Raw genomic sequence first — 63126 nt, 5'->3', positions numbered from 1 at the left:
AGTAAAGTAGAAAAAAATGGTAAGAGGGTTGCAAAAACAAAATCAGTGTAAGAAAATCAGTTCGATGTAGTCCAATAATTTTTTTTCGTATTTTAAATAAAAATAAAAAATATATTTTTAAAAAAAGTTATAATGTTTTTTGAAAAATAAAAATTATGAGATAAAAAATAAAAACTCTCTAAAAATAAAAAATGAAAAGTAGAAATGATTTTAAAAAAATAAACAAATTTTCAAAATTCAATCTTATCTAGATTGACCACTCGAATAGGGAACCGATTGGGATATCAGTTTAATGAGAGGTAAAAAACCGATTGATTTATGAACCGGTACAATTTGATTGAACTGAGCTACAAAAATTGATTGAACCAACTACCAAATTCAAACTAATTTGAACAATTGGTTCCTAGAACGATCAACCAAATCAGTTCAAAGGAAAATTATTAAAAATAAAAATAAAAAACAAAGTATATTAAAAAATATAAAAATCAATTCAATTGTTAATTTAACTTATTTTTTAGCACAATTCATCCAGTTTGTACAGATTCTGGATCTACCAGTTTTTAAAATTTTAAACTTTTTTAGTCCTCAAAATTTATGATTTTTTATCAAATTGGTCCATACCTTTCTTTTCTTATTTTAAACAAAAAAATAAAAAAGTTTAAAAATTATAATTTTTTCAAAAAAAATGAAACAACCTTTAAAATTAAAAAAATAGATTTTTAAAAATAAAAAAATTCAAAATTCAATGTTATCTAAACTGGATCAAACTGATTGGACCAATAATTAGCTTGGGTATCGATCCAGTCAGAGGTAAAAAACTAGTTGACTCGCGAATCTGTACGGATTAGTTGAACCAAGCTAAAAATCAATTGAACCGATTTTTATAATTTTTATTTTTGAATTTTAATATTTTGTTTGCTTGAAATCACCAATCATTTTAGGAACTAATTGGTTAGGCCAGTTTGAAATCGGTTCAACTGCTAGTTCAATCAATTTTTAGCTTGATTCAGTCAGTTTGTACCAATTCAGAGGTCAATTGATTTTTTACTTCTTGTCGGATCGATATGTCAATATGTTCCTTATTCGAATGGTTTATTTGGTCTAGTTTAGATAATATTGAATCTTGGATTTTTTTATATTTTAAAATTTATTTTTATTTTTTTATTTTTAAAAATTATAATTTTTTTAATTTGTATATATATTAAATATGAATGAAATTAATTTTTAAAATTTTTAATGTACTTTTAAATGGTAATGACCAAACTGATAAAAAATTATAAATATTAAGGGCTAAAAAATTATTTTATCATTAATACCGTTAATTTTAACAATAAAATTAAGTGAAAAGACTAAAATTTATAAATAAAAAAAATACAGGGACTCAATATTTAAAAGTTACAATTAAATTTAAATTTTCAAAAAAGTACAACAACCTCAAAGTCAAGCTGCCCCAAATTGATTTCTTTACATATTTGACCTTGTGTACAATAGACTAACACTGACTAATACCTGACTCTTTATTAACCATGACCAATACCTGTCATATTTTGTGTCTTTTGTCAAAAAATATCTTACGAGGTCGGTGAATTTGTTAGAAAACGTTAAAAGGTTCAGTCTTCTAAAATTTTTTCTATTTTCGGACATTTTGTTGGAGGTGTTTTATTTTGAAAATTTTCAAATTTTTTAATTTATTTTGATTAAATAAAATTGTATATATTTGTTAAAGTTGTGTAATTCAAATTCTTATTAAATAAAATAAAAGATTGTTTGTAAGTTAAGTTAAACAAAATAAATAAACTCTTTTATAAATTTAGGAAACACACTAATTAAAATATTAAAACTCATAACACTTTTGGAGAATTATGTATTTACATTTTTAAAGTTCTTTATTTACGAGGTTTAGTTTTGATTTTCATCTTTTGTTTTTTTACTATTATAATAAAATTATCATTATCCGTGATTTTTTATTCTCTTTTAAGAGAGTTTTTCACGTTAAATTTGTGTGTTAAATTTCTCAATTTTTTCCATCATTTTTACTTATTCGTGATTTTTTATCCCTAACAATATGCCACATGACAACATATGTTAAAAAAATTAAGTCTGCTCGAAATATTTGAAGGAAATAAAAAAAAGTCTTATAACAAAAATAAAATACACTCGATATCCAAATTCATGATTCTTAAAAATTAAACGATTTCATAAAATAAAATTTATTATTTCTAAATAAAAAAATCCCGAAAATAAATATTTACTAGCAATAATTACATTTTATCTAATTAATTGTGAGCTTAATTAAGAGCTGTAGATTTAGGTTTGGTTTTGACATTGAATTTGTAAACAGTCGACGGTAACATGATGAACTAAAGTCCAATTCCATGGACTTAGCTGTTGATTTCATTTAAAATGAAATTGAAATTTGTTCTGTTTTTTTCTTCCATGCTTTGACAGAAGAAATCCATGTGACTGGCAATGATGGAACAATAACAAAAAAAAAAACCATGAGCTGGACAAGTTTTGAAGAAGCAGTTCATCCATGTGTTGTTCGGTCCTGCACCAGCAAGATCAACATGGCATTTGGGGTAATTAGGACTTGACTTAGCCTAGCCAGCCTTGCCTAAAAGGGCTTGATTACATTAAATGCTGGTATGGTGTTTTAGGTGAGTTTAAAGCTTAAAATATTGACAAAGCCTGTCAAATATGATTCCCCGCCAAATGATAAGGACATTCAAGTGCTGAAACCATACATGTTTGGTCCATCTGGCTTTTATCCCTTTCCATGTCTTTAATGAGTTGCCGTAAATTGCCTTTGAGAAGTTACCTCGTGAAATGGGGATGCATTTCTTCTTTTTGGTCTTAAATTTGATATTTTTGAATATAATATAATTATTGTTTACAACAAAAAATTTGAGTCGTGGAAGTGTGAACTGTGAAGAGTTGTTAGGGTGAGAGCAGTCTCTGTCGTGGTAACTGCGGAGAGCCATTAGAGATAATGGTCGAAGAAAACAAAGTTGTTATACAAACAAAGTTTCTGCCTTGATTGTTTGCTTCACCTTCTTCTTGGAGGAGGGTTTTTAGAGACGGAAAATGCTTAGAGTGGACCTTCTATGATGATTTCAGTTTCGCTAGATAGAGAATATTTGTGAACTTGAGATCTTAAATCGCCCTGTATATATAAAAATTATAAAAATCAAAGTTACAGTTCTAAACATAATATTTTAATAAATAATTTAGGATCCATGTTAGTTCGATAAATAATTATTATTGTTATAATATTTTAATAAGAATGACAGGAGTTAATACTTAATAATCAATAATTAAAATAAAATATGAAAAATTAATGCACAAATAAAAAATATGTAAATTTAGGTTGAATCAATAATGCAATCTTTTCTTTTAAATATAAATTCATTATTTCAAATGTGATCTGAATTTGAATAGTATTAATTGTATTAGTCACGTTGTTATTGGAGATTTACTCTTGTTTTATAATTCACTAAAGAAAAATAATACAACCTCCTCTTAGTTAAAGAAGTTAAAATTGTTGGCTGCATTAGTTAGTAGCAATTGAAGATAAAAATAAATAAATTAAAATTGAACTATAAATTTTTGAAATGATTTAAATGTAGTTTTAGTGTTTGTATAATTTTATTATTTTTAAAAATGTTAAATGTATAATTTTATCATGGGGTGTTATCAAATCCCAAGAAAATGCTATGCTTTATCAAGAGCAATTATGGTTCCATATTGGAGACTTGGAATAAGAAAATAACCTTCTTTGAATGCGGTCAATCAAGGAAGAGACAAATGTAGACGGTAAAAACTTAGGGTGGATAAGGGAAAGGAGATTTAATGTTCATTGAAGGGAGCGGAAGTGACAGTTTTGGTGATGCAACTATGGTGAAGGATAAATAAAACCATTGTTTGTAAATATGGGTGAAGTAAGAAAATATTTTAGGAAGGGTTGAGATGAATTATAAAATGTTTGAGACATCATATATTAATTTATAATTTCATTATTTTAAAAGGACTAAATATAATAATTTTATATTTTAAAAGGTTAAAGTATAATTTTATCATAAATTAGTTTAAATTTTTAATATTCCTAAAAAGATTAAATTGAATTTCTTTTTTTTTTGAAGGCCAAGGACAGTACCAACCTTCCTGACATCACCTCTATTTGTAAAGTATTATTGAAAAAAAAAATTTCGCTCTCTGGAGTAGATATGCTCATGGATTGAGTCAAGCTAAGCCTAAGCATGATATTAATATATTTATTTTTTGTTAAGTCTAATCCAGCCTAAAATGTATACTTAAAATTTTGCCCAAATTCATTCATATTTGTAAAAGACTAACCGAAGCTCGTTTTAGGCTAGCTCATATTATTTTTTTTAAAAATATTTTATTTTATTTTAATAGGTAATAATTTTATATTTTTTTATTTATTGAAAATTTTTATAATCATTTTAATATTATTTTAATATTTACATTAGAGTAATATTATATATTTAGTATATATATTTTTTAATGTGTTCATAAATTACATCATATATACAAAAATAATATAATGTAAAATACTACAAACTAAAACATGGGTCGAGTTAGGCTAGGCCCAGACCTTGTATGTTCAAAGCCTGAGCCTAACCAATATTTTACACGTGCCTAATTTTTTGTCTAAACCCATTTTTTAGATCTATTTTTTTTTAAATTTAAATGAATAACTTGCCCATAAATAAGTATACTCTAAAATTGGTAGAAAGGGTTTAGATTTTAAAAGTTTGGATTTTGGAATAGGACCCATCGATTAAGTACTATATTAAGTAAGAGAGGTAGAGTGAAGGTCTTTGACAAAAGTCGATTAGATGTCACTTAAAGTAGAATCAAGATTTCTTTGTTATGAAAAAAAGACGAAGACAAGTAATTAGTTACATGGATAAAATCAAATATTTTAAACTTATAAGTAAATCCAATGTATACTACCACGTATAAAAGAAAGACCCCTAAGGACTTCTTGTCCCTTTTTCCTTTTACAATAGTTAATTTTCAGTTTTAATCTCTCTTTTTTTTTAAGATTATATAAGTATACTTAAATTTTAATTTTGATTCATAAATTTTCATTCAAACTTAAGATTTAATTTTTATATTTTAATTTTTTTACATAATTTAGACACCTTCATATTCTTTTTTCTTTTTCTTTTATTTTGATACGAGAAAATAATAGCTAAATTTCAATTTTAATCTCTATTTTTTTAAGATTATTCAATAATGATTAAATTTCAATTTTGATCTTTATATATTGCTCAATTTTAAATTTTAATTTTTATATCTTAATTTTTGACATAATTTAGTCCCTCAAATGTTATTAATTAATCTAAATATTTTATTCTAATTAAAATGCTTATGTGAATTTCTAAGAATTGTACTTAACACGGTTAAAAATTTTCTATTAAGTTCAAGTCCATTACAATTTTTTGTTACATGGATATCAATGAAATAATATTTTTTTTTAATTTTAAAATGTCACACCAACAAATTTAACATAAAGATTTTAACGGTATTAACAAATAGCCTAAATTTTAAATTTCAAAAACTAAAAGGATTAAATTCCAAAAAATAAAAGTATGAAGATTTACAATAACTTTGAGCATATTATAACTTTTTACACTATAATTTAATTAAAAAATAAATAATGAACTCAACACAAAGCACAAATGAAACCATACTAATTTTATTAAACTTGAAATGATTTCGTTAAATAATCTTATTTAAAATTAATTAATTACCATTATTTAAAAACTTTCTAATTGAAAAGAATTTGAGTAAGTTATAAAAGCAAAAATTAATAATAATTCATCTCAAATTTAATATATATACACTAACAATTTGAAGTTACAAAAAGGAAACAATTTCTAGGTGGCATGCTTATAATCTGCCATTTGTCAATATATTATTTTACTATGCGTAATTTTTTATTATATTTTTAAAAGAATTAGTTAAAGGTAAATTTTTTATTAATATATACTGTCAAATTTGGAATAAAAAATTTCCTTTAGTAATCGTATTCATAACTAAATAAAAATAAACTATATTTTTGAATAAAAAAATTTTAACTTCGAATTTTCGAGATTCTCTACTTTTTACTTTATTTAAAAAAAAGATTAGAAATTAAAGTATTATCCCGTTTTGTATATATAAAAGAAATATTAGGCTATATATATATATTTATTTATAAAAACTGATTAGAGGATAAAAATTCCAAATTATTAAAAATTTGCAGGTCTCAAATTTAAATATATGAAATATTTATATAGAAAATTTCATTTGAAAAATAAATAATATTTTTAATATACCAACAGCTTCAAACCTTATCTGTTTTTATTTATTTATTATCATAATGGTCTTGTACGGTTTTAATAATGTTGTTTGTAATCCTCCCTAAATTTTTAAAATTTTTTATTTTAATCTTTGTAGGTTATTAAAATTTTATTTTAGTCTTGTCTAAATTAATTTCTGTCCCAAAGTTTTCTTTTAATTTGAACTTTTTTTATAGAAAATACAAATTGTTTGATAAATTTGGTTAAATTTTAATTTAATTTGGTAAAATGAGTAGTATTTATATATTAAATTGGTAAAAGAACTTAAATAATTGCAATATTTAATATATAATTTAATAAATTTTAGTAATTTTTTTAAGTTTAATACACAAATTGCCTCCTAAAGCATCCTGGTTTTCTCCGTTTGCTAACCCAAAGAATTTTGCACAATGGTTCGGGTTCACCCCAAAGCACCAACACTGTTAAAAAAATCGATCGTCTTCTTTAATCAATCAGAATTTGCCACGTGTTGCATCATGGTAAAACACTTAAAAATTATAAAAATCATAAAAAATATAAAATATAACTGCTAGTATAAATCCCCAAGTCATAAATTTGAAATTTAATCTTTTTATTTTTATTTTCAAGAATTTAATATTTCTATTTTCCAAATTTTAAAATTCAAATCCAATTATTAACACCATTAAATTTCTTTTGTTAAATTTGTTGCTGGACTTTTTATAATAAAAAATTCACTTGATAGCCATATAATTAAAAATATGACTTTTTTTAAACTTGAATTAACAAAATAATTTTAAAAGTGTTAAGAATTGAATCTGAATTTTGAAATCTAAAAAGTAAAAGAATTAAATTTTTGAAAAGAAATGTACAAAGAATAAATTTCATATTTGTGAAGAGTATAATAACTTATGGCATATTTTAATCTATATACAAATAGAAGGTATAATGATAAATCTGATCCCTAACATTTACATTTTTTGTCCATTTGACCCTTACTTTTTTAGCTAAATTTAGCCATTAGTATTTTAAAAAAAATCAAATCAATTTTTCTTAATGAAAATGCTAACTAAAATATTAATTTTTAATAATGTTGGTGTGACAACATACGTGGCAATTCACGTGTATTTCATATTGATATATATTGACATGGTACTATTTGTCTTATATGTCACCATATCAACAAAATTATTTAAAATTTATAAAAATAATAAAAAATATAAAAGTTCATTAAGCTTTAAAAAATTAATAAGGGTACATGTGGATTACACGCGGGCTTTCAAGTTTAAAAATTATAGTATTTTATTTAATTTTTCGGTTAAAAACAATAATTAAAATTTTTTTAGAAAATATTAATTTTCAAATTTAATTCTTTTTAAAAGTCGAATTTAACTAAAAAAATAAATTGATAAAATATTTAAACACTAACGTCTAAATTTATCAATTTAATGCTTATATGAAAATAGTATGTATATATCGACATATGTAAGGAGTATGGTTGCTCAACCAATCTTATTGTTCCCGTTTACATTCATTCAATGCTAGCTGCTGCAATGGTTGGAATTTAAGGACAAGCTTCTTCCTGCAAAATTAGGTGACCCCTTTTCTTCTCTGTCTTTCTGAGAGTGGGGCTACGTGGGTATTTAATTTATACTTGCTTCAAGCTCGACTAATCTGGTGGCTTAGGGTTGTGCTTTTTCCAACGACCCCAGTCGGCCATTAAAGGCTATGAGTTTCCATTTACAGTCTGAATTAATCAGGTCCATGCACTAATAAAATACTAAAGAAAAGAAAAAAGTGGAATCAGTCAGTTTGAAAGACCGAAAGGGATAGCGAGAGAGAGATATTCTCAACAAATTTAGCTGCAAATATTAATTGCATGCTTTGGCTTTCTGTGTTATTTCCTCTCTATATAACCCTTTTTGTCTTCTCTTTCACTCACACATTCACAGGCTTCTCGTCTCTTCTCCCTTTTCTGTACATTTAGGGTTTTATTTATTTTTCGCCATTTTCGTTTCAATTTAAGAGCTCTCATGTTCGTGCATTAACAGCTTCAACTCATATATTATATATAGAGTGTTACAAAGCTGATCAAATGGATGCATCAGTGGCTTTGATGATCCTATCAGCCGTGGTGGTTTATTTAGTATGGTTCAAGTTCATCGCACGGTCGCTCAATGGACCACGTGTCTGGCCTTTATTGGGCAGCCTTCCGGGGCTCATTGAGAACTCCAATTGTATGCATGAGTGGATTGCCGACAACCTACGAGCGTGCGGCGGCACGTACCAGACGTGCATCGCTGCTATTCCCTTTTTGGCTCGGAAGCAAGGTCTCGTGACTGTCACGTGCGATCCGAAGAACTTGGAGCATATTTTGAAGGGCCGGTTCGATAATTATCCCAAGGGGCCGTTTTGGCAGGCTGTGTTTCATGATTTGCTTGGTGATGGGATCTTTAATTCTGATGGTGACACGTGGCTATTCCAGCGTAAGACTGCCGCGTTGGAGTTTACCACCAGGACGCTTCGCCAAGCCATGTCGCGGTGGGTTAACCGGGCCATCAAGCAGCGGTTTTGCCCGATTCTTGAGACGGCTCAGCTCCAAGGGAAGCCGGTTGATTTTCAGGACCTGTTGCTTCGGCTCACTTTCGATAACATATGTGGCTTGACATTTGGCAAGGATCCTCAAACGGCATCTCCAGGGCTTCCCGAGAACGGCTTCGCAACGGCTTTTGATCGAGCCACAGAAGCCACGCTCCAGCGATTTATTTTGCCCGAAATCATATGGAAGCTGAAAAAATGGTTGGGGCTTGGAATGGAAGTGAAGCTGACCCGAAGCCTCGACCACATGGATAAATTCTTATCCGAAATCATTAATACACGCAAGCTTGAATTGCTGAGTCAGCATCAAGGTGAGATCCCACACGACGACTTGCTGTCCCGTTTCATGAAAAAAAAGGAATCCTACTCAGATGAATTCCTTAGACACGTGGCTTTAAACTTTATTTTAGCTGGACGTGACACGACTTCGGTCGCACTATGCTGGTTCTTCTGGTTAGTCAGTCAAAATTTAAGGGTGGAAGAAAAGATCATCACAGAAATTACTAACGTTTTGATGGAGACACGTGGCACTGATACTTCTAAATGGGTAAATGAACCCCTTGTATTCGAAGAAGTTGACCGATTAATATACCTTAAAGCAGCACTATCTGAGACATTAAGACTCTACCCATCAGTGCCACAAGACTCAAAGCATGTAATAGCAGATGATGTCTTGCCTAATGGGACATTCGTCCCTGCTGGATCAAACGTGACATACTCTATATATTCAGCTGGTCGTATGAAATTCATTTGGGGTGAAGATTGCCTGGAATTCAAACCAGAAAGGTGGTTATCTGAAGACGGCAAAAAATTCGAGCCAAAGGATTCGTATAGATTTGTTACATTCAATGCGGGACCCCGAATTTGTTTAGGAAAAGATTTAGCTTATCTTCAAATGAAATCAATAGCCGCGGCGGTGTTGCTCCATCATCGACTTACAGTGGCGGCAGGGCACCGGGTAGAGCAAAAGATGTCATTAACGTTGTTCATGAAATATGGGCTTTGCATGGACGTGCACCCAAGAAACCTCAAACCTGTCCCAGAAAAGATGCACAAAGCTGATGAAGAAGTGTATGTTTGAATTATATATTGGCGAAAAATTTTGTGAATAGGATATGGTTGATGCAGGTATGATATAAAGCATATTATTATAAGCCATCTATAGATGTAATTTTGCAAGTGAAATAATAATAAAGAAAAACTGAATGCCAAATTATACGTTAAATAGACTTCCCAAATGATTGAAAATTGTGCAACTGTTACAATGCTAACATGCATAATTGCTTTAGTTTCTACTTTGGTAATTTATGCTATAAAACAAGTTTTGATCTTTTACATTTAATTATTTATTATGGGTTTCGTATTTGTTAGAAGAATTTAGAAATTCACAATTTTTATGAAATAGAAATATATATATTTATATCTTTCATCTTTATTTACGGTTTATATTGGGAATTCTTGATTATCTTTTCTAATAATAATCTTTAAATTTCAAACATGCATTTTTTTTGTATAAATTATATTTCTTTACCACTTAATTTTTAGTTTTTTTCCCTTAGTTAATGGTTTAACTATACAGTTACATCAATTAAACCAACCACCTTATCTAGTCTTTGAACCTTTTCAAGACTTAAATATGTGAATGGTCCACATAAGTAAGCAAAGCCTTCAATTTTGTTGGAGGACTAAGATTGATCATGGTGAATGGTGTTATGAAAGTGAAATTTTGAAAGCTGACGCAGTGAAGTTTTTTGTGCAGCTATACTCCCTCGAGGTTTCGTTCTCAGGAGAGTTCCCTTTGCGCAACAGCTTCCCTATTTTGGGAGATGAAGACTTTGCGGCCTTGGAAAACAGTGTTTCGGAGGAGGTGAGAAAAACCTTGTTTAGCATGGCGCCCTTAAATGCCCCATTTATTAATGGATTTTAAGCTCGTTTCTTTCAATCCCAATGGGTACTTGTGAAGGATCAAATTTGTCAGCTGGTTTGGATGCGCTTTGAGGTGGCCCGAGTCCTCCTGAATTAAATCAAACGCTTATAGTATTGATTCCCAAGGTGGAAGGACCTAAACTTCTATGATAAGTCTATGTACAGTCTTATTTAAAGTGATCACTAAAACAATTGTTAACCGGTTAAGACCACTTATGTCAAATGTTACTGTCATTGTTAAACCAATTTTAATTGTCAATTTTATTGCCTCGAAGTATTTATAATAATATTATAGTGGTGCAAGAAGTTATTCATACTATGCGTTTGTATAAAGAAAGAACATCATGGATGGTCATCAAGGTTGATCTAAAAAAAAGTACGATAGAATCAAGTGAGATTTTTCGAAAAATTTCATGAGAGAGACTGATCTCTCAATGAAAATTATCCGCTTGATCATAACTGTGTCTCTTCTTCAACCATGCAAATTCCATGGAACCGAGCGTGGTGATAGACAAGGGAGATCCACTCTTACCATCCTTATTTGTACTTGATATGGAGAGGCTAACACAATTAATCTCTCAAGCAGTAGAAAGAGAAGAATGGGTTACAATTCAATTTTCTAGATGAGGATCGGCATTCGGCAATCTCTCATCTCCTTTTTACCGACGATCTTATTCATTTTCGTAGAGCGGATATGGAACAAGCATTGACAGTTAAAAAGAATTTTGGATGTTTTTTTTGTCTTTTTTTCATATCATCCTGTTAGTGCTGCAAGAATGCAAGTATATTTCTCTGATAATATGGGATCTAATCTAGCTGCAGAGATATGTGGTATGCCATAATAATTATTTTATTATTGACCCCATGTTTTTTTATTCTTGTATTATGGATCATCTCTTTTTTCTAATTAGTACAATGAAGAAAATTTATATGAAATGGAGATATTATCCTCTTCTAATAATTTAATGTCATGTCAATACTTTCATATTGAATTTTAGGATTTTCATTTGAATTTGATTTTTTTCAAGATGAAAATGTTAAAATTCCGGATGAAAATACTAACATGATATTAAATTATTGGAAAAATGACATAGATGATGTAATGTTACTCTTTCATACAATTTTTTTGTTATAGTATTTATGTCATTTTTCCCACTTTTTAATCATCCATAATGAAATTAATTTTTAACAATTTTACATTAAGGTTATTTATAATTTTTATAATTTATAATAAAACCCTTACTATTTTTTTTATTTTTTCCATTTAAAATTCAATCTCAATGCTTAAGGTTTATTTTTTAAAAAAATATTTTCACATTAAGATTATTAATAAATTTTAAGTTTTATATAATTAAACCCTTTATAATTTTTACAATTAAGATTATTTATATTTTTTAATATTTTCAAATTCTAAATGAACGACACATTATCTTTAATATTCAAATTTAGGTAGGACTCATCATTAATTACTTTACAAAGTCATTTTTAAAAATAGTTTTTCAATAACATTTTTAATTATTTTTCTATAAACATTTTTTATAAAAATAATTTTAAAAAAATAATTTTTATTCTACATAATTACTTTTAAGTTTTAATAAACCTTTTTTTATTTTTTTCAAAATCAGATAAAAAAAGTTTTTTATATATTTTTTTTGAAAAAACATAATTCTAAAACTTTTTTTTAAAATTAGCAATACATTAAATATGCTTTTAATAATTAAAAAAGTTTTTAAAATATTTTAAAAATAACTATACAAATTGTCAATTATTATTTTTAAATTAAAATAATTAATTATAAAAATATTAGATATTAAATACAATATTTAACTTGTAAGTCTGCATGGGAAAGAAACTAGTTTTAACCCAATACATAATAAACTTTAAACTTTTAATTCCACTATTTTAACTAAAACTACACTTGTTTTTGCATCAACTTTTAATAAATATATTTATTTCATAATTTTTTCAATCTAGTATTATTTAAATAGAAAAGTATTTAAATCCATGCTTAAAGTTCATTTATTAAATGAAATTTAAATAAAAGGTAATTTTATCTTGGACTAATATACTATTTACCCCTAAAGTTGCTCCTAATTATCACTTTGGCACTTAATTTTTTAATTTTTTTTTTTGGTATTAGTTTGGTATTTAAAGCTTCCAATTTGTTATCAGTTTGCCCCAGCCATTAACGAGATTAAAAAAGGTTATGTGGCGCACCACATCACCCAAACTTTAATTTTCAGAAATAAATTAAAAACGAAAAAAGGGAAAATAAGAAAATTTCTCAATTTTGTTTAAAATCAGAAAAATATATAAATTATATAAAAATCCCAGTATTAAAAAATATATATTTAAAAGTACATAAAACACAAAGTAGAGAGAAAATAAAAAAAATTCCAAACAAATTAAAGAAAATTAAAAAAAGTTTAACAAAACAGAAAAATATATGGAAAGTTATATAAGATTTCCAGAAATTAAAAAAAAACTGTTTAAAAAATACATTAAGTTAGAAAAAAGAGAGCCAAATTACAAAAATTGTCAAAAAACTTAAAAAAAAAACCCAAAATTTTTAAAAAAATCAGAAAAATATGGGAAGCTTTACAATATGTGAATGAAAATATAAAATTAAAAAAAAAGGTGTGATTTTGGTTTTTTTCTTTATTTTATATCAAAAACTTTAAATTCGATTATTAGATTCAAAATCTTTAAAAAAATATTACAGTATGGAAAAGTGAAAAAAAAAAGTTTTCAATAATTTAAAGCTTTCCATACTTTTTTTCTGATTATATATATATACTGAGTCTTTTCTAAACAAAGTTTACACTTTTTGTATTTTTGAACTTTTTAAACTTTATGTATTTTTTAAATAGAAAATGTTTTTTTAATTTCTAGAAATTTTATATAACTTTCTTTTTTTTTTTCTGATTTGTTAAATTTTTTTAGATTTTTCTGAATTTGTTTGACAATTTTTTTGTATTTTATTTTTAAAAAAAATAAAAATAAAAACTTTTTAAATTCTAGGATTTTGATATAATTCTATATTTTTTATTTTAAAAAATTGGGTTTTTTTATATTTTTGGCTATTTTCTTTTCCTTTTTTTCGATTTTTTAATTTCTTTCTGAAAAATAAAGATCAACATTGTTAACAGGGGGCAAACTAATAACGGATTGAAAACTTCAGAACCAAATTGATACAGAAAAACTTTTAGGTACCAAAGTAATAATGGGGTGTAACTTTGGTGGCAAATATACATTAACCTTTTTATCTTTTATTAATTTATAATTTTATCTATTTTTTATTTTTCATTATACTATTTATTTTATTATTTTTAAATTTTATATTCAATAATTTTTAATTAAAAATAATAAAAACTTATTAATTATAAAAATATTTTAATTATTCTTTTTCCAAGTAGTGGCCTTGCCGTTTAGTATTGCTTGTCAATCAATTTTCGTGTTCTTTGGATAGTTTGCTTCTCTAGACTGGAATCAGATTTTCAAAACTCATCTTTGCCAAAAAAAAAAAAAAGAATTGGTGATCAACGTGGAAGATATACAAGAAGAGTGTCGAAACCATTTTTTAAAAAACGGAAAATCGACTTTTGAAAACGAAGATACGGAGTCGCCACTAATCCTTTTTGTGGTGTGATTGGGCCACCTTATAAAACATTTTGGTCTACGAATTTTGAGAAAATAGGCTCGGGAGTCAGTTACGTACGAGGAAAGATTAGCACCCCCAATATGCCCAAAATCGGTACTTCATTGATTAATTTATGTCTTAATGTCGAAAATTAAAGATTTGAAAATATTTTAAAGTACGATCATCCTTTTTGAAACATTTGAGTAAATTAAATATGAGTTAAAGACCATCTCGCTTCAAGGTAAAACGTCACGTCCAATACAGTAGGACATATCGTTTTTGACCCCCGATTATGAGCTTGTCTTTTATTTAAAACATTCGAGCACTTTATTTTTTTTAAAAAAAAGGTATTCGGATATTTAAATCAAACGTAAAGCCACAGCCCAGTATGGCAGGGCATGATTTTCGAATTTTTTAAATATAGAACACTGCCTGCACTTTTCAAAACTTGGAGAAATTCAATAAGAAGGATATTCGAATGTTTGAATCGAACAAAAACCGAGACCCAATACGGTGGGTACAATTTTCCGAGCTTCCAAATATCGAAAATTGCCATTGTTTAGGAGAAAATTTAAAGAATAAATTGATTAACAAGGATATTCGAATACTTAAATCGAATAAAAAACGAAACCCAGTACGGTAGGGCACGTTTTTTAAAAGATTAAGTATAGAAAATTGCCTTTATTAAAAACTATTTGGGAACAAAATGTTGAATAAAATACTTAAATCGAATAAAAAAAAGACGAACCCAATACGGTAAGGCACGTTTTTTTTTAAAACGATTAAGTATAGAAAATTGTTTTTATATTAAAACAAGTTGAGAATACATTATGGAATAAAAGAACTAAAACGATTAAAATTTGGGGAGGAAAAAACGATAAATAATGATGGATGAAATAGAAATGAAAATATGCGAATCATGCTAACCCTATATTAATATAAAAAAAAGTTTTTAATAAATAATAAAAAATGGAAACAACGATAGTCATAAATATGATAATATAATAAACATGACAATAATAGCAATATATCAATAGTATTACTCAATATAATAATAGTAAAATTAAAATAATATGATGCTAAGCTAATAATAATGATAAATAATAAATAATAAGTATAATAAACTATATTTAAAATAATTAACTTTTAATAAAATAGATAAAAAAATGAATATCATATAAAGATAATTTTAAAAAAAGTAACCCAAAATAATAATAATGTACAATAGTAGTAAAAAAAAGATAAAAATAATATAATAAATTAATGAGTTAACCGCCAACTTGAAAGAGGTTCCAAGCAAAATACCCAAATAAAATATCAAACTTTAAAATAAAATGATATTGGGAATTATCCATATTTATGGAAAATCAAAGATATGGGTATCAAATAATGGAAAGTCAAAGATATGGGTATCAAATAGTGGAAAGTCAAAGATATGGGTATCAAATATTGGCATAATAAAATCTGAGATATTTGCAATATATGGTCCCTAAATTGTAAAGTGACTTTGCAAGTTGATCCCTGAACCTCAACTATAAATAGGCATAACCATCTCTCATTCTGTATCTCAAACTTGCCATTCTCTACTTAAGGCATTGTTTTCTCTCTCTCTCTTTGTAAATTCTCACTTGTATTTTGGAGTGAAATATATTTGGTAGTGCCCGAGGACGTAGGCAAAATTTGCTGAACCTCGTTAAATTATTGTGTTCTTTATTGTATTATTCTGCATGAATTGTGTGTGTGATTGTAGTGATTTATTGTGCTATTAAATTACGATTGAGGGATATTCTGGCTAGGAAAGACCTGGTACTTAAGCGATCCTTGCGATCCACCTCTCTTTCCTGGGAATTGAACTTAGTGTGATTTTTTAGTACAATAATTTTACTCTTTTACACGCTTCCGCACAACAATTGGTATCAGAGCTAGATTCGTACTTGGAGAATACGATCGTTCACGGCACTATTCACGTACTGTAGTTGGGATTGAGGAGAAAAAAAATGAAAAGTCATCGTCAAAGACTACTGTGACCAATGCGAAATTTGAAGTAGAGAAATTTGATAGTACCAATAATTTTGGTATGTGGCAATGTGAGATCCTGGATGTCTTATGTCAGCAAGAGCTGGATATAGCCCTTGAAGAAAAACCTGACAAGATGGATGACAAGGAATGGGCCAAGATCAATAGACAGGCATGTGGAACAATTCGCCTATGTTTGGCCAAAGAGCAGAAGTACTCTGTCATGAGGGAGACATCAGCGAAGAAGTTGTGGGATACACTGGAAGAAAAGTTTCTAACAAAAAGTCTTGAAAATAGGCTTTATATGAAAAAGAAACTTTATCGATTCACGTATGCACCCGGTATGTCGATGAATGACCATGTGAACTCATTCAATAAAATTTTAGCAGACTTGCTAAATTTGGATGAGAAATTTGAAGATGAAGACAATGCATTACTGTTGTTGAATTCTCTTCCTGATGAATATGATCATCTTACCACCACATTGCTTCATGGGAAGGATACAATCACATTTGATGCAGTCTGTAGTGCGTTGTATAGATCTGAGACTCGAAAGAAAGATAAAAGAGATCACAGAGATACAACCGCAGAAGTCTTAACAGTAAGAGGTCGTTCACACAGCAACAAATCTGGTAGAAGGGGAAAGTCCAAAGGGAGACCCGCCAAAGATGAATGTGCCTTTTGCCGTGAAAAAGGGCATTGGAAAAAGAATTGTCCTAAGCTACAAAAGGGCAAGGCTATTTCTAATGCATGTGTAGCAGAGCATGATGAGGAGTCAGACTTTAGCTTGGTTGGCATGGCAATGGCATGCCAAACGGATGAGTGGATTTTGGATTCAGGATGTACTTACCATATGTGTCCTAACAAGGACTGGTTTTCTAGTCTTAAAGAGCTAGAAGGTGGAATTGTTCTTATGGGAAATGATAGTGCTTGTAAGACAATGGGAGTGGGTACAGTCCAATTGAAGAATCACGACGGCTCAATCCAAGTATTGACAGATGTTCGCTACGTACCTAGCCTGAAGAAAAATCTCATCTCATTAGGTGCCCTAGAATCTAAAGGGCTCACAATCACTTTGAGAGATGGATTACTAAAAGTAGTAGCTGGGCAACTGACGGTGATGAAAGGCACAAGAAGAAATAACTTGTATTTTTTAAATGGAAGTACAGTTATTGGATCAACATCAACAGTTTCTACAAAAGATGTAGATTCAGAGGCTACCAGATTATGACATATGCGATTGGGACATGCTGGTGAAAAAGCTTTGCAGACATTGGTGAAGCAAGGCTTATTGAAAGGTGCAAATTCTTGCAAAATGGAATTCTGTGAACATTGTGTTCTGGGCAAGCAGAAGAGGGTAAAATTTGGTCCAGCAATTCACAATACGAAAGGAATTCTGGACTACGTTCACAGTGATGTGTGGGGACCTACCAAAGTAGCTTCTTTGGGAGGTATGCACTATTTTGTTACTTTTGTTGATGATTATTCAAGAAAAGTATGGGTGTATCTAATGAAAAGAAAAAGTGAAGTTTTAGATGCATTTCTGAAATGGAAGAAGATGGTGGAGACTCAGACTGGTCGAAAGGTCAAACGACTTCGATCAGATAATGGTACTGAGTACAAAAACGATCTATTTCTACAAGTATGCCAAGATGAGGGCATTGTGCGACACTTCACTGTTCGGGATACACCACAGCAAAATGGGGTGGCAGAACGAATGAATCGAACTATACTGGAGAAAGTTCGATGTATGTTGTCCAATGCTGGATTGGGCAAAGAATTTTGGGCTGAGGCAGTTACATATGCGTGCCATCTAATTAACCGTTTGCCATCAGCTGCAATAAATGAAAAAACTCCTATGGAGATGTGGGCTGGTAAACCTGCTATTGATTATGATTCTTTACATATTTTTGGTTCCACTGCATATTATCATGTAAAAGAATCTAAGTTAGACCCAAGAGCAAAGAAAGCATTATTCATGGGTATAACTGGTGGAGTAAAAGGATACCGTCTCTGGTGTCCTGATACAAGGAAAATAATTTTCAGTAGAGATGTGACTTTTGATGAATCAACCATGATGAAGAACAATGATTCACAAAAGGATAACACAACCAGTGGCACTTTGCAGCAGGTGGAGCTTGAAAAGGTTAATGATAATCCAGCTAATATTGAAGGAACAAATGATGAAGAAGTTTCGACCCAAGAACTTCTACAACAACATGATTCAATTGCATATAGAAGGCCAAGAAGAGAGATTCGTATGCCTGCTCGCTTTGATGATATGGTGGCCTATGCACTTCCAATTGCAGATGATGATGTTTCTTCTACTTACACAGAAGCAAGAAGTAACTCTGATAGTGTAAAGTGGAAGCAAGCTATGAATGAAGAAATGCAGTCTCTTCATAAAAATAGGACTTGGGAGTTGGTGACACTACCTAAAGGAAAGAAGGCAATTGGATGCAAATGGGTATATGCAAAGAAGGAAGGATTTCCTGATAAAAATGAAGTTCGATACAAGGCTAGATTGGTAGCAAAGGGTTACGCTCAGAAAGAAGGAATAGACTACAATGAAGTATTTTCTCCAGTTGTGAAGCATTCGTCTATTCGGATTTTACTAGCCTTGGTTGCGCAATATGATCTTGAACTAGTTCAGCTCGATGTGAAGACCGCATTTTTACGCGGTCATTTGGAATAGGAAATCTATATGACTCAGCCAGATGGATTCAAGGTTGCTGATAAAGAAAATTGGGTTTGCAAACTGACAAAGTCGCTTTATGGATTGAAACAATCTCCAAGGCAGTGGTACAAGCGATTTGATCAGTTCATGAAAGGGCAAAGGTATACAAGAAGTAAATTTGATCATTGCGTGTATTTTCAGAAGCTACAAGAAGGATTTTTCGTATACTTGCTCTTATATGTTGATGATATGTTGATAGCATCTAAGAGTAAAGTTGGAATTGAGAGATTGAAGACTCAACTCAACATTGAGTTTGAGATGAAAGATCTAGGTGAAGCTAAGAAGATCCTTGGCATGGAAATATGTAGGGATAGAGCTCATGGCAGAGTTAGTTTATCTCAGAAGCAATATTTAAAGAAGATACTACAGAAGTTTGGCATGAACGAGCAGACTAAAGCTGTAAGTACCCCGTTGGCTTCTCATTTCAAGCTTTCTGCACAACTATCTCCTTCGACAAATACGGAACAAGAATACATGTTACAAGTTCCGTATTCTAATGCAGTAGGTAGCTTGATGTATGCAATGGTGTGTACAAGACCCGACATTTCACAGGCAGTTAGTATAGTGAGCAGGTATATGCATAATCCTAGAAAAGGACATTGGCAAGCTGTGAAATGGATTCTACGGTATATTCATAAGACCATGGATATTGGATTACTGTTCAAGCAGGATAGTACACTTGGTAAAGGTGTTGTTGGGTACGTTAATTCTGATTATGCCGGTGATTTGGACAAACGAAGATCAACCACTGGTTATGTGTTTACTCTTGCTGGAGGACCAATAAGTTGGAAGTCTACACTGCAGTCTACAATTGCGTTGTCAACCACAGAAGCTGAATACATGGTTGTAACAGAGGCTGTAAAGGAAGCTATTTGGTTACAAGGTATGGTTAAAACCTTGGGATTGGTCCAGGAGCATATTAATGTGTATTGTGATAGTCAAAGTGCTATTCATTTAGCAAAGAATCAAGTCTATCATGCACGTACAAAGCATATCGATGTACGTTTCCACTTTGTGCGGGAAATTATTGATGAGGGAAAAATTCACCTTCAGAAGATTAAGACTGCAGATAATCCCGCAGATATGATGACCAAGGTGGTAACAACAATCAAGTTCGAACATTGTTTGAACTTGATCAATATTCTGCATGTTTAACAGTTGAAGAAGGCACTATCAAGTGTTGTTGACAAAGGCAGAGAGAATTGTGTGAAGATAAGATTACTCGAATCAAATCTTCAAGGTGGAGATTATTGGGAATTATCCATATTTATGGAAAATCAAAGATATGGGTATCAAATAATGGAAAGTCAAAGATATGGGTATCAAATATTGGAAAGTCAAAGATATGGGTATCAAATATTGGCATAATAAAATCTGAGATATTTGCAATATATGGTCCCTAAATTGTAAAGTGACTTTGCAAGTTGATCCCTGAACCTCAACTATAAATAGGCATAACCATCTCTCATTCTGTATCTCAAACTTGCCATTCTCTACTTAAGGCATTGTTTTCTCTCTCTCTCTTTGTAAATTCTCACTTGTATTTTGGAGTGAAATATATTTGGTAGTGCCCGAGGACGTAGGCAAAATTTGCTGAACCTCGTTAAATTATTGTGTTCTTTATTGTATTATTCTGCATGAATTGTGTGTGTGATTGTAGTGATTTATTGTGCTATTAAATTACGATTGAGGGATATTCTGGCTAGGAAAGACCTGGTACTTAAGCGATCCTTGCGATCCACCTCTCTTTCCTGGGAATTGAACTTAGTGTGATTTTTTAGTACAATAATTTTACTCTTTTACACGCTTCCGCACAACAAATGAACAATAGGGAAGATAGGAAATTTTTTAAAACATTAGACACTACTATAGGGGTAACACCAAAACTTTTTAACAAATAATGGATATAAAACTTAAAAAAACATAAATAAATAATATATTAAAACAGTATCATACGAATGAATTTTAAAATCAATGCCATAAAATAAATAATTTACATGGAATTAGAAATGTACAAAAAAAAAATATTATCTAATAACGCATAAATGAAGTTTCAAAATGAATAATACATAGGAGTAATATACATAGTAAAAATATATACATGTATAATATATGAAATGGAAAAAGCCTAACATAAATAATATATATATTAAAGTACCATAATACATGAAAGTGTTTAAAATAAACAAATACGTACATAAAAAAAAATAAAAAAAGAGCAGTGTGAAATCAACAAAAAAATGTTTATTCTTTAAAAATAACAACTAAGACTTTATTGAAAGAAAAACAAAATCAAAGGGACAGTTTATATACAAAACAAATCATTAAAATAGAATTGAGGACCAAAACGCAATGCGTGTGAATGTATAAGGATTGAAAACGTAAATTATCCCCTGCCCCTGAACGCAGCATTTCAACGTGGACCAAACTGTAATAGCGCATAAATCCCAGGGAAAAAATTTAAAAACAAAAGGCATGCAAAAAGGGCAAAAATCAAATGAGGACACAAAAGCGAGGAACCAGATGTGAAATTTACTCATTTTGGGTAAAAATGCACAAATTCACTAATTTAGAGCGCCGTTTGACTTGTCTCTTTTTTAACCAAAAAAATATATATATTAAAACTCATTTACTGCTTAAAACAAAGGATATTCCATCTTTGAAACCCCCCCTTTCCTGCTCTTCTTCGACAAATCCAAGAGAAGCAGCTCAACCGCCATTTTGAGCCAAGCTTCGATTTCAGAGAGGGTTTCTCCGACGCCGCGACGGTGGGTTCAGGTATGATCTTTCTCCTCTTCCTTTTTTATATTTTTGTATGTATGGAAAGAAAGGAAAAAAAAAGAATGAACTGAAGTAATAGATGATCAAAATTAAAGGATCACCTTTTAAATTTCCTTTGCACTTATTTCTTTGGAATTGATTTTGTGTATATTTTATATTTCGTGTTCTATTTCTCTGAAAAAAAAAAGAAAGAAAAGAAACCCCCCCCACCTTTACAATGAAAAAAATGAAGGCTTTATAGCCAAAATACAAACTGTTTCTTCTTATCTCTTTGCTCAAGTCGCAGGTATAATGGACGTGGGGCGTGGGTCGTGCTTCACGCTCGTTGGCCGGACATGCGAGGTGGAGTGCGTGGTGGTGGAGAACGTGGGTAGTAGAAGCATGGAGGCAGTTGGAGGCTAGGGTCTTGGCTGAAAAATGTTTTTGGGGTTTGTGGGTTAGGGTTAAGTATTTGGGCTTCAAAATTGGGTCTGTTTTTGGTTTAAAATTTTGGGGTTTAATGGTAAATGGGCCCGGGCAAAAATTGGTACCCACAAAGAGGAGATGGACTATGAACTTTGTTTAGTCGGTAAATTTTCGGCTTAAAGAGTAATCAATTTTGCAGCGATGGAATGTGGATTGTTATCCTTATGTAGAGGTATACAAGAAGCTAGTACCAAACCGATTAGGGGTGGTTTATATCTGATTCAATTTTAACCATCTTATTGATCTGAAGAAGGTGATCTCAAATGGGTCTCGGTCATTTAATAATTGTCTACTGCTAATTCACAAATTAGTGAAAGGGCAGAATCCTGAAGGCACGAGTTTTTTTTCGCTGATTTCTGGGTACAAGTCCAGGATTTATCACCGGATTTTACGTCAGAGAACTTGGCTTTCTTCATTTCAATTCCAGAAAATCAAGAACAAATTCACTCTTTAATAAAACGTACTAGAGGTGATAATTGGCATATAATGGAACCCCATTTCAACATTGCAGCAGGTCATCCTTGCCATTAAAGATGTAAATGAAAATTTTAGAAACAACAGTGTGATTTATTCTTCAGATTCTATTCTACGGTTGCAATTCTTTGAAGCTTATCAATGCACGCTTTCTTTTGTCTTTTTTTTTTTTTTTGAATGATACAGACTATTGTTAATTGATAACATGCCTTGTCTTCAAAGGTCATCAAGATTTATGCTAGAGCTAAATTAAGTTTCCAAATGAACAGCCTCAGCCACACAACAATTTCTACAATATAAATTACAGAGAATGGGTCTTATTAATGGTTGTCGTCGTCCAGCTCTTCATGATGTTGGTGTTCAAGTCGAATATGGGGACAGGGTCTTTCTGGTTCTCCTCTTGTCCAGAGAACTCTTAGATCACCTCTCTTTTTTCCTAGGGTTAAAAAGGTTCCTGCAACAAGGTATAATTAAATTTTCGTAAACGAGACTGCAGCTTTCAAGTTAGAAGAAAACTGTCTTTTAGTAACAAATATTACCTAGTGTAAAAGGGACAATGTAAAGGAGTGCTGGTTGACCATGTCCATCCATTAAATTTAGAGCCACATATGTAATGAGAAGACCTGCCATGGGTGAGTAAGGAGTTGAAAACTGTCATTTGTAAAATCCAAGTGAATGATGGGTAATGGCTACATACTGAAGGGAATTTTCACAAGTTGTATTTTAATCACTTGTCTACAAACAATGTTTTAACAGTCACAGTAACAAGAAAATTACTGTTTTTTCGTTTGTTTGTTTATGGGACCAATATGATTGCATTGTCGACTCTCACCTAAGCCGTAAGCAATCATTGCCCACAAGAAGTAGCCAGCTCGAAGAGTCTTGTTAGCCAGCCAATCATACCTGTTACACGAGTGATTCAAGTGAGTTCTAACTTCTGGGTAAATAATAAAAAGGGAAAAAAAAAGGATCGTTCTTTCCGATTAATGAGATGGAGGGATAAATAAAATTTCAGATAATCCTTGACCGGGAAATTGATGCATGAATTTTGTATTTGTAGCCTGAAACATGAAATACTCTATAAAGTATTCCATCAGTGGACATTGCACTTGTTTTCTTGACATGCTATACTATAGAACCAATTAAAAACACATTGTTTGAACGGGTATGGAAGAGCATTTTTCTTGTAGAAGAAAGGTATGAATATTTAAGGGCCAAGTTTGCATATGCAGAACAGCAACATGAATAAAAGATTTAGCAAAAAGAAGAAAACAGTTCAGACCTGAGTGAAAATGTTATCAACAGTCCAGGTAAAAGGATGTCACCGAATCCTATTATGCTATAACCACCCCATGGATCAAACATGCGTGGGATCTTCAGTAGCATTGGGATGCCATCCTCTCCGCTTCTATCCCCACGAGCTACCTATGCAATAGACACGAGTAAATCAGTATTACTTTCTAGCCTTTCATATTTTGAATATCCTTAATAGTATAAAGACTAACCTTCTAATTCTGATATAGCACACGGACTAGAGTTGGATAAGACGGATTACTTACCACAATCATCACGCTTTCATGGAACAACTTTTTCGAAACAAATACCCAAAAGATGTCATATAAGAAGGCACAACTGAGTAGAACTGTTCCCACCTGATTCAGAGATATGTCAGAATAAAAATTTGTTTCCTAGATATAGTAGAATTGATCAAAATCATTGAATATTTGATTATTTGGGGCATCCAAAGAGAAAACTCGAGGAATATAATGGCGATTCATACAAGTCTAAAACATAACGAGATGAAGTAAATAAAGTTGTAATGCTACCTTGAGATTAGGTACATGGACAATTTGCAGAACTGTGATTATAAGAGCAATTCCCTGAGCAAAAAACAAAATTATATATTGAACTCCGCCATGTTAATCTTGCATCAACATCTTCTTAAAAAAAAAAAGGCGAGAGAAGCAAAAGAACTAGGAATAAGCCATTTGTCTCATATCCATCCACCTAAATGATGGTAGAGATCATTACTCGTTAATGTGGTGTTGGAATACAGGATACTTAAGATAGCTCCATATTGACTGGTTAGAGAATTCTAAATTTACTTGGAGTGAATATTCTAGCAAAGCCATAGGTTTAGGGAAAACAAAAGACATTGTCTATTAGTTGAAACATAAACTTGTCTTAAACCTACTCTGCCATTTATGTGAAAGAAAAATGTTACTCCACAAGATAAGGTACAAATGGTGCACTAAGATAGGCACATTCTATTGTTGAAGCACATAGCAACTGAACTCACTCTCATGTATGGTTGCTAAACTAACCCAAATTTTAGTGCATCAAACAATTGAAAGAGTAAAAATCTAGACTGAGAAAAGGATTTTTGATCGTTCACATAACTGAACTTCAACAATCTTGAACTATATTAGGAAAATTAACAAGAAAGTATATCCTTACTAGTATATCTTGACCTATCCAAGCAAAGGAAACATTGCGGTAAACAGCCCAAACAACAGCAAATGCTATGCAGAAAGGGGAAACAGCCAATGTAAGGTATGAGAGAGTTCCAAATAAAGGCACTTTAATGTATGATTTTCCAGCACGCTTGAACCACCTGTGAGATATAAAAATTTATTCACAATGTTGAAAAGGCAAGTCAATTTACTTAACTAATGAAGGTTGTAGAAATAGAGATAGAAACTAATAAATCATAAACATCCATAGCTACAAACTCCAACCATTTTTCTTTATCTATTGATGAGATTGACCCCATTGCGAACAGATAAAGTTTTCAAACTAAATCCTTCCATTCGACTTCCCATAATACTTTGATGTTATCATCATCCTCACCATATCATGCAAAAAATAAAATAATAATACATGCTCAGAAGTAAATATTCAAGAATCAAGCAACAAGAAACCAACAAGTGGATGACTTGGCAGAACTTTTAATGTAAACTTCTCATAAGATACTGAGTTCATACTAAGAAAGAAATATAAAATACCTTGACAGTAAAGCAACCGAGCAAGTTTGAAGACCCTGCAAACATATTAGACTTTAGAGTTAAAAATTTCATTGAAATATATGGCAAAAAGTGAGAATAAAAATGGTAATGTTATAGAAACATGTTGTGCATGTAAAACTATAACATGAATTAAGCGAAGCTTCATATGCATGCATGCGTAGATGAATAATGAAAGGAAGTTGTACCTCCACACCACCTATGCAGAAAAGAACCACCAAGAGCTCAACAAACCAATATGACATAAGTTTGTAAAGCATAACCAAGAAGCAAGAAGCAACAACAACAAATAAGATGGCTGATGTAGTGTTGATGTCCACAATTCCACCAGAACCTACAGGTCTGGTGTCTGGAATTTCATCCAAGGCATCCTGCATTTACAAGATAAGGTCTACAAATTAATAAGCATAATATGGCTGTAAACATGACACAACTCTGGACATGCTGCATGGGAAATACGTGAATTTAACTGATTCCGACCTTTAATAGTTTGTCCTGCTCAATTGCGGCTTCTCTTGCACTCCATGCGGACCAATATGAAGCACACAATATGGTACCAACAGCCATCAACCATAGAAACACTTCAGCAATGTCAACTAGCGGTCGTGTCGGAGAGTAAAGCTGTACAGACACTGCAAAAGCACAAAGCATTTAGAAAGAAACATTTATTGGTCTTAGTAGGGTGATAGTATATGCCGGAGAAAATTTAAAGAAAAACAAATACAGAATGGAAGCTTACCTGATGAATTACTAATCAGCATTTTCTCCAAGCTTGTACCAGCATCTTGTGGGAGCATGACAGCAGGTATATGTATATCTAGATCAGTTTCATCAGGCTCACATACCATCTTGTAGAGTTCTGCATGGAAAGTACGAGTTTGACCTTTAGCAATGTACTTGTCCTCCAACATGTCATCTTTATAGGTCAAACTACTCATCCAACAATTATTTAAAAAGTGAGTTCTGCCAACCACATTTTTCTATGACAATCCAAAAGGGTAAATTTTGGAAAAACGACGAATGTCCATTTTTTTTACAACAATGCACTTACGAACCCCAACTAATTAACACATAAATCAAATAATGACCAAAAGCCTTGATTACCCTTTTGGTTATTTATAATGAGAATAGCTGAAGCATGAGCTGCCTGTGCATGGTTTGCCTTGGTTGTGAATTTGCAGTGACCTCGGTCCACCATAATGACATCATTAGCAAGCTAAGAAAACCATTGATATTAGTAACTGAACTTACTACTATACTTGCTTGTTGTGCATGTCATACAAAGATGTAAGGGTAAATCAGTAATAAAATAAACAAACCTTATTCTTCGGGGCACTACAACAATCGCGAGGGTCAGAAAGAATGAGGCGTCTTTGATTTGCATTTTTCTCCTTCGATACTATAGTAGTACCAAATCTGGCACCTACACCGACAAACTCGGCATCCTCTATGCCATCGACCCAAGTTTGAACTTTGACCTATCAATTTTGAGACAATTGAGAGTTAAAACTCTATTGACAAAAGATAAACAAGGATAATGCTCAACAAGATACAACAGCTGCACAAATCAGTTCTGAAAAAACAACTCCACTCCAATAACATGGAAAGCCCTAAACTTATAAAGGGGAAACAAAATGACAGTTGACAGAGTGCAGGAAATCCCATATGACCCATCTCATTCCAACTTGTAGAATTTTTATAAGATAAACCACTAAGACAAACAGCAAGTAACTATCAATCTCGAAATGTAATATACAATAAGAAAATAAAAATTCCAAGGGGAAATAACTGCATAAAAATCAGCAAATTACAATTGCATCAGAAAAGAAAAAGACACAGGTTCAGCCACCTTGTTAAGACTATAAAAACATGATGTATCTACTAATAATTTACCAAAATGAAGCTAGATTACTTTTTACAGACAAATTTGAGTCATTCAAGAAATCAAAAGCCAAAATTCAAGCAAAACCTAGTTGAGAAAACGAGGAAACAAGAACTGGGTAGTAGCAAAAGAAGCAGCATTCTCGAAAAATTAATACCAGAACGAAATCGTTCTCACAACCCGGCTTCTTTGGAGCTAAATCATCGTCGTGCACTATATCACCGGCTGTAACAGAGCATACTTGACAGACAAGTGAAATCAGGGCTGTAATTAAGAATACCCTGCAAAAAAACTGCAAATCCATTGATGGGGTTTCCGTTCTACTTCTTCTAGTTCAGGGACTGTTTGAAGTTCCCTTGTTTCTACGCATTTCAGAAATCTTTGCTTTATGGTATTGTTGGCTTTTTTGTTTTCTTCTTAGTATTTAATAAAATAATGAACAGGAGTAAGAGCTGTAGTAGTTAATAAATGAGCAATGGATCTGCTAGTTTTGGGAGAGAAAAATGAGCTAATAAGCTAAGCCAAAGCAAAGCAACCGTCAAAAGGCTCGAATACTCAAAACCCAATATGCATTATTTGGCCATTTCTCAAATGGAAAGACGATTGTGATTTGTGAAGGAATCACATGACAGTTTTTCTCCAAAAAAAAGTTTCTTCTTTTCCATTTTTTAATCTGTTATTGTATAGTACTCATTGAATATTTGACTATGTAGTGTAAAGTTAAAATTTATTCACAAATTCCAAACCCATTTTTTTCCAAGTTACAGAGAATCCAATCAAAGTTGAATTCATTCCCCTTTTTAAAATCTTCCATTCAGTGGAAGAAAGAAAGATTCTTGATTGGCTAATCTAACTCGTATTGCGACAATGATTCAGTACAAATGAAATACATAAAAGGGATCACTTTCAATTACGATAAAGCAGAAATCATTGAGATTTTCTCCCAAAAAAAAAAAAAAAAAGAAAACTTATTATTTCTCCATGTGTCGGTTGTCTATCTTTCATGGCTTCAAGTGTTGGAACATCAAAACGTTGGGGACGCGTTTTCTGTTGTTTATTATTGGACCATGCATGTGGGTATGTTTTTCCCTAATTAATAAAACTACCACATCTAACTCATCGACAAAGACCACACTTTCTCATTTATGATCACTAATGGTGTAATATTTTTTCTTTCCCCAACAAAAGTCTCAGCTTGGATGGAATAAGTAAAAGGATTCAAGCTTTAAATTTAGATACTTTATTTTGATTTTAATATTTAATTTGATATCTAAAATAAATATTACATCAATGAATGAATATTTGACGTATATGTTCTAATTAAAAAATATAAGTATTTAATTGAAAGAAAGGCGCTTAAATGGATCAAAAAAATTGTTAATATATCATTTGGTATTTGAGTTTAACATTTTTTTCTAATGTGGTACCTATGTTGTTTTTATCCAATTTGGTGCCTGAGTATCCAAATGTAATGAAATGTTAACCTTTTAGCTAACTCTTTTGTATTTAATTCAAGTTTTAAGGTTGATTTAATGAAAATTAATTGTTAATATTATTGAGTTTGAAATTTTCATAATTTTGTTAATATAATAAATTTATTATTAATTGTGAATTTATTTAATTTTATATTTAATTTATTTAATACAATTTGATAGATGTGATTTAATTTATATTTCAAATTTAATTTGATGAAATTTCATAATTAGCACTAAAATTAATACGAATATGAAAATATATATTAGCCATAAAGTTTATTAATAAAAACCGACGGCATTAACCGAAACAGACAGAATCCGGATTCACAGTTGTAATAGGAAGTGCTTTATAAGATGAACAAGGTTCTAGCTATTAAATTGAAAATGATGGTGGGATGTCATTGTTTAAATTAAAAAAGTACTAATAATTATCCAAAAAGTGTCCAAACTCCAACATGAGGAAGCTAGGAAGATCCTCTGTTTAATTATACAGTCACTTATGGTAGACAGACATGGAACTAATTAGAATCAATATATAGTGATTCCATCCACATTCAATGAACACCCCCAAGTCAAACAAATACTTTCTAGAAGCAATACTCATTTTCAGTTCCTCACTCTATTTGGTTTCTGATACATTCATCAATATCCAACATGTTGGAATGTTTACTGCCATGTTATAAAAAGAACATCAACTCAGGTTTATAAAGATCAACGGATGAGGAAAACAAAGAACATGCTGATGATGAACATCATGGAAATGAAAAGACTTTGTTCCTGGTTTTGAACTAAATTACTGTAGGAAAAGATGACCATCTTTAAGGTTTTGCATCTGATATGATATAAGTCTTCCATGGCTATGGTGATTGTGTGCAGCATTATGTTCTGGTAAATTATAGCTTCCACTAGAGAACTTTGTAGCTCCACCATTCATCTTCAAGCCCAGGGGTTTTGTTAGTTTCTTGTGAAAGATTTTGTGGGTTGACTTGTTTTGGATTTGGAATGCTTAAACCAAAATCTAGACCCTGATGAAATGGGAAAGGAAATCCAGTTCCAATACCAGAAGTTGGGGTGCTGGATCCCATCCATGCGAATCTTTGAATGGTTTCGTCTGGTGGGATAACTGGAAATGATCCTTGATTAGAACCTGGTTCCAGCATTTGGTTCACTCTTGGTACCACATGGTTGTATGATGAAGCATCAAGCCCCTGATTTGCAAATTTTGGGTCATTTAGAAGAGTTGGTAACGTGGGATATATTGCCCAAGGTGCCTGACCAAAGGGACTAGACAGAAAATTTTGAACAACCGATGATCCCGGCTTTTCTATGTTAGTACCGGCGCCTGCGGTTGTAATGCCTTGGCCATGGCTCGCTTGATCTTCAGGTACTTGATGGTGATCGCGGAGATCAACGGTCTCCTTACCTTTCGCACTCCTCTTCATAGATCCACTCTTGGCTTTTTGAGCTTCTATGGCTAAAACAACACCAGTATGACAATGGACTTGAACATTTTGATCAGTATCACTTGTTTGAAGATTAGGATTCGCAGCAGCTATCAACGAGCTATCTCCTTTCCTTTTTGATGAAGTAATAAGTTCAACAACTTTTCCAGGCCCGAGTCGATCTCCTAATGTATTGAAATAATCAGTAGAACCAGTAGCAGTATTACCTGTAGGAAATCTAATTAAAGATCTATCCATGCCATATCCGAAACCATTCTGATGCTGCTTGTTATTGTTCTCCTCATCTCGAATCAGTACCTGCAGCTTGTTTTGCTGTTGGACTCGAGTGCATTTGTCAGTCTTACTCGAGTTTCGAAGTCGCGTGCTTTCCATGTGAACTTTTCCATTTTGATCTTCAACTTTTTTAGATTTTTTCCTTGTCTGCAATTGAACCTTGTCATCTCCAGGTTTTTTTCCCCTTGGATGATCAGTCACCAATTTTTGCATTTCATCCATCAACCATTTCAATAAACTTTCTCTTGTAACTTTAAGATCTTTTAACAATGAATCCATGAAGTTTTTAAGATCATCCAATGGGGCATGGTGATCATAACCACTTGTTTCACCCTTCTGCAAATCAACTTTTTCAACAGAATCCTTCTTCATTTTGTTCCTGCTGCTCATATTCCTAGTTTTCCTTTTCTTAACCTTCCCAACATTAATTTGATCCTCTTTTGCAGGATTCTCATTGTCCTTCTGCTTAAGTCTACTAATTTCACTACTTTCATCATCACCAAGTGAAATCAATCGTGAGACCAGCTTCTGCTTTCTGATAAGTGACCCGTCACTCGATACTGAATCATCGAATGAAGAATCGAGTTCATCATCGTTCCTCCTGAACTCCCAACGCTGCTGAAATTCCATATCTCCCATTTATACTAGGGGCATCACTATAAAACTGAACATTGCAAAAAATTAGGACAATAGTAATGAAATGAACATATCTTTGAAGCTTCAAGTCACCAAATCCATCCCCCTATATAAAATTAGATAGCTATCCCCATTTGTCCCCAGTGTAAGAAAACATTCATACAACTATGACAGCTGTTGTGCTGCTCATATCAAGACCAAATCTGATACTTTTTTTAGTACAAAACACAATAAAAAATCACAATAAATAAATAAATGCCTAGTAAAAGAATTTGAAAACAGTATCAGCAATAGAGAAGAACCATGTAGAATAGAAGATTTGTGTTCTAACCATATATCAGTCGAAAACACAGGGTTGAATCCAGGATGATACGTTGTTAATATGTATTAAACAATGCATATATTTTAGCTTTTAAGCAATCAAAACCAAGGGCAGAAGTTGGCTTTTTTTTTTTTCTTTTTACTTTTCCTGTTTTGGATTTTCACCAAACTTTCTATATAGTTTTTGATCTGTTGTGAAATAAAAGATTTGGCTTACCATGTATAGCCCATGATAGTTCTTTGTCCTTATTTGGTGCTTTTATCCCATACATTGATTTCCTTTTACAGAACTTGGCCGTATGCCAAGTTCCAGCTATTACAGATTGTTCTTTTTCTTACACCAATGTTTCATGTGTGAAATAAATGGATTTTTCCTATTTCATGATGATTTTCTAGCTAGTAATGGTTTTATTTTTCTTCTCAAATATGTAAAAAAGAAAAAATATTTTTGCATTAATAAGAAGAATTTGCTTTGATTATCTTCTAATTATGGCCTCTATTTACATATCCAATTTATAGAAGATGATAAGCTCAAAAATCAATATTATCTAAAGAATTTAGAAAGAGAGTTATTGCAGTAAGCCAAATAAGGGTTAACATAACAAAATATGAGTACGTTTACTTCTAAAGATGATTGACATCTTATATAGTCGACAAATAAGGGAAAGAAGTAGAATTTGGGTGGTAGGTAAAGAGATGTACCAACAAATAAAATTACACTGCAAGATATATTGCAGGTTGTGGATTCATTGGCATTTTTCACAAAACCACTGTAATAATAAAATATTTTCATAACATCATAGTAATAACTAATAAGTGAATTAACCAAGCAAATGTAGAATCATTTAATTTGAACTGGAAACCATTATTATAGTACTAGCATTATACCATGAAGTTTAATTCTCCCTCAATCGAATACTTTTTCTCTTCTTTTTTTTTTAAGAAAATTCCTGTTAAAATGCTTTAAACAAATTATAAACAATGAACATCATCATGCTAATTCCAAGCAATATCATATTAAGATTTTAATATGTAATTAGATAAGTGACATAATAAATAAATAAAAAAACTAATGAGATTTGTTCCTTTTAGTAGTAGCAATAACGGAATATAGCTATTAGAAGCATCTGTCCAAACTCCACCATGACTCATTAAGTTTATTGTCTAAAAAGACAGAAGCATGAGATTCACTTGAAGAACCTATATACACTTCTCTTATCCCTATGTAAAAGAAAACATTTGCCCAACTAACTCTTCATAGATCTTCACTCTCATACTTTACAATTGCTTAAACATCATCATGTTAATTCTAAACAATGGCATAGTAAGATCTCAAAGTGTAATCAGATAAATGACATGTAGACATAAAACTAATGAGATTACGGACTATAACTATTAGAGGCACATGTCGAAACTCCATCATTACTCATTAAGCTTATTGTCTAAAAGGATAGTTCGCAACATGGGATCTACTTGAAGAATCTATATACACCTCTCTTGTCCCATGTAAAAGAAGACATCTGCCCAACTAACTTTTCGTAGATCTTTACTATTATACTTTACAATTGATTAAACATCATCATGTTAATTCCAAGTAATATCATATTGAGATCTCAATATGTAATCAGATAAGTGACATAACAGATATAAAACTAATGAGATTTACTCCCATTAATAGTAACAATGACGGATTATAGCTATTACAGGCACTTGCTCCACCATTACTCATTAAAGCTTATTGTTTAAAAGGATACTTGGTAACATAAGATCCACTTAAAGAACCTATATACACCTCTCTTGTAACACCCCTTACCCAATACCGTTGCCGGAGTCGAGCATGAGGCGTTACTTGACTTAACTTAAAAGTTCGGGGCATAAAAATTTACTTTCAAATTTAATTTCATCATTCATAATAAAGCTGTCCACCTGTACAGCAGTCACTAAAATAATTATAATTAAAGCTACAAAACTCGAAATTTATATCCGTAAATTTTCCCTGAAACTAGACTCATATATCTATTCACCATAAATTTTTCAGAATTTTTTCTTTAGCCAATTAGTACAGTTTATTAGTTGAAGTCTCCCCTGTTTCACTAATTGACTATCCTGACCACTCATCATTAAAATTTAATTATATCTTATTAAAGGCTTCATATGGTGATTAAACTTATTTCTACTGAAAATAGACTCATTAAGGAATCTATACATATAAATTATAACTCATAATTCCTTCTGTACAATTTTTAATGAATTTCTAAAGTCAGAACAGGGGACTTCAAAAACATTCTTGCCCTGTTTCACTAAAATTCAAATATCTAAAAGTATATAATTCTTTTGCTTACTCGACTTCTTTTATATGAAAGTAGACTCTTTCAGCTTTAATTTCATATCTCACTCAACTTCTAATTCTATTTCCACTATTTTTGGTGATTTTTAAAAGTTACATCAATGCTGCTGTCCAAGAACTGCTCCATTGCAATTTTTTTAAAAAAATTCAATATAACCCCTTTATAATTGTCTAACCTTCCCTGCAAATTTCAAATCACAACCAATTCCAGTATTTCATCTACTTCATTTAAATACTAATTAAGTTCAACCAATCAACCATTTCAAACTAAAAACATGTATATATTTCGATATCTAACGCAACCATAACATTCAAATTTACTTTTACTTCAATTCGCTATACATGCCATATAAATCCAAAAAGTTGCTTAACATAAACTACCGGAGTATATCTGGATAGTGTGATTCTTGATGTAGATCCGATCCTCCGAATGTATAAATACGTTAATCTACAAAAACAATAAACACACACATGTAAGCTTATAGAAAAGCTTAGTAAGTTCATAGGCATAAAACATAAATCTTACCAAACACTTGTACACTGATACAATATACACCATTACTAAATTTACCTGTCAACCACAATCTTTGGTGAGTTCCTTGGTATAAACTCACTACTACTTATTCTTTTACCATAATTCCTTTGGGCCCATTTGTCACTTACCATCCTTGATCAAAATTAAGGAACGGTTACGGAAAATTGAGTACTTCACTTTCACTTTGACATATGACCTCTTATCACTTGTCCTTGATCAGATAAGTGTAGCTAGGCTACCACTTATCACTTTGCCACTTGATCAGATAAGTGTAGCCACTTATCACTTTGTCTCTTGATCAGATAAGTGTAACCACTTATCACTTTGTTTCTTGATCAGATAAGTGTAGCCACTTATCACTTTGTTTCTTGATCAGAAGTACTCAAATCCGGTGTTCCACTTAATTTGATCATTTATTCGATTTTCACATTTTTATTTTATTCTCATTTCAACAATAAATACATTTCATCATACATTGTATAATTCATGAAATTAACATTTAATCATTAAATTTCAGCCATATGAACTTACCTGGATCGATTTGCAGAATTTGTAAAAGTTCAGGGACTAATCGGCTACTTTTTCTTTTCCTCGACTTGTTTCGGGTTCTCGATGTGATTCAAAAATATGAAAAACCAGCTTATTCCAGACCTCCTATGGCGTTTTTGCTGATAAATTGTGAAGAGATCTCTAGATTTTTCACTTTTGTCTTTGTTTTAAATGTTTAATTTGTTAAGTTTCCAATTTTGCCCCTGTTTCTCCTTACATTCTGCTGATTTTTTTACCCAACCGTCCAGCCCATATAATTTGGGCCTAATTGCCTTTTAAATCCCTCCACTTTAGTCACTTAAGCTATTTAATCACAATTTAACAAATTTTACACTATTCCCAATTTAGTCCTTTTTAGTTAATTAACTATCCAAACGTTAAAATTTTCTAACGAAACTTTAATACCAACTCAATGACACTCTATAAATATTTATAAAAATATTTATGGCTCGGTTGAAAATCTTCGAGGTCTCGATACCTCGTTTTTTTTATTTTAATTATTTTAATATTTATTCCTAGTACACTATTCACTATTTCAAAAATTTTCCTAACTTCACATTTAACTTATACTTACTAAATTTATAATATTTTCTACTCGTTTGTCAGATTTAGTGATCTCGAATCACCATTCCGACACCACTAAAAATTCAGGCTATTACATCTCTTGCCCCCGTGTAAAAGAAGACATCTGCCCAACTAATTCATAAATCTTTACTCTCATTACTTTACAATTCCTCACATAACTACCATGTGAATTGTGGTTAACTATCACCTTATATTATTTAAATCAATAAACCTTAACCATAATTACAAACAATATGATTCAAGTAATTATAACATGAATCAACAATATAAAACATCGAATTAATAATTAAAATATACCTAGATCTAGAACATAACAAATGTGGATAAAGCTTACATGTGATGGAACTTGTAATGACCCGAATTTTACCGTTACTGAAAAAGTGTATTTTTGGGTCTCCGTTTCTGAAAAATGGATTAGTAAATATTTATTAAAAATATTTACGAAGTTAATCGAGTGGTCAATTAGAGTTTAATTAAGTGAACTAGCTTAAATTAAGGATAATTGGATAAAATGATTAAATTGAATGAAGTGTGAAAGTTTAATTATAGAATAAAAAAATTGAAAGGACTAAATAAGTAAATAAGCCAAAAAGAATGCTAAATATATGGCAAAAATAAAATACAAGTGTAATAAATATAATACACACATTTGTAATACATCTATGTATTTGTTTATTATTTAAGTAAATATTAGTGTATTTATTATTATTAAATTAATATTATATGATAAATAAATAAAAGTAAGACAAATGTGTGGTAATGATTGGGTACAAGTGTATTAATAAAAAAAAATACATACACTTGTAATGCTTGTATTTAAGTATTAAAAGATATTTATTAATTATAAAAGATATTTATTAATTAAATAATTATATTATAAGATTTTATATGATAAATATATTAGATAATGACAAATGTATGGTTATAAATGAATACAAATGTACTAATAATATACACATGAATAAATAGATAATACTTATTATTTAAATAATAAATACATGTGTGTATATATATAAAAGGAAATAAAGAAAAAAAAAGAATAGAAATAGAAACAGAAGGCAAAACGAAAAGCAGGAAAGAAAGAAAGAAAGGGGAAAAGAAATAAGAAAGGGAAAATTGAAGGTTTGAGCTTGAGATTTAAATAGGTATGTCAATTTAGCCCTTTTTACTTAATTTTGATGTTTTAGAAATTTTAGAACAAGGTTTTGATGAAATTAAGTTGATTTATTGTAAGATAGTTGATTATAAGACATTGTTCTTATTGAACAAAAAAAGATGAATTAAGGGCTAAATTGATAGAAATTCAAGTTAGAAATGAAATAAGGATTGAATTGTAAAGTGATTCATAAGTTTTATGCTTTAAGGACTAAATTGAAAGAATTTCAAAATTATGGTTTTATGATGAAAAATAGATAATTATGTGTAAGTTTGGTTAAAAATTGAGTAGAAGCAAAGTATGAATTAAGATAGAAAAGTAAGTGAATTTAGTTAGGATTAAATTAAAATTAAAAGTAGAAAATCAACATTTTGCACTAAGACTATTTTGGACAGCAGCAGTAGTTTAAGTTTGAAAAATCACAAAACATTGTAGAAATTGAATTAGAGGATGAATAAAATATAGAATTAAATCTTATTTAGTCTAGTTTCTTTTTCTTATGAAAGAAACTATATAAGCAATTGAATTGTAAATTATGAGATATAATAACTTTTGTGAGACAAGGTCAGAATGATTTCGAGTTCCCCTATTCTGACTTTGGAAAATCATAAAAAATTGGATAAAAATAATTAGGGGCTTAAATTTATATGTTTAGAATCCTGAATGAGTCTATTTTCAATAGAAACAAACGAAGACATCATTAGAATCCTGTACAAGAAGATAATTAATTTTTAGTGAAGAAGGGTCGGAACTATCAGACAGCAGAATAGGGGAGACTTTAATGAATAAACTGTATTAATTGGCCGAACCAAAAATTATGAAATTTTTATAGTAAGAAGGTATAAGAGTCTAGTTTCAGGGAAAATTATAGGATCTTAATTTGGAGTTCTGTAGCTCAAGATAAAAATAATTTAGTGACTATGACACAGATGGACAACTTGAATATTCACATAAGTGATAGTGAAAATTATGGATAATGTTACCTACAAGTGTGTTGTTTATACCAAGGATATGGAATGGAGAGAAGGAGAAGGAAAAATATGTATGAATATTCAGCTAGCATGGCTAATTTGTATGTTTTTGGCTTAAGGACTAAATTGAATAAAAGTAAAACATTTTGTAAAAATGTCGAAAATGACTAAATTGAAAGGAATGAATTGTTTTATTATCTGAATTAATATATGCAATGAAATTATCAATTTAAGATTGGGTGAAATTTGGGAAAATGGTAAATTACCAATATGCCCCTAAATCTTGGTATTTCTGCAATTTAGTCAGGTAGGTTCGTATATCCTGAATGAGCATTGTAAATATGACAATTTAAGTATTGTATCGTATTTTATATGATATTTTGAATTGAATATATGAAAAGGATGTTACATGAAACATGAAAATGAATATTAAATAATAAAAAATTAATTAAAATTATTCTGAAAATCTCGGTAATGCCTCGTATCCTATCCCGGTCTCAGGTACGGGTATGGGGTATTACAGAACTTAAGTGTAATAAATTTAAACTAAAAGTCCATATATGATAAGATTCAAATCGTAGATCTCAAAATTTTCAATAGCCTAAAAATTCATTGATAATTCATTAAACCACAAATTTTCTTTTCCAACATAAGATCTTAAAAGTGGGTTCTTATCCAAGGAGATGGATTATCGGCAAATTGTGTGGTACAATCAATATAATCATGATTAATTAATTTGTTCATGTAATCTATATTTTTTGTGATGGATTATAAGTATTTTGTTTATGTAATCGATGATACAATCATTATAAATCAAGATTAAATATTATATTTGGGCCAACAAATATAATCATAAAGTATTATTTGATTAATTATATACATTTTTTATCTTCCTGTTAATTGTGACTGATTTACATTAACAGTTCGAATATGAAACTTATCAAATTTATCAGGGTTAATAGATAGTAGATAAATTTATGAAAATTTAATATATGTTATAATCAATAATTTTCATAAATAGAAGAACTCTTTGCAAAATATATATATATAATTTTATGAAAACAACATTATATAATATATTTAGAGTTAATTTCACGTGATGAGTTATATGTAATGTTTTTTACTAGGTTAATATCACTCGTTTCGTACACTAACTTGGATAAAAAAAATTGAAAATCAAATATTAATTTAAATATTATTATAAAATAAATAAAAGATAAAGTAAATGAATAAGAAATACGAGAACAAGAGAATTTTATTGATCAATAAAAGTGCTTACAATATTTTTAAAAAAAATTATATTTATTATGTAATAGCCTAATTTTCAGTGATATCGGGAATAGAGATTTGAGATCACCAAATCCAACGGGTGAGTTAAAAATTTAATAAATTAATATCTATGAGTCAAATGCGAATATAAAAGCATTTTTGAATTAGTGAATTTGGTGATTTAAAAGAATTAATTAGGTAAATTGGGTGAGAATGAGGTATCGAGACCTCAACTTCATAAATCGAGCCATAAATATTTTTAGAAATATTTATGGAGTGTTGGTGAGGTAGTATTAAAATTTAGTCAGAAAATTTTTACGTTTGGGTGGTTAATTAAATAAAAAGGACTAAATTGAAAAGAGTGTAAAAGTTGCTAGAAGGATTAAATAGCTCAATTGTCAAATGAGGAAGGACCTAAAGTGAAAATAGTCCTAAAGGAGATATTTTGGGCGGCAATAGCTGAGGAAAATCAGGAAATGGATGAAATAAGGGCAAAATTAGAAAATTGCCAAAATTGGCTAAATAAAAATGGGACTAAATTGGAATATCTAGAATTCTCTTCATTTCTCTTCATATTCATCAGCTGAAAAACAGCCATGGAGGAGGGTTCAAGCTGGTTTTCATACTCTAGCTTCATGTAAGTTTAATTCTTGCTTTCTCCTTGAAATTTTTATGTTTTTGTGACTTTTACAACTAGGTCCACTTGTTGAATTCATTAGTTTTTGATTCTATGAAAGAAATTGAAAGTTTTTATGAATATGTGCTGGAAGTATATGATGATTTGTCATGGAATTAGAGCTTTAAATTATTTATATGCTAATTTTATTGAAAGAATTGAATAGAAAGTGAATGTTTGGGACCTAATTGTAAAAGAGTTTGAAGTTAAAGTTTCATATGGAAATTCTGAATTTCAAAAATTATGAAATAACTTATAATGTCTAGAAAAAGTGTTAATTGATAAAATTATCTTAATTGAGGGGTTAATTGAGCAATGGCTGAATTGTATGAATTGTGAAATTTGGGGCAAAATAGAAATAAACATTTTGCACTAAAACTGTTTTAGACAGCAGCAGTAGTCTAATTTTGAAAAATCACTAAAAATTATATAAATCGAATTAGAGGATGAATAAAACATGAAATTAAAGCTTATTGAGTCTAGTTTCTTATAAAAGAAATTATGTAAGCAATGAAATTGTAAATCATCAGATACAATAACTTTTGTGAGACAAGGTCAGAATGATTTCGAGTTCCCCTGTTTTGACTTTGGAAAATCATAAAAAATAATTAGGGGCTTAAATTTATATGTTTAGAATACTGAATGAGTCTATTTTGAATAGAAACAAACGAGGACATCATTTGAATCCTGTACAATAAGATAATTAATTTTTAGTGAAGAAGGGTCGGAACTGTCAGACAGCAGAACAGGGGAGACTTCAATGAATAAACTGTATTAATTGGCCCAACCAAAAATTATGAAATTTTTATGGTAAGAAGGTATATGAGTCTAGTTTTATAGAAAATTAGCGGATATTAATTTGGAGTTCTATAGATCAAGATAAAAATAATTTAGTGACTATGACACAGATGGATAGCTTGAATATTCACATAAGTAGATAATGAAAATTATGGATAATGTTACTTACAAATGTGTTGTTTATACTAAGGATGTGGATGGAGAGGAGGAAGAGGAAAAATATACATATATATGAATGACTCGTGTATAAATTGATCAAATGCCCGGTTATAATCGATGAGTGTTGGATTAGAAATGATATAATGTTTTATTTAGAATATTTATTATGAAATTATGATTATCGTTATAATACAAAAATTGAACTTGTGAGTTTATATGGCTAAATTTTAGTGATTATTTGTTAATTTTATGAATTTTATGATGAGTTATTTCATATGTATTGATGATAAAATCGTGAATAATGTAAAAGCATGAAATTTGAATAAATGATCAAATTGAGCATTTCAGTTCAATGACAATATGAATTGAAGGAAAAGACCATGGTTGGACCATGGAAACAAGTGATAAGTGATAGCTTCGGCTACACTTATCTGATCAAGGACAAATAAAAGTGATAAGTAATAACTTCGGCTACACTTATCTGATTAAGGACAAGTGAAAGTGATAAGTGATAGCTTCGGCTACACTTATCTGATCAATGGCAAATGACAACTGAAAAGTGGTAGCTTCAGCTACCTGATCAGTGAAAAGTGGTAGTTTCAGCTACCTGATCAGTGAAAAGTGGTAGCTTCGGCTACCTGATCAGTGAAAAGTGGTAGCTCCGGCTACCTGATCAGTGAAAAATGGTAGCACCAACTACCTGATTAGTGAATAGTGGTAGCTTTGGCTACAAGTGACAAGTGACAAGTGACAAGTGATTTCTGTATAAGACCATATCTGGGATATGGCATCGGTGTGATATATGCTACTGTATAAGACCATATCAAGGATATGACATCATTAAGATATGTGATTACGTGTAAGACCATAGCTGGGCTATGGCATCATTATGTAAAGATGTGTAAGACCATAGTTGAACTATAGCATCGAAAAAAACGAAGTACTCAATTCCGTAAGATGTTCACTAATTTGAAGAAGTTTGGTAAGTATTACATGGAATTATGTGACATAAGGAAATACGAGTTGATGAGACATGAGCATAAAACTTGGTTGATGGATGAATTCATTTGTGATTATATATTTCTACGCCTTGAGTGTATTATCCGTATGAATTGGTACTCCAAATGAGTTAATGAGAAAACTTCTAGTATGAAATAATCTGAGTTCGAAATGAAATATCATGAAAACGTACTTGAAATACATTGGTATATATTGTATATGCTATTTGAATTCATAAATGTGGAAAGCAAATGTATGTGGAAATATAAGATTATGATATTTGTACATGGAATTTATTGATGAATACGTACATCAAAATTTATATGATAAATTTTAGTGAACATTGAAATTGGGCTCAATAAGTGATTTGGCAATTTAAATCGTAATTGGTAGGAAGAGTTAATGAATTGCATATTTATGAATTGTTACACGTATTTGTCTGAAATACGAGGAAGTGATGGTAATTGATACATGGAAATATGAAACTATGATATATATAAAAACATGGAATATGTTTGATAAATGTGTTCATTCATAATTATAGAATTATGTACCTCATGTGTGCTATTTGCATAAAGATGATATTTCAAATACTTTAGTGAATAAAGCTTAAATATAAAATAGTATGAAATCGAAACAAATTATTATGAAAATGTATTTAAATTATCTGTAAGTGTTTCGTGCTTCTCGGTAATACCTCGTACTCTATTTCGGCGACAGATACGGGTAGGGGGTGTTACATATTATGTTAATAAATATAAATAATATAAAATTCTACTTCTAATCTTATAAAAGGACATGTGACATGTTCATTAGAGGTGTTTTAGCAATTTAATTTTTAAATAAAAATTTTTTCACTACCAACTTCTTTTATTTTCATGCTTGAAAAAGAAAAAAAAACTACTTTTAGTACCCAAAAGGCCAAAACTGATCATTGATAGACGTTGACTAGTCATAACCGATTATTGATCATCGTTGACCATCTACGTGATGCTATTAGGATGTTTAAAATATTAAAAAACATATATAATATATAAATAATTTAAAAAAATAAAAAAATATTTTTTTTATAAAATATATAAATATAAATATTAAAAAATCAAAATAATATATAAAAATTAAAAAAAAGTTTTATAAAAACTAAACAAGTATTTAAATTTAAAAAAATGCAAAAAAATTCAAAAATATATATTCAATTTTTTTTAAATATATCTAAATCTAAAACAATTTAAGTTTTTTTTTCTAGAATATATATATTTGAAAATTTAAAGGTTGGATTGGTTTAAGAGAAAATTCTCTACTTTCATATTTTATTTTTTGTAAATTGAAAATTATATTTGTTAAATGAAAGTAGAAATTTGTTTTTAATAAAATCCCTTTTTTTATTTTTTTTCATTTTCTTAAAACATTTTTTATTCTATAATTTTCACGTATTTTTATTTTTATTTTCTAAAAAATATTTTCAATTTTTTTAACAAAACATATTTTCTAAACTATTTTTCATTTTTCATGAAAATGAAAATGAAAATTACCTTTCTTTCCTGAAACCAAATGCACTCTAAGTTTTCTTTTTACAAAAGTACTATAACTTTTAAAAATGTATGTTTATATCTTTTAGAATTTTATAAAAAAATATTTTTTAAAATTTTTTGAATTTTTATATATTATATATGATTTGTTTAATTTTAAATTGAAATAATATATAATACTTTAAAAACAAGAGAGACACGTAACGTATTTTAACAATATCACATAAATGATCAATGATGATTAACGATGATAAACAGTGATGGTGAACACTAGTTGATACTAATCAGCGATTGATGAATGGTGAATTAAAGGTAAATGTGATTTTTAAAAAAATTAAATTTAAAATTTTATTTTATACAAATTTAATTACTACGTGGCATATTGATTTGATTAGATATGTTACATGATGCATTTTAATTCGCGTCACGATAGTATACTAATTCGGAGAAAAAAAAAGTACAGAAGGGTGAAAATCAAGCATTAAGCCATAAATAAACGAGTGATCATAGGACTAGTCTAACTCAAAATCAAATATTATCATATTAGGTTAAAAAGCCCGTCTCTCGTTTATTTTTCTTTTTGTCCTTTCCCCGGCTTGATCTTCTTCTCTCTTTTCTCTATTTGCAGCTTTGATTTTTTTTTCTTTTCCAGTGCTTTTAATTTTCTGATCGGCCACCACCACTTGTTCGTCGTCTTCTTCTTCAACAGCCAATAGCAGTTTCGGAAGGATCGGACATTTGTCCCTTGTCCTTACTCGCGTCGTATCGACACGAGTGGCTGCCGTTCAGGTGAGTACGAGCAGCAGAGGATTTTTTTCCCAAATTTTCAAAGAACATATTTTTGAAATTGATTGATACTTTCGCTGGATCAATAAGATGGCTGGATATTAATTTATTTTAGTTCGAAGTGGTGAATAAACTTGATGTTCTTTTCATTGAGCTTGAGTGATATTTTAGTATTTACAATGCAATTATCTGATTCTTTATCTTAGCATCTTTTACCCTTTCATATTTTATAATTTGTGCGTTCTATTTGAATGCTTACACTTTATAATTTTACCTCTATGTTCACTTTCAGTTTTTGTTTAAGCCATTGCTTGTTTTGGTCCTGTTACAATGTCGGGTTCCGGCAACCTTCCTCTTGATTATGAAGCTCTGGCGGAGAAGAAGCGCAAAGCACTTGCCGATATGCAGGGGTAATTCCATCAATTTTCCTTTTCCTCTATTTTTTTCCCCTCAAAAGGCTAGAATTGTACTGGCTGACATATTTTGAATGCATTCCTTTGATCGGATAGAGAGAAAGGGAAAAAAAAAGAGGTGATTCTTTTACATGTTGATTTCAAATTTGTTTTTACAGCAGTGAAGGATCATCAAAGAAGGCTAGAAAAGAGGATATTTCGGAAGGGATTATGGATGAAATAATGCAAACTTTGAACTGTGGTCGTCGGAGAAAATCAAGCAAGGTTCATATTTTTTAAGCAGTTATTCCTTCCTTGCTCTTTTTAACTCACAATATGATAATAATCATAATTACAGTTGTTTCGGGTGGCTTATCAAATTCTTTTGCATGTCTTATTTGTTATTTGCAACTAATGCGGCATAAGAAACGAGGTAGGCGAAAGGGAAGAGGGAATAAACTGAGCCCCCAAATTCAGAGAATTGTTGGAGATGCTACAGTTCACTATGGAAATGGTCGTTTCAAAGAGGTATGATGTTTAATTAACAAGTCCATCTCTTTCTGGGGGGTATTCATGTCAGTTAAACAATAATTTTGTGCTCCCAAACACTCACTGTTGAATGTGATATTTTACTTATTATTTTTTGCTGGAATTTGGATTGAGTTGGTGAGAATGATTTTGAAGCGAATATCCTGTACTTTGGCAAGTCCTTGTGCTAGTTTACACGCTTGGCTTTAAGAAGTATGTATAGCAGTTTATAGTCTGCCAGAACTTACATGTATGATCCTGTCTTTTTTTAATGCCCTGAAACATATGATCCTTCTAGGAATGGTTTCTAATACATATCTTTATTATTATCACCATTTGTGTTTGCTACAATGTTGTCATCTAGGTTGTCTGATTTTAGTTTCTTCTTGTACCTAAATGTAATTTTATGTTGTATCAGTTTATGGTCTTTATTTTGGATGGATTTTGACATCTTCAGCCATTAAGCATGAAGAAATTCTTGCTGATACAAAAAGCTTTTTTCTATTATTTTTTAATTAGAAAAAAATATACTGAAGTCTTCTTCCCATGTGGTGAATTTTTTTTATTGATTTTGTATAGGAAAAAAACAGTTATATTGCTTCTGTTTTTCTACTAATTGCCCTATTTTTTTCATTATGTTTTTCTGCTTAGAGCCTGCTGCATCTTCTGCTTTTGGCTAGGTTGTACTTAATGCTTTTAATCATGTTCTTTTCTGTGTTTAAGTCCTAAGATTGTTGAATCTCATTGCTTATATCAGAAAAAATCAATGCGAATGAGGAACAATCTTGTTGAAGGCTGAAAAATGAAAAAAAAAATAGTAAAAACGTTTCACATGGTTTCTTGCTTTTTTGTTTTGCCACATGCTCTTGCATCGATGCCCTTTTACTAGATATTCAAAGTGTCACCTTGGATTCTCTCTTTTTGATTAAACTACGGATCTCTTCACAGTTTTAGTTATTTTCAGCAGAAAATATATATATACATGTAACACCGTCAGCATTGATCAAGGCTTCTGGATTGTCCTTGTATGTGCTACATTTGTGTTCTTTATACGGTTTTGTTTGCCCTTTATATTTTCTCTCTCTTTTAATTTAAACACTCTTTTATCTTTCTCATTTTTAATTAACACACTTGCTGCATGTTATGTTGTGTTTTTCTTGATAGTGATGAGGTTATAAGTTGGCGGAGAAACTATTTGCTATGATGCCCAGTTCAATCTGTGTTGGTTGAGCTTTGGAAGATGGTAGTCTGTTTACTTGTTAGAATGTGCTTGTACTTCACTTCATTTTAGAGTTAGGTTCCTGGTGTAATAATTGTTTGTTGGATTTGGTTCAGTTAAACAACGCGTGTATGGGTGTTTTTTTCCCCCCACCCCTTCAAGTCTTTAGTTTTTTGTAATCATCCCTGCTAAATCTTTCCCAAATATTTTTGTTTACAGGCCATATCTGTTCTGAAGGAAGGTGTTCAACTTGAACCAAAATTTCCTCATTTATATCATATGCTTGGGCTTTCTTATAAAGCCCTTGGTGATAATAAAAGAGCTTTTCAATTCTACATCATAGCTGGACTTCTTAAGCCAAAAGATCCTGATCTGTGGAAACTGCTTTTTACCTGGTCCATGTAAGTTTCTTGTCTTTTTCCATTTTATCACTCATTGTTGCTTGACCCAATGGAATAAGTTCTTTTCACCTTTTATGATGTTACTGTAGTTTTGTTGAATACTGACGAGATTAATTTTAAAACTATTATCTTGTCTCTTAGTTAATACTCAATTTATTACTAACTGGTTTCTTAGTTAATGCTCAATATGTTACTAACTGGTCTTTTCTTAGCCATTGATTCATTCTTATTTTAAGATCTTTCTGGAATAAAATATGCTTAGTGTAGTTGTTCTTGGCTCCTTTCTTAGAATGTATAAAGAGTACCATCTTTGCAATTTGTTGTATCCTGATGTTAGTGCTTAAATGGATATGCCCATATGTTTTTCTTTATAAAGTTGAAGTACAGTCCAACTAATTCTGTTGATTTTAGGAGCTCTAATTTTTCATATCAGTACCAATCTTGATTCAATCCAATTAACGTCAATGATCAAGATAACTTTTAGTTCTTTAGTTACATATGGATGTAACTATACTAATGGATGATGGTGTCACTTTAAAATGTCAGATTTACCATGTCATTTTAATTATCTCTTAAATAGAGAAAGTATGTGTGTTATCTTTCCCATTTCCAGTGATTTGGGACAGATTTTGGGGAGGTTTGCCTAATTTGCCTCTATGGAGGGTTTTGGAATTGAAAGTTAGGGATTTTATGCTTGTTTGTTTTTACAGAATTTTACCATTCATTGTCCATAATCCAAGCTTATGCTTTATTCAAAGAATGGGTTTTCCTTGGAATAGCCATTTAGTCTTTGTTCCTTACAAGGCCTGAATAGCCATTTCTGACATCTTTTAAAGTGGATATTTGGTGCACTGTTAGTAATGCCTAAAAATGTAGTTTTTCCCCAGAAACAACCCTTAACGATTTATGAAAGCACAACTTTGACCTTTGGAATATTTACAAATCCTGACCACCTCAGTCCACAACCTACTGTTTGTTTGTCTTTTCCCCTCTCTCTCTCTGATGGCACCCCTTTCCATTCAAATGTAGTGGCCAAAATTGATCATAAAAGCCCTGCATCTTGAGGCAGTCTCTGACTCCAATCACTGAAGTGTGACTTCAGTGCAGCAGTGCCACCAAATTTAGTTCAGTTAAATGATTTTGTCTTGGTCAGCGATCGAAGCTTGCCACTTCTTCCTTTAAAGCTGGCCACAACTGCCATTTCTGGTGTAGGGAGAGAGCATTGTTCACTAGCCTACAGAGCAAAAAGGGGAAGAAATGCAGAAAAGAAGAAAAAAATAACATGCTTGGGGAGAGTGATAAAGAGAAGAGTGCACTGGTGGCAACTACTTTGGCGTCGGGGAATAAAGCAAAACCAAGGTGTCTAGAGAGAGAAAAAAAAGGAACAAAAAAAGAAAAGGCAAAAGAATATTTTTTTAATAAAAGGAAAATTAAGTAAAGAAAAAGAGAAATAAAAATTGAGTTGAAATTTCTTCTTTTTTCTTGTATGTTTGTAAGATATTTTTTATTAAATTAAATGATGAAATTATATTTTCATTAGCAATTAAAAAACAATTTTAAAATTTAATTTTTATTAAAAGGTAGAATGGCATTTTCAAAGGAATCTAAAAAATAATTTTGACACTCTAAATACTATATTTTAATGGAAAAATAGCTTTTCATAGGTATTCCTTGTATATTCTTTTATATGATTGTAGCCAACCAAACATTAGTATAATCTTCCTTTTGTATCCCATTCAAATGAATCAAATTATAGCATAGTAATTCCTGCTCTATCCAATTCCTATAGTATTTCATTTTTGTAGGTATTTAATTTCTCTCTTTCCATGGCTGCATCAAGTAGGCTGAGCTCACAAGTATGCTTTGAACCGTTTCTCCTGTATGTGTCATTACAAGATAGAGGATTTAGACCACAATAGAATGTACCAGCCTCTTTTCTTGTCTGTTGTTAAATGCTCAAATATTGAGAAGTAGAGAGTTTGATACTATCCCCTTTCTTGCTAGTAAAGGCACATTAATGAGAAAAAGCTAAAAGTAATAGAAATTAAAAAGGACTTCAATGAGGCAGTTTTTTTTTTTAATGTCTATTGCCTTACAAAAAAGCACACCTAAGTGCACCAAGTGTGTTAAATGCACCTGACCTAAAAGGATATGAGGCTCATTAGCAAGAGGATTTAATTCTTCTACTTGTTCTCCAGAACAATTTGAGATTTGCAACACATTGACATATTTCAGTTGCCGCTTTATCTTGGTTTAGTTTAATGTCAGTTTGTTTACGATCTATTACATTTATCTGTTACAGAGAGCAAGAGAATGTTAGTCTGACCTGCCATTGCCTTTCTAAAGCAATAATGGCAGATCCTACAGATATTAGTTTAAGATATCTTCAAGCATCACTTTATGATGAGCTCGGTGATTACCAGAAAGCAGCTGAGTCATTTGAACAAATTCAGCAAATCTCTCCTGACAATGTTGAAGCATTGAAAAGTGGGGCTAAGGTGAACACTGTTTTGCTCCTTTAATAAAATATTAACTCTCAATAATTACCCAGTTCTTAGCTCTTCCACATCTTTTGTCTATTTAGATTGGAAAAATTCGTGGTTATTTTCCCTCTATATGATCATCAGAGTCAGTTGATTCCATTGATTGCAATGGTTCTAATGTTAATTGCTAGCAATGTAGAAGGTAGTTGAGTTTTTGGCTGGAAACGAATGTTCATGGCCTTTTCAGCAGCCAAAGGGGCTGTGAAATTTTAAGATTTTCATTCTTATCTATTAATGTTCATCTTCAATATTATCTTTCATTCTTTCATCACATGTGTGTATTTATAAGCAAAATTGTGTCAGCAAAAATCCTGGATTTTTGGGAGGGTTATACCTAGGGTATCGTCCAATTGTGGGAAATCTTCGCTGCGGATTTTCAATTATTGAGCGTGCAGATAAAAGATGAAAAGATAGACTGGTCTTTTAGGGGCTTGGCTTATAGGATCTAAGTAGATGGCCTTGTTTTTGGGAAGCCATGAAAAGGGGAAAATGAAAGAAAAAGCTGCAATACTGCAGCAAAGAGTACATATTTAAAAGCATGTCGGGCATATAGGCCTTTATTCTGTTCATAAATTGGGGTTAGGCTTGTACAAAGCCATTGTCATATGGTAAGTACCTACGTGTACTGATCTGTTTATGTGGCTTCTGTGGCTAGTTTTAAGAAAATAAGTGAATTACAAATAGAAAAGAGTGTATTGGGGAGAAGGGACAAGAAGAGGGAGTAGGCAACCATGAGCTAGTAAATCAATAGGTAATAGTTTTCATTAGTTGATTATCTATATTTAATCAGGTTTATAAATTAAAGGTTTGGTATGGAATAAAATGAAGCTTATCGAAGGATTAAACTATTTTTTTTCTTTTTTTGTTAAATTTTTATATTTCTATCATCAAAATTTTAGTATTTATTTAGTGCTTCAGATTTATATTAAGATTTACGGTGTAACCTGAAAGTATGTATTTTGTTCCAAGTTTTAATAGTTTTGAATTTTGTGTATTGAGATTTTGAGTAAAGAGTTTGGAGATTTCCTTCTCCCTTGGTTCTACCAGTTCCTTTGCCGAATTTTTAGGTCGGTCTCCTAAATTCCTGTTTGTCTTCCCTATCTCATTTATTTCCCCAGTATTTATTGTTTAATTTTCCCCTCCCTTGTTTTAAATTAAGAAGAGGGAACAGAGGGAGAGGGAGGTAGTCTGGTTGGGCACAGTTGGGGGTGGGGGGTTAAAACTCCCTTAATTTAAACTTTGTTCCAATGATAAATTGAAACTCCAGTGTAAATCTATTTAAACTCTTGAATCTTAACATGAGTATATTGGTTTAAGAAAAAACAAGAAACTGCGGTATTTTGCTTTATGTCTACATTGTTTAATTATAATTTTCTATGCTTGGATGTTGACCGATTCATTCTAAATCATGCATGGGAGAGGCCAAATATTTGGTTCTGCAATGCCTATCTATATAAAATACTGAATTTTTGCCCCTTGGCTGTTATTTATTCATTTGTTTTTTTACTCTAATTCCTATATAAAATTTTATTCCATAACTATGTGTGAATTGCGGGGACACACTATGCCAAAAGAAAGGAAAAGGAACCTCTCTCATTAGCTGGAATAGGCTGCATAAATCTCATTCAATTTCCAACAGCCTCAACTCTTATAGAATCCATCATCATAATGGTCTGCTCTAACCTGAGATTGTAATTTGTTGTTTCATTCCATCTCAGTTATACCAAAAATGTGGTCAGATTGAACGATCTTTTGCTATTTTGGAGGGCTATCTTGAGGGTCATCAAGATGAGGCTGATTTGAGTGTTATTAATCTTCTTGTTTCTATGTTAATGCAAAATAATGCATATGAAAGGGCTCTTCGGCAAATTGAGCAAGCCCATGCTATCTACTATTCAGGAAAAGAACTGCCTATCAACTTGAAAACAAAATCAGGAATTTGCCACATTCACCTGGGAGATATAGAGAAAGCAGAGGTATACACATTTTTATCTTGTGCTGGTATTTTGTTTTCTCTTTTAATGGCAAGTGCCCAATAAAACTTCTTTTCATTCTGCATGTTTCATGGGCGTATTCTTCTGGCTTATATATACAGCGTAGCATCCCTAATATCAAGATATTGCTAACCATAATGGAATTAATGTTTCTATTCAAATAACGGCTCAATTGAAGCCTAAATAATTGGTGAAGGGCTCATTTGATTGCAATAAAAGCATATTGTCTCAAATGATAAAGTAATCAGGTAGAGAGTTTTTTATATAAGCCAAATTTCAAAGCTGTTCATAGTGTTAGAGATCTTGTAACAGGATGCACAAAGGTAATCTTCAGGTTGTCAATTCTATCCCACCTCACTGGTGTTAGATTTTCAGTACTGTTTTTGTTTCTTAAGCCTTTGCTTTGACTGGAATCCTGTTAAAGTCCATTATCTTTCCCATGTCAGCATCTATGTGGCCACCATCATTTCCATGTAAGCATTCACATGGAAAAATATGAAAGTTCATGTGGTATGCCACATTAGCATCGACTGAGACTTTATTTTGTCACATATGTGCCAACAGCCATGTAGATGTGGGAAATTTTACTAAGCGTGAGGGCTCTTTGAGTATTTAGCCTTGTGAATACTAGTTCTCCATATCATTGAAATTCAGGGTTTTAGGGGCATGCATTTGGAATGTATATGTTAGAAGTTTGAATTTGATCTGTCATACTCCTTAGTTGTCTCTGAATATTCTTAAATGTCCTCCAGGTGTTCTGCAGTGTTTTGCAATCCATAGCACATGATCATGCTGACTTGGTTACTGAGGTTGCAGATACATTTATGACTCTTGGGCATGTTAACTCTGCATTGAAGTATTACAATATGTTGGAGAATGATGATGGAATTGATGATGTAAGTCAACCTATTGTTTCTTTCACTAGCTCAAATCTTGTTCTCTTTCTCTCTATATTAGCTTTCTTCAAAATGTAAAAAGTGATTGTTTGTCTATTTTTCTATAATCCTGTATTTCTTTGATATAACTCCAGATTTATTTAATTATATTTGCTATTTTTTTTGTAGATGCAACACATTCTTTTTGCTTATTGGTATATTTGAGTTCCATATTTGTTATAGTGCTGATTCCTATAGTTATGGAATCTGTATGATATCTTGGAAAACTGGTTATTTTTTATTTTATTTTATTTTAAAATCAACAGTTGTCTAATGCTGTGTGTTGAGTTTTAGTGTTCTTAACTATGCTTTCTGTTTAATGTATGTTTGTGTGCTTTTAAAACTTTAACGTGGTCTAAGACATTTTGCAAGAGATGAGAGGATTAGGACTTTGCTTGCCTGTGTTTTGTAGCAGTTGGAATTATTTGAATTAGAAATTTTATACTGATGCTTTATGCAAATTCTGGGCAATTTTTTGGACTGCATCGTGTTAAGGTCCCAAGCTCCCACCTTTGTGTCCCATCACTCTTCTTTGCTTTCTTATATTTGCTTTGACATAGATGGAACTATGCCTTTGGTTGCATTAATAATGGATCTGGTGAAGTTAGCTGCATCTGTTCAGTCTGTTCTTGGTGTGTGACACCTTTGTCATAGAATGTGGATACCCATGCACATAATATGGAGCATACCTGTAATTTTTGCATGTGCATATAAATCTGTTTTATTTGGAGTAGGACGAGCCCTAGGTAGCAAATCAGTGTCTTTAGTTTTCGTTTTCAAAATTAATCAGCGGTTTTGAAATTTTCAAGAAATCGTTGTTGCTATAGCATGAAAATGTAGAGTGCTTGAACTCTAGGGAGGGGCTTACTTTTTTAAGGAACAAGAATTACTCCACATATAAATGATATTAGATGTATCAGCAATCAAAAAGTGACCTGTCAGCTTAATTTTAGGGTAAGTACTTGGGTATCCACTGTTGAATGTTTGTAGTTCTCTATCGATGAGGAGTGAGGACTGTTGAATGTCTCTGCATGAATTTAGACTGTTTACAGATTCTGTCAAATTTCTTGACTTTTGTTTTGGTATTTGAATAGCTTGTTTAATAGAAACTTTGTGTTGGATTCAGGACCATATTCTTGAGCTTAAACACAGATGTAGAAACTTGAAGGTTATGAATTTGCAGATCATATGGGGTTTAGTAACAAATAGTAAACCAGACCAAGTAATAGGGACTAATAAGGTCTAAAAATAGGCCTTGCAATTTGGCAGTTACATTGCAGTTGCTTTATGGGTAACTACTCTAGTTTGATGACAGGGGGTTAGTTTTGTTGCCTATCTTCTAGGCTTCCATTACATAATTGTTAAAGTGAAGTTTCATTTCCCTTAAATATTTTTCAATGGATGTTGATGAGGCTGTACATTGCTTCTCTCATGCTTGTGGTCCTTTTGGTATTAATTTTTATAACTTGCGAATATCTGTTTGTTTTCAGCTGAGCAGGTTTGTCTTTATATTTCCATGCACCTATTTTAGTTTTAGAACACTAGAGTGCCGTTGCTTTCTTATTTTTATTTCCTATTTCCTTCGACAGGACCATTTACATCACAAAATTGCTCAGTGTTACATGTCCACGGGAGAAAAAGTGCTAGCAATTAAGTTCCTTCGAAAAGGTATGTGAACAGATAATTCTTTGGAAGCATTTTTGGCCTATATGTTCACCTAGTAGTTACATGTTTGTTCCAACTTAAAAAGGGCTCGGTTCAAAAGTCTTTCCCCCAAGTTGTACTTGATCAAAATAAGAGTTCAGGAACCATTTTAGGTGTCTCAGGCGCACTTGCCTTGTTGGAACATTTTCCTCGGAGGATAAGTTCCAACAATTCAGGGTGCATATGTGGAGAAAATTTATTTTGATTTCTGATAGATTGTTATGAGGAATTGAGGATGATGGATCCGGTTAAATTAGTATTCTTAGGGTCTAATGAAGAGTCAGATTCCAAGATGAAATAATCATGGAAAATAGCAAGTAAAATATAAGAATAATGCAGACAATTTAGGAGGAAAAGGGGAAAAAATGGTAGGTTTTTTATTTTTTAAGTGCAAAAGGTGATACTCCTATAAGTGCTATGAGTAAATAGCAGAGCTGGAATCATAAGTGTGTATGTGTGTAGGTGTGCATGCATCGAGTTTCCTGAATCTAACCTGTAATGATTCCTATTATACTTCTTTGTTATATTGAGGTAAACCTATTGTTTTGATTGCTGTTCCACTTGAATTGTGCATTATAGTCCCGGTTTAATATCTTGACTGTTAACTAGTGTGGATGGAAAAATTAAGAGAAGCAAGATTGCAAGAAATAACCGAGGTTTGACCATGTTAAATATTGAGTGTGAATGTGTGTGGATGGAGAATGCTAGAACACCAGAACACAATATATATATACACATGTTTCAGCCTTGATCTACTGCCACCAGAGAAAGACCCAAAGAGCTATGTTGTTGACGCTCTTGATTTCTTGAGAAAGAGCACAGAGGAACCTTATTTACACGGGTCTTGAGACAAAATATGAAAACAATACTAAGGATGATGATTGATTACATTTGATTTTAAACATATGGTTTAAATCAATAATTGCTTTATCAATTCCATGGTAGAGTAAGTGAATTTTTTAGAAAAAATACTTGCCTTCTGCATGTGGGAATATCATCATAAAGCTTGATGATAGTCTTAATGAGCTGCCTATTGGAACATCTCTTTACTAGCAAGTTCATTCTTGCACTCAAGTTCTCTCTTTTTAATGGTTGATAATGGATGTGATTCAGCTCTGGAACGACTAGAGAACAACATCGATGCCCGTTTAAATTTGGCTTCCCTGCTTATTGAAGATTCTAAAGAAGATGAAGCCATTTCTTTGCTTTCTCCTCCCCAAAGTTTTGGTAAATTTTCTCATGATTTTTCTCATCCTTAGCATGTAGGGCAGTCCATAATAATCCTTTCTCTTTAATTTGTGGCATGTAGATTTACAGAATATTAACAAGAATTCTGATGCATCTAAATCGTGGTGGCTTAATGGGAAAATAAAATTGAAGCTATGCAACATTTATAGAGCTAAAGGGATGATGGAGGATTTTGTCAATACTATTCTTCCATTGGTACAAGAGTCCCTTTATATCGAATCTCTTGGGATAAAGGTAATGAGAAGTCTTTTTTAAATCTTGTACCATTTTCTAGATCTCTTTTGACCAAAACTTAATATGGAGATCCACAATACATCCAGATTCTAGCTCTGAATCACCAAAAATTATCTACAAGAAGGTAGTTTGACTTGATGTTCACATTCAAGTTTACTTTGGAATCAATGTGTGTATAACTCTGATTTGTACATATCTACTGCCTAAACATGTTTACAGTCTAAATTTGAATCTTCTAGGGTATGTGTTCATTTCGCTTCCCTGGTATATGCTTTGAAGTGTAATATACTTCACAATATCAAATGGCACATGCTAGAGTATATATCAGCTCCTCCTATTAAAGCACTTCTAAGTTAGTAATCTGGAGCTTTGGTGTTGAGACTTAGGGTGCATGTTTGATGTTTGCATATATCTAACATGGGTAACTTCAAACATGTCTATGACTTAACTTATGTGGAGGATCCATACCCATTTTTGTAGAGGGTATCTGTCACTTACGGGTACTCCAAGGCATGAAAAGTTGTGAGGGACATCCATGGTGTACAATGATCTGAGCACATTGGATGTATAATCTAAGATCTAAATTCCTGTTTCTTTGTCTTTAAAAGAAATCCATGTGTTCCGGTTTTCTCATTTACTGGATATTCTTGGTCAGATAAAAGTTAGGCGCCGCCTAAGAGATAGTGAACTATTTGAAAGAGTCAAAAAAGTTGATGATCTGCAAACTGATGGTGTATTTTGTGGGTCAAGACCAATGGTAACTGCAGCAGATAGGTGAGTAGTGAATTTCATTTTCAATTCTTGGTGTGAGCACCTCCCCATCCAAACTTTTATACTTTCATAAATATTCCTATGTATTAATGGGTGGCCTATAGAATTATTGTTTTTCATAAAATTGCATATCTCGCTTGCTATTTTTGGTGGTTCTTATTTTGCCTAATGAAATTGGGGGAAAAAGATATCTTGATGTTCTTTCTTATAGATGTTAGATCTTAAGTCTTTAACAACATGCAAGTTAAATAATGGAACTATTCTTGGCTATTAGGACTCTGGTGGTTGAGCTCAGCAGATTACCTTCATTTTCTAGCCTTGCTTGTCTGAGCTTTTATTGAACTCAAGCTCTAATTCAATTTGAATTTGTAAGTACTTGTCAAAGTGCCAAGTTGACTCGAGCTAATTTGCTCCAATTTTGTTTAAATGAGAAGAGCTTTCTCTTAATTAATCTTTGCTTCTTCTTTATTTTATTAAATGAGCCTAAATACAAGAAGAAAGTTTTTTCTTTAAGTGAAAAAGAAAAAAAGAAAAGAAAAGCAATTTGACTTACCGCAAGATGCTTGGTTTGTTTTTAGTCCTATTTAATTTGGCATGCCAAGTATTTCTATATACTTCCATTTGGATAGTATCTTCAATCAGCCGCATATAACTTGCTTAACACTAAGATCCAATGAAATGGAAAAAGTAAATGAAGGGGAAAGATGGAAAAAGAAGTCTACCAATTTAAGTAGATTTTATTTAACCTAATTTCAGGAGCAGTTTTTGAGTATTTTAGATCTTAACTTCGTCTTTTCTTAGGAAGGGGCAGTTCTGACTCAACCTCTGTTCTCCATTTGGCAGAACAAGAAATCCATTATACTGAACTTTTTGTCCTATTGAGTCAGACTGCAGTCATTTCCTACTGATCCTTTTATCCTAAATATTGGAATTATGAAACAATCTTCTGAGGGAACTTATTTCAAAGATAATGATATTAAGGTTTGAGTCAAAGCTTGTGTTATTTTCATTTAAAATTAGTACATGACTTAAAGATATCTTGTTTCTTTTTTTAAAGCATCAATCAAAGTATTCTCACGCAGTTGCCCCCCCCCCTGTTTTCTTTCCCTGCAAATATAGTGTATATCCTTTTCCTGGAATCTGTTTGTTTTGGGGATGTGTTCCTTCTCTCTCTTCCAGTGGAGATGAACTAACTTTTTGAGAGTGATGTTGGAGGATAGGTTGAAAGCTTCCAGAGCAAGAAAGCTGCTACAAAAGAAAGCAGCTTTGAAGGAAGAAAAGAAAGCTGCTGCACTTGCTGCCGGACTTGATTGGCATAGTGATGATGCCAATAATGAATCTGAGGTAACCCTTATGTGTATATTTATTTAACAAGAATTTAAAATTTTAAACTATCGAGACTGATTTCAGTCTTACCTACTTGTACATATATTTTATTGTTTGTTGCTGCAGGAAGAACATTTTAGAGAACCACCTCTGGTTAATCTTCTAAAAGATGAGGAGCAGCAAGACCTTATCATAGACGTTAGTACACTTCTTTTTATTTCCCTCTTTCTGTGATATCTTTGAATTTTAAATCTTTTTCCTCACTTCAGTAAAAGTTTATGACTCTGAAGTTGAGTGTTACAATTGGATTTCTTTTGACCATAAATTCTTTTACATGATTCCTTTATTTCCTTGGATCTTTCAGACAGATAGAAGATATTTTATTCTTTTCAGACAGATAGAAGATATTTTATTCTTTCTTTCTTTTTTCATACTAAATAATGGTTCTTTCTGCTAATTAGTTATGCAAGGCATTGGAATCTTTGGAAAGGTATTATGAAGCATTGGATATTATCAAACTTGCATTAAAATCAGGTCATAACTTTTTCCCTGTTGAGAAGCAGCAGCAGCTTCGATCACTTGGAGCACGTAATTCCTCACTTTACCTAGTGTTCATTCTTTTAGATTTGGCCCATTACATGTTTTCTTCATCATTTTAGATTTTTGATGAATTGCTAAAACTTCATGTTATTTTACAGAAATGGCATACTACACCATGGATTCCAAGCATGGGTTTGACTGCATAAAGCACATTGTTCAGCAGCACCCTTACAGTATTACTGCTTGGAACTGCTATTACAAAGTACTCCCAAGGTATTCATTCCCCTATGTTTATTCCATTCTTAGACCTTTTTTTGTCAATTTTTATGACTTATTGTTCGGTCTTTTCTTGGGAGGAGAAAATTATGAAAATTTTCTTGGTTGAGAAAGGTTTAAATTGTATCCACTTATATATTTCTATATATTTATGATAAAAAAAATTATAGATAATATGCACATTTTGCAATATTTATATAATTTTAATCAGATCTTGGACCTTTTCTAGAAATTTGAGACAGATTTAACAGTTATTTAAAAATTGTTGTGGAAGTCTCTTAGGCAAGCATACAAAAATGATGAAATAATTTAAGGGAATAGTAATAGCAATTTATATGCTTGATTGTTTCTGAATTATTTTCTTAACTAATATTTTCTTAACATTTAGCTACAGGATTGCTTTTTTTTTATTGCTTTAAATTTCAAATTCATATCATATATCCCATAATATTATGAAGTTGGAGGTTAATTCTTATTTTCTAATTTAACAGGCGTGGGGTTTCTTAGGTTAATTAATTTTGCTCAAAAATAGTAATCCCAAATATCTGGAAAAGACGAGTTGAAAAGAAAATTTAAATTGAATTATAGTACTGTAAATTTAACAATAAATTATTTGTCTATAAGAAGTGAGAACGTTATTTATGGTTCTGAATTCTGGTTGTGGAAAAACCTTAAAATATCTTAAATAAAGTTCAGTCTTGTTATTTCTAAAACATTTACTAATATTCTACATCACACTTTCCATTCACTTGCATGCGCAGTAGCATATTCCTGAGTTGCCATCTGTGCTAGGTTAGCTGTTGTTTTTGTTTGAAATAACTGTAATATATATATGTTATAGAAAGTTTTGAGTAACATAGCTTGCGACTTTTGCCATCAAACTAGTCATGGTAAAAGGGACATTCAAATGATCTTGGACCACTTTTTGAAGCTTATAAGCATACCTGGTTATAACTTTTAGTTGCTAAGCATCATTTGAATATAATTTGTATTTATCATGTGGCATCATATGTTTTGCTTTTTTTGTCATCTTGACTTATGCACATATTGGTTTTTCTGAATACTCTAGTTACTAATTTCGGTTTACTTCTACTGTCTCAGATCGGGAAAATTTTATTCAAGGCATTGTAAGTTTTTACGTTTTTTCCGTAGCAAACACAAAGATTGCATACCACCTATTGTCATTTCTGGCCATCAGTTTACCGTGCTTAGTCATCACCAAGATGCTGCTCGAGAATACCTTGAAGCTTATAAGTTGTTGCCAGAGAATCCTTTAATTAATTTGTGTATTGGTATATTTTCTCTTCTTTTTTGGTAGTTCGCCTAGGATGCTTATATAAACGCATCTTATCACGTCTCATTGATGTGAAATTTTCATTTTCCCTTATAGGGACTGCATTGATCAATTTAACCCTTGGACTTAGACTCCAAAACAAGCATCAGTGTGTTGCACAAGGTTTAGCTTTCCTCTACAACAACCTTCGTCTTTGTGAGAACAGCCAGGTTTGGTTTTCTTCTCATACTTTATCTTGCATTTTCCTATTATAAATAAAACTTGTTCAAATGAATGTTTTGGAATTCAGTCATCGAAATGAGTATGTCCATGGATTACTTCAGTTAGTCAGTTGATCTATTTTGCTCTTTTACTAATTCTTGTGATTCAATTGGTTGGATGCAAAAGAAATGCCTCTGCTGACACAACGTTGTGCAGGAAGCACTGTATAACATCGGACGGGCATGTCATCATGTCGGACTAGTTACCCTGGCGGTTTCATACTATGAAAAGGTGTTAGCGATGAAGGAGAAGGATCATCCAATCCCAAAACTCCCCAATGAGAACTGGGATCATGCGGTGGAGAACCACAAAAAAGATGGGTATTGTGACCTTCGCAGGGAGGCAGCTTTCAATTTGCATTTAATCTACAAAAAATGTGGATCAATGGATCTTGCTCGCCAAGTCTTGAAAGATCATTGCACCTTTGATTGATATATTTGTATTAGGGTGTATATATGTATATAGATTAATGATCTGTGGAGTAACGTAACATTCATCAGCTCAAAATTTAGCTGTTAATATATCATAGTATATAAATTGTTCAATTATATTTTCTTGTATGATATTGTTTGTTTATCAATTCAATTAACTAAAAAGAAATCTGTAAAACAAAAGAATGAATATTAATATGGCGGTGCTTTGTCTTTTTACTTTTCTTATATAAAACAACTACAGATATAATGTTCAAATATTGGACTCAAATCCAAAAAAGGTTTGTTCATTAGTGGTTTACCATTTTACAGACAATTCAATTAGTACTTCTTTATAATATAATTTTAACTCATATCGAAAAAGATAGTGATAAAATTGAAATTTAGAAAATGGTATTCTTCGTGCCCCTAAATTTTGAGTCAAATGTGTGCCTTAAATTCATTATAGAATCAATAATTTATATCTCTGGTGATGGATTATGGATAATATGCTCATGTGATAAGTAGTAATGATTATAAATCATAATTCCGTTTTTATGTTGAAGCCAACAAATACAATTAGCTGCTATTATTTGAATAATTCATTCTTATTAAATATCTCAATCTTTAATCGAATTATCTAATACACTACATTATCTTATTACTTTACTCTTAGACATTAGATCATAAAATTGGGATTTTCTTATCCAATGAAAATATATTTCTTGTGATGGGCTATGGGCAAATTGTTTGCAATTTAAATTTGGTAATACTTTTTTAAGCATGTGTATGTTTATTTAATGCTTACTCTTATTTCTAAAAAAATCTATTTAAAAAGCTTTATAATATTTTTAAAAAACTAGAACTTTATAATTTGTTTAAATTTTATTAAAACTTTATAACGTTTCAATTTTTTTTTAAATTATATAACATGTTTAAAACTAATTATAACATTTTCAAAATTTTATAAACTTCATAAATAATAGTTATATTTTAGAATTTTCAATTAAATTAACTGAGAGGATAATTAGGTTAAAAAAATGGGAGACCTAAAAAATAGGAGTATTTTGGGTACTTCTAATTAATTTAATTTTTTAAAATATTTAGTTAAATTTTAAAAATTGAATTTAAAATTTTAAAAACAGAATTTGATTAGTAATATAATACAAAAAATTGTATTTTTAAATAATAGAATTAAAATCTTTAAAAACAATGATTTTTTCCTTAGAATATAGTTTTAAAATTTTATACACTATTCATACAATATTTAAAAATTTTACAATATATAGTATTTAAATACATTGTTTTTACTATATGTTTGCGGTATGTTAAAATATTGTTTAAAAGTTAAAATAAATATATTTTTATAAAATAATATAAATTTATTTTTCACAATATTACTTATTTTTAATTTTTTTAAATAATATATTTTAATCTATATATAAAATTAGTTTGTGCATCGTATGGTAAGAAAGCTAATTTAGATATATTTGCATGTATATATAATAAATAATTTATTTTTATTAAAATAATATATAATTTATTAAGATATAAATAAAAAATATTTAAATGTATATATAATTTATAAAGAAACTATAAATATATATATATGTGAAAAATAAATAAAGTAACAATAAACTTAAATTAATACACCGAAACATGTCTGATACTGATACGTATTAATATGAAGACAAAAACAATGCACAAAATAGTATTCACTACAATTTGCTCATGTAACAGGTGGTATAATAGATTAACAAAATGACTGATTTTGGGATGGCAAAGCATGTAAAAGTACTTCTCTGTTGTTTTAGAATTAATGGTTTACTTGCAAAATTAAAAAGATTAATATATCCTGACGTATTTTAACTTAGCAACTTTTACATGTATCTAAAATTTTTTAAACTTAGAAACCATGAGCCAAGTTGATACTTTTTATTGGTATTTAATTAACACAGTTAGATTTTGGATTTATAACCAATAGAATGTTGACATGTGTGATAAAAAAATACACTTCTTCAAAAATTAAAAATTAGGGATTTTATTTTTTTATTTTGCATGTAAAATAAATTTGAGCAAATGATTGTTTAGATTCATTTTAATTTTTATAACCATTTATCTAAGTTCATTCTAAATATCAGCTTTTTTTTTTAATTTGAGTGATTATCTAATCTAATTAAACATTAAAAATAAATTATTGCCTAATGTGGTAAAGGTTTTTCTCATGAGTAAATTATCAATTTTTTTATGAGTACTAATTATTAGTCGTTCCCTTTATGGGTTAGACATGAATGTGTAGAAGAAGCAGTATATTAATAAAGAAAATGCATCTTTTCCAAAATCAAAAGAGAGCCCAAAATCAAAACAGTGATTGGATTGAAAAAATAAAGGATTTTTAATTGTCTTCTTATCCTATACCGAACATAAATAAATTAAATAATAAAAGATATGATAAAGAATCCGTTGATGAATCTGTCTGTCTTCGAAGTATCTATTCTTTTCCGACTATAATACTTTGTTGTTTTAGTAATTTTATATTTTCATAATTTCAAAAAAAAAATAAAATAAAATCTTGTATTTTATAAAATGTTCAGCTTTTTAACAAATTAAAGCCTCTATTTACATATCCAATTTAGAAGATGATAAATACAA

General features: G+C 30.8%; 4 protein-coding genes and 1 long non-coding RNA gene across 8 annotated transcripts; 3 read left to right on the top strand and 2 right to left on the bottom strand.

The window, feature by feature from the left end:
* Nucleotides 1-8260: 8260 nt before the first annotated feature.
* On the top strand, nt 8261-11167 carry LOC107931941 (cytochrome P450 86A22). 2 transcript variants are annotated; one of them, XR_001693315.2, is made up of 3 exons: nt 8261-10055; nt 10687-10794; nt 10891-11167. XR_001693315.2 is itself a non-coding variant. In XM_016863912.2 (2 exons), exon 1 carries the CDS (start codon nt 8425-8427, stop codon nt 10006-10008), a length of 1584 nt encoding a protein of 527 aa, XP_016719401.2. In that variant the 5' UTR covers nt 8261-8424; the 3' UTR covers nt 10009-10055; nt 10687-11167. The 2 variants fall into 2 exon arrangements, 1 of the variants encoding a protein (XP_016719401.2); XM_016863912.2 differs by having other exon boundaries at nt 10687-11167.
* Nucleotides 11168-21475: 10308 nt separating this feature from the next.
* On the top strand, nt 21476-23104 carry LOC107931925 (uncharacterized). Its single transcript, XR_001693314.2, has 2 exons — nt 21476-22024; nt 22314-23104. It is a non-coding gene; the product is annotated as an uncharacterized lncRNA (long non-coding RNA).
* LOC107931922 (signal peptide peptidase-like 2) lies at nt 22990-28858 on the bottom strand. 2 transcript variants are annotated; one of them, XM_016863883.2, is made up of 14 exons: nt 28029-28858; nt 27309-27467; nt 27094-27205; nt 26729-26848; nt 26470-26621; nt 26178-26360; nt 25972-26006; nt 25424-25580; nt 24793-24846; nt 24526-24618; nt 24249-24391; nt 23799-23869; nt 23506-23589; nt 22990-23420 (listed from the first exon to the last, which is right to left on the bottom strand). In XM_016863883.2, exons 1-14 carry the CDS (start codon nt 28173-28175, stop codon nt 23287-23289), a joined length of 1644 nt encoding a protein of 547 aa, XP_016719372.1. In that variant the 5' UTR covers nt 28176-28858; the 3' UTR covers nt 22990-23286. The 2 variants fall into 2 exon arrangements, with proteins under 2 accessions (XP_016719372.1, XP_016719374.1); XM_016863885.2 differs by lacking the exon at nt 24793-24846.
* A 1000-nt stretch (nt 28859-29858) lies between these two features.
* LOC107931924 (uncharacterized) lies at nt 29859-32168 on the bottom strand. The gene is made up of 2 exons (XM_016863886.2): nt 32050-32168; nt 29859-31746 (listed from the first exon to the last, which is right to left on the bottom strand). The coding sequence occupies exon 2, from the start codon at nt 31719-31721 to the stop codon at nt 30252-30254; it is 1470 nt and encodes a 489-aa protein (XP_016719375.2). The 5' UTR covers nt 31722-31746; nt 32050-32168; the 3' UTR covers nt 29859-30251.
* An 11968-nt stretch (nt 32169-44136) lies between these two features.
* On the top strand, nt 44137-60649 carry LOC107931920 (general transcription factor 3C polypeptide 3). 2 transcript variants are annotated; one of them, XM_016863882.2, is made up of 19 exons: nt 44137-44401; nt 44691-44808; nt 44973-45075; nt 45217-45318; nt 46757-46938; nt 49241-49436; nt 51200-51457; nt 52228-52371; nt 54000-54078; nt 55228-55341; nt 55424-55596; nt 56252-56370; nt 57588-57711; nt 57820-57891; nt 58155-58281; nt 58392-58506; nt 59611-59801; nt 59900-60012; nt 60221-60649. In XM_016863882.2, exons 2-19 carry the CDS (start codon nt 44729-44731, stop codon nt 60494-60496), a joined length of 2568 nt encoding a protein of 855 aa, XP_016719371.2. In that variant the 5' UTR covers nt 44137-44401; nt 44691-44728; the 3' UTR covers nt 60497-60649. The 2 variants fall into 2 exon arrangements, with proteins under 2 accessions (XP_016719371.2, XP_016719370.2); XM_016863881.2 differs by having other exon boundaries at nt 44970-45075.
* Nucleotides 60650-63126: the final 2477 nt, after the last annotated feature.

The sequence above is a fragment of the Gossypium hirsutum genome, chromosome A12, assembly GCF_007990345.1.
Source record: "Gossypium hirsutum isolate 1008001.06 chromosome A12, Gossypium_hirsutum_v2.1, whole genome shotgun sequence".
Taxonomy (NCBI): Eukaryota; Viridiplantae; Streptophyta; class Magnoliopsida; order Malvales; family Malvaceae; genus Gossypium; species Gossypium hirsutum.
This window is presented reverse-complemented; position numbering and strand designations above follow the sequence as displayed.

Coding starts and splice junctions, on each gene's coding strand:
- LOC107931941 (XM_016863912.2), top strand. CDS start 8,425: ATGGATGCATCAGTGGCTTTGATGATCCTATCAGCCGTGGTGGTTTAT.
- LOC107931924 (XM_016863886.2), bottom strand. CDS start 31,721: ATGGGAGATATGGAATTTCAGCAGCGTTGGGAGTTCAGGAGGAACGAT.
- LOC107931920 (XM_016863881.2), top strand. CDS start 44,729: ATGTCGGGTTCCGGCAACCTTCCTCTTGATTATGAAGCTCTGGCGGAG. Junction 54,079..55,227: donor AATTAAGTTCCTTCGAAAAG/GTATGTGAACAG, acceptor GATGTGATTCAG/CTCTGGAACGACTAGAGAAC. Junction 55,597..56,251: donor TCGAATCTCTTGGGATAAAG/GTAATGAGAAGT, acceptor ATTCTTGGTCAG/ATAAAAGTTAGGCGCCGCCT.
- LOC107931922 (XM_016863883.2), bottom strand. CDS start 28,175: ATGGATTTGCAGTTTTTTTGCAGGGTATTCTTAATTACAGCCCTGATT. Junction 26,849..27,093: donor CATTATAAATAACCAAAAGG/GTAATCAAGGCT, acceptor CTTTCCATGCAG/AACTCTACAAGATGGTATGT. Junction 26,007..26,177: donor TCTGCATAGGTGGTGTGGAG/GTACAACTTCCT, acceptor ATATGTTTGCAG/GGTCTTCAAACTTGCTCGGT.